At 43.9% G+C, this 72089-nt stretch overlaps 2 protein-coding genes across 2 annotated transcripts; both read right to left on the reverse strand.

The window, feature by feature from the left end:
* Positions 1–14859: 14859 nt before the first annotated feature.
* Positions 14860–20303, reverse strand: LOC118473339 (cytochrome c oxidase subunit 2-like). The gene is made up of 2 exons (XM_035962573.1): positions 17556–20303; positions 14860–16761 (listed from the first exon to the last, which is right to left on the reverse strand). The coding sequence occupies exons 1-2, from the start codon at positions 18580–18582 to the stop codon at positions 16367–16369; spliced, it is 1422 nt and encodes a 473-aa protein (XP_035818466.1). The 5' UTR covers positions 18583–20303; the 3' UTR covers positions 14860–16366.
* Positions 20304–26500: 6197 nt separating this feature from the next.
* Positions 26501–28063, reverse strand: LOC118473341 (ATP synthase protein MI25-like). The gene has a single exon (XM_035962576.1). It carries the CDS (start codon positions 27164–27166, stop codon positions 26501–26503), a length of 666 nt encoding a protein of 221 aa, XP_035818469.1. The 5' UTR covers positions 27167–28063.
* Positions 28064–72089: the final 44026 nt, after the last annotated feature.

Consider the following 72089-nt stretch of genomic DNA (forward strand, 5'->3'; position numbering starts at 1 on the left):
TTAAGAGGAAATGAGTGACTTTCTGCCGGAGAATAGTAGTCATCTGTACTCGTCTTTTGTCCTTCCATACTTACTAAGCAAACTAGGTCACACCTGGACAACTAGGGAACATAAGCGGGTGATCTAATGATTCAGTGGGGAAAGCTGTTCATAAGGACCGGTGAGATGGTACTCCCCTGTGGTATCCCAAGAACCGTATTCCCATGGGCATTTCCTCCAAAATAGGCTGTTTTGAGAAAGTAATCTATTAGCTGCACAAGTCCAGAGTTGTGTGTACCCCTAGTGAAAGAGTGGAGGAGTTCAGACGCATATCGATACCAAAGTGAGAAGCCTCTTAATGATGGAGAACCTGCCTCTGCCAAATGCCCAATACAAGCAAGCAGGGGGAAGCGGATTCCCAGAGAGAATTCCCGTGTTACTCTGATATTAGAAATAGAGGAAACTAGCACTTTAGAAAGAATGCAGAAAAATGATGGAACTAGAACGAAGCTCTACAAAGTTCACAACTCACCATTGCAACCGTAGGAATCTCTCCGAGGGTAGTAGGTCGGGGGAGCACCTTCCCTTTGCCTTATGGGACCCTCGATCATACTCTTTTCTGATAGCCGGAAAGGAATGACCTAACTTACCACTGAGTAGGCGCCCTTTTTCTTTTCCTTCTAAACTAGCTGCTCTCGCTCTACCAGTTCGTACTGAACTTTCACTTTAATTTATAGGCGATTTGCATTATCCGTTGGATAAAAATAAATATCATAATCAAGTAGATAATGCGATGACTGCCTATCTCTTTCGAGAAGGAGTCCTTTTTCCGATACTTACTATTGGGGTAGGCTAAGGTTACATAGATTGTCTCCTATCTCTCCCCTGTCCTCTCGAGCTAATGACTAAACCGACCCACGACGAGAGGATCAACCACTGCCATAGAAAGAGCAGCGACTAACTAAAACCAAGGAATCCATCATCTGGCATATTGGCAATGGGCGAACTGTCCGAGTGTGGCGTGATCCGTGGATTCCCAGAGCCAGCACTCTAACCAACTGAGCGATTTCCCCAACTTTCAATTGCTAAAAACAGCAGTTCTTTCATTTCGGTATATTTATATATAGCTTTCGCCCTTTAGTTCAAACAAACTTCATCTCCTGCCCTGCCCTGCGTCGGCTCCTCAAAATGGCCTAAAGTACCTCGCCGATAAGCGAGTTCAACCACATCGTGAACCAATTGAAGTCGGTCGAGTACCCATTGGGCGATGAGTAGAAGGCACACTGCTTTTTTTTCCCTCTATGCCGGATAGTTGGTCCACAACCTTACTTATATGTTTATGTGGCAACGCCAAATTCTCTACTATACTATACTATACTAAGATGTTTCAGTTCGCTAGGTTGTCTCTTGCCTGCCCGTGCTACAATTCCTTACTCAAAAGGACTAGAGTGCTAAGCTGCCTTCCCGGCACCACCACTATAATGAATGGCTCAAACAAATAGGAGATGAGAGAGCCCTTTTGATCCTTTCTATTCTATAATATAAAGAGAAGCTTGTTCATCTATCTAGAGAATGAAAAGGAACTAATGCCACTGATAAGAAATACATAGACCGTACGCCCACTTACCACTCTACCACTTCAATTCCATGACGGACTTCTCCGATACCTAGCTTGAGAGAGATCACAGGCATGTGGTGAACCATACCGAGAGAAAGAGCACTGAAATGAACCATATCGAGCACAGGTCTCACTCTACAAGTAAAGTTCGATGAGCTCTTAGCGGAGTTGTGCCTACTATCTACTAAGTGTGTGCTAGGGAAAGAAAGCAAGCAGAGCAGTTCTCACTCTGTCCGGTGACCAAGAAAGAAAGCTTCAAGAATACCGTAAACAGATCAGAGAAACCTCATACCGAATCGCCACGTGAAAGCGGGGTTAAGGTAAGGCAGGAAAGACTGACGCCGAAAGATATGTTTTGAAGAGAGCTCCATCGGGTTGAAGCCGAATTGCAGAGAATCAAGATCTTCTACCTTTGTTTGTTCCATCAATGCCCTTCGGACTGGCCTAAGAGTTGGGTCCCTGTCTGTAATTATGTGGCTAGGTAACCCATTTATGGCTTGTGGTCTTTCTGCTTATGACGTAGCACTATTCCATCTTGTAAATAACGCCTTCTTTAAGGCGCTACTATTTCTAGCGGCATAGGTGCTTTATCACAATACGAAACATGTACATACGATTCCTATTTAGAGATATTCCTACGACGTAGTAAAGAAATTAATAACAAATACGAATACGAATTACGCCTACGAGCCAAGGACGATATATGTATATGACTACGCCAATACTTGACTTGTTTCAATCAATTCTCCAGGGCCCCTAGAGAATTGATTGAAATCGTACGTCTATCGCTATCCAGTGCCTTTTCATCGAGGAAGTACATCCGATGCTTGGCTCCGACAGCTGAGGCCACCCTTCCCTCTTCTAACTGGTATGTATGTGTATTGGACAATCCTTTCATCTTGTTAGCACTTACTTTTCCGTGCTACCCATCCATTCATTAACGTGAATATAAGAATAGGGCCCCGGATATCTTTGCCTCGAAGCTGGTGGAAGGTGAAAAGCACAAAACTAAGCCTTATCCATCCGCTGGTCTAAAGAAGACCTTTTCGGCCGATAGAGAGCTTATTAATAAAAACATTATGCAGGGGCTGAGAATGCGTTGACAGCTGAAGCAACAAAAGAACTTTTCCATAGATAGGTGTACGTACTATGGATGAATTACCACCTCCTTGGAGGAGTGAATGCAAGGACCACTATAGAATAGATTCCTGTCCCTTCTCTCTTTTGAGCAAAAGGACTCATCTGGAGCATTTGTCCCATCGACGAAGGCCAATGAGATTACTATACGCGTTTTCTGAGGAGCAACATTTCACTTTGAAAACAATTCTGATTTTATTTTATCACTCGATCCATGGCACCCAGCATCTTGACCTCTAGCCAATATCTTTGATAGTCCATCTGTAACTAAATCAAACAAAAGACAGGGTTTCGAGGAGTAGAAGGCTTCCAGGAATTGGGAAGAAGAGAAGGAGCACTAGCCTCATCACTATCGAGAAGAAGAAATCAATCCTAGCCCTGCAGATGGAGATAAACGGGAAGATCGTATTCATTAATGGATTCTTATATTCTGGATTAGGTTTATAATTGTTGGATTAGAAGGAAGTAGTGCAATCAGAAAACGTAACGAATTGGAGGAAGAAAGGCCCTATTGTTAATGAGAATAGTAATTCACTATCGCTACTGCTCTACTTTGACACAGGATGACATCACTGCCGTTCCAGTGACTTCGGAATGTTTGTCCTAAGGCCTCCTCAGTCTGGAGGTAGGAAAAGTAGGTTTACAACGCCTGTCGCCATGATAATAAGAAGTTATTCGTCATAGGTAGAAAGAAAGACCCTTTCTCTAAACCCCTACCCCTAAAGCTTTGCAGAAGTACGAATTTGGAAACTTGGAAGAAAAGGGAATTTGGTTGTTGCAAAGCAAGGGGAAAACTCATCCTCAAGTAAGGCAATAGTTGCTTACACAGAAACAGAACCAGGATAGGATTTTCCAAATAGGAAGGCCGTTTCCGGTATTTGGATAGGAAGGAAAGGAATCAGTTCCGATCATCACGATCCAACTCGTGGAAAAGCCGACTAGGAAAGCCGAAACCGAGGGTTCTATGGACCGACCCTTAGCCGTTGAAAACCGGATAGGAACTACTGCCGTATCTCCACTTCAGCCGCAAGCGAACGATGTCCTTTCGGGGAACTAGAACTATTGCGAATCCGCGGATAGGACCCGTGCCTTGTCTGCTTTGCCCTTAGCCGTGCTCTTCTCGGAACATGCCAATCACAAGCATGCCTTGCCAATACAACTAGAGAATCGTAGGCCTCGTACGTGCGTATTGGTTTCTAGCGCAAGGAAGCATATGAACTGCACCGGTAAACCAACCCGTCTCCTACAAGGATTCGCTGTTCCTATCTTTTCCATTGATGTGCAAAAGCACAGGGTGATGCATACAAGTTGGCAGATGCCTTGCTTTGCCTAAGAGCTTATCCGTGTCAATATCCCTAGCTATCCAGATGCCTCCTCTCTTAAACCAAGGCATACTCTATTCGGAACAAATAAACAATACTTGCGAAAAGCGTAGCCTACACGAAAAGCATCGTATCTAGTAGCAAAGGAAAAGAAATGGTTTCTACACCCTCCGGGGTTGACGCCAGGGAAATATGCTTTTTATATTTCTAATGAAATAGTCGAGGATACGATCTGTTTGGAGGGCGTAGTACTAGGTTTGTTTTATCCTGGTTAACCTGAATGTCCTTTCCGTTGTTGCCGTGCCTTGCCCCAAAAGGAAGGTTCCGCTCAGTTATAGTTGAATTAAAAAGTAGTACTTTCGCCTATATGTGTTCCTAACTTTTTTGCAATGGGTGACCCACTTCCTTTTCCAAAGCTTAGTGAAAATGCTATTCATTGATTTCCCCGCTATATGAGATCAACTTTTAAAAATCCATCATCTACTTTCCGAAGGGAAATCGGGTTTACTACTTTTGCCCATATATGAGAATGATCCTAACTTTGTTAAAAGGAGAGCCTAGCATTGGTACCGTGCCCCTTTGCCTTTGTTAGAGGGATAGGAGCAGAACCGGAGACATGGGACTGGATTCGATTAGTATTGCGCTCGTAAAAGGAATAGGAAGGAATAAACCTCAGATGAAAAGGAATATCTCTACTCTAGCGCTCACTACGTTCTCTAGCGTTATTATTGGCGAAAGAAGGTGAGCCTCTAGGTGCGGAGCCTGTATATACGTAATTAGATCGATCTATGAACAAAGGAAAGAGTCAGTCCGGAAAATCTCATATTGGCGTACCTGATAACAACGCTCATATACGTCAATTCAAGGAAAGGATGCTGCTCTGGCTCGTAGGAACGAATGCTTAGGATAGGAATCGCGCTAGGGGATGATTCGGTTGGGATAACTGATCATGGGGATAGCCTTGCCATACCAATCATTACCCGGTATGGAGGGGGAAAGCATCCAATTGTATATTCCTTACTCCTGGATTCGATTAGGCTGGTTTAAAAGAGAAACCCACCCTAAAGCCGAAACCTTTTAACGGGATAAAGGTACCCTTTAACGGATGCCGAGGAATGGATATCGATGGATGAACTACAGTTAGTTACGAGGATAGTAGGATAAAGGCTAGGGGTAGTAGGCTAGGCGAACAGACGCATTGGGATTGGAATGAACTGCACCATCATTTTGGCATGATTCAGATCTCTTACCTGAGGAAGAACTAACTTCTATCCGTATTGGAGCATCAATTCACTGACTTCTATGCGAGGCGAGGAATACTTTCTTCGGGGAAGAGAGGAACGAAAGCATAGAAAATCGATAAACAGAAATGAGTAGTTGACACGGGAGACTAATTGCTTCAGCCTAGTCCAGAGTTTTCTACAAGCCGAGTAAAGTGTTCCTTTTGCCAATAACAACCATTGCTAAAAGCAGGTGCCTTTCCCCAAGGATACCGTCAACCGATTAAACCTTTGCTAATGGTGGAATTGCCAAACCTTTGCCCATGCCGAAAAAGAAGCCAAGTCCGATTCAATAATTACCTTTCTTTTGTCTCTAACTTTGGACTGAATCAGAAGAAAAGCAAGGCTAAAGGAAAGGAAGCAGGCCAGGTTGGAGAAACTGGTTCTGGTCCGGAGCTCGGGGATAGCTCCTCCCCTATGATCTCTGTTCTCTAGTGCTTTGCCTCCCAAGGGTCAGATACTTCTTGGGCTTGAGCAACAGGAGAGGACTCGTTTTCCTTCTTAGCAACAGGCCGTGGTTTTCCAAGAAAGGGTCTGGATCGCATCCGTTGGGAAAGGTCGAACTACCGGTATTAAGCACTGCCTTCTCTACCGGAGAATCACCCGCGGAAGAGATATCAGCTCCGGTATAGTTGTACCTTACTAGAGAGACACGCCACTCCAGCACTCTCACTCTTTAGAAGAAGAGACAAGAAGAGCATTGTACCAATTCGAGAAATCAAGCTCATTCGAATACTGGAGGGATGTACTACACTACAGGCAAACAGATCTCATGTAATGAACGCGTACGAAGCACTATAAGTTAAGTGAAGTTTCATTCATAGCTTTCTCTGGTTTCTTGGTGGATATGTCTCCAGGTCTAAGGGAAGGCAAGGCTTCTTTCTATCTTTGCTTGGGAATACCATTCCTGCTTCTCCATTTCTCATAGGAGCATTCCTGGCCTGCTTCCTTGATCATAGCTTTGGAAAGGAAAGTCAATCAAAGTCAAGGGAAAGTAAAGTACCTTAGCAGGATAAATGACATTTGATTTGCTATTGCCAAAATCTCTGCTGCTCAGTTTCTTCCTTGTAGAAGGAAGTATGAGTATTCCAAAGAGGGATTAGAGATTCCAGTTTCTTGGTAAGGCATCTTCAAGTCATCTTTGCTTTGTGTATGCATGCATGGGCATAAAGAGAGCCTGAATTACGCATATAGCAACAGAAAAGTAGAAAAATGGGAAGTCGGAATAGCATCTGATCGGAAAAGACTAAATTAGTAGGACGTAAAGCTCGGCTCGTACAGTATAAAACGGATAGGAAGTGAAGACAAAGAGCCTGGCTTTATGCTCAGCCCCCACTAGCATCCCACCCAAGACTAATGAACGGGAGGAGGCCTATGTTACCCATATATCGATGTCCTTTTTTTCTTACTAATGTATGCATGTTTCTCTTACTTTTACTCCTTTCCAACATAAAGTAACTCATCTCACTTTCTTGAATTGAATGTTAACCTATGTTATTAATGTGCATGTACTCGCGTTGATAGTCCTTACTACTAATATTAATATAAGGTCTTCCCCCAGTTCTGAAGTTCTGGTACTAAATTAAATGCCCTAACACTATTTCTCAAACCAGAGTGAACTACTCCATCCACGTGTTCAATCAAAGGAACTGAGACATTGCTTGATAGAAGAAAAAGACTTTTGAGTTAGCGAAAAGAAAATCCTCCTCAACGGATCAAACAATACTACCGTACCCGCCGACGCCGAAGTAATATCGATCGAACCTATTCCACTCGCACTGACACTATAGAGAGCTTCCACCTTTCAAGCTGTCTTGCCTTTACCCTGAGAAGTAGCACTTGGGGCCTCACGGATGAGAATCCAATTTCCACAAAATTGCATTGTTTGCTTTTTCACATACATAAGCCTAGGGCACGAGGAGATAGGGACGATACCCTGTGCACCCTCTCTAAAGCAGTGAACTCGATAGCGCAATTCCTGTTTTTTTTTGTTTTCTCTCTCTTCTATTTTGAATATTAAAATATGCTCTTTGGAGCCGGGAAATAAGATCGGTACTTGAATAAAGAGATATAGATAGAGATAGTAAGTTTTCCATTCATTTAGGTTGGCGGAAGGATAGCGATTTTTTTCATACAGCTCGGGACAACCATTATTACAGGGGTCAAAGACCAACGAATGGCTTGGGTACTACTTTCATCACTTATTGCTAGGATAGGACTTTCCTTACCAGAAAAACAAGGCGCGAAGCGATGCCGCCCTCTTGGTTTTGATTTCCTCACAAGTATACTTTTCCGGGAAAAAGAGATTCATACAACTTCCTTTCTGCCTCCACCTTACTCACCGGCTCTCGCTTGTCAGTTTGGCTTTGTGAATTTGAAATACCCTCTCTCCTCGCTTCTAGGCTAGGGATTGGCTCGTATCCTGGTTGAGAAGAAGCAGTTTTCAAGCTTGACTTTTCTTGTAATAAATGATAGAGCAGAGCACTCGCTCGTCAACTCGCTACTCTCTCCCCTTCTACTTGTCTAGGCTTCATACCCGAAAGATCAACTGGCGCAAGCACATTCTTGAAAGATAAGGCCAGAGAATAGTAGGTATAGCGCTGTTGTAGGTTAAAAGGAGGAAGAAATAGCTGTACGAGTTGCAGAGCTGGTGACAAGTGCCACTGTACGCTAGAAAGAATGAGTCCCTAACAAAGTAAAAAAAGATAGGTCGAAATGCCTGTATTCCTACTGGAAAAGTGCGTGATGGTTACTCTTTATCATTGGCATACTTGCATTCCTTTCCCCAACTATCCGAGTTTGGGTTTCCTACCAGTCCTTTCCCTTCGCCAGTCTTAGACAGTTCGCTTACCCGATAGGCTTGGCAATTCCACTACTTTAAGTTGGGATTTTTTCATGTATCTTTCCTTTTGTCCTCGAAAGCCTGTCTTCCCCGAGAAGACAGTCTTCCTCTATAAAACAACAACATTAGTGGATATAGACTAGGCTAAGGGACGGACTTCATCTCTGTTCTTACCCAAGGAAACTGGGTATCGGGGCGGTATAGTATAGTATAGGAAAGGAGTAGATCTGCTAGTATCTGCCTTCTGTTTGGGGCGCCAGGTCGAATACGTCAAATAAAAGACAAAGTGTGGAACAGCAGATCTAGTTTCTTGGCATGTTGATCGATCAACCCTTTTGCGGGTCTATAGTGCCAGGGCTCTCTTATAGACTTATAGATGGGTTTCTTGCTTTGGAGGCAGGCTATTGGAGTGCGAGGGTTAGCCAGTTAGTTCTTTCTTATTTGAGGTAAGGTGATCCGCTATAGGCTATAGGACGAGAACGGGAATATGCAAATATACGAGTGCCAGACCCGATAAAATATACGAGTGCAAACGCGCCCTCCATGATCATTGCAAGGTTTAGAGCAGTTAATAAGCCAAGCCACCAGCATCCAAAATAAGTAGCGAAGGATATTAATATGATTGCTTAGCACGGCTCACGCACGTTGCTATACATCAAAAAAGCTTCTTCGTCTGTCTGTCAGCAGCGTATACAAAGGCTGCATGATAAACCTATCATTATCCATCTCACGAACCCACCCTTGGGACGAACTCACTCCTGGTTCTCAAGCTTCCTGTTTCTAAATCGAGGAAACAGATACCAACCAAGTCGTAGACTTACCACTTGAGTATGCTCATACAGCCAAACCTTTTGATTGCAAACATTAGTAGTTAAAGCCATACTGTAATCACCCACCAACAATACAGGACGGAAAAAAACAAACTTACTGCATTTTCTTACCAGCAAAGCAAAATGCGGCCCAAGCAGCGTAGGCTTGTGAATCTTCTCATCCGCCATAAAGTCTTGCACACACTTACCCATAGCATAAACAGAGTTCAACAGGTTGTCACCAACAGACTGCCCCCATGCATACTCCCACAACCCTTCAAGATCACCAACATAATCCCAGAAAAACATTTGAACAACGTACCGGACGAAAGGTAAGTGCGAAGGGCGAAGTTGCGAAGGAATAGTTGTTACTACTCTTAGTTTAGTTTAGTACCCACGGTCCATTTGATCATTTGCTGCGGTACCAAAGTTCAATCGTCATCTTCAGTTGAAAGAGTACACATTATATTGAGTACCTCCCTATCTTCGATCTCTCTTGTAAGAAATCCTACGCATCCCTCCCTTGTCAGAAAATAAATAGGAATATGAGCCTGTACTCACTCACGCTGCCGGAGTACTTTTTGAGTTGAGGGTAACGTAGTAAAAATCCTTTATTTCTGGGGATTTGCCTTTTCTTTCAAAATGAATTTATGCTTAGTCTAAAATTGGTAAATACCAAATAATAATAATATAAAGATATAATATATATTATTATTATTATAAATATGTACCAGTTTCCTGAAACTAACAAATAGAGTTATAGCTTTGATTGACTTACTAGCTTACGGGAATGCTTTGAATCTCAACTTACTTTTTTAGAGGGGGGGATTACTACTGCATGGAAGGATGGTATACTGGAACGCAGGTGTTCTTACTCTTTCTCAGGTACCTGAGAAAATAGAGTTGGCTGACTATAACATGGAAGGCCCCAAGCGTCGCCTTGAAAATTATGTGGAAGAGTTCCGGCTTGCTTGCATTAGGATCCATCCCTCCAAGAAACCATCAATATATGAAGCATATGGCTCCTCTTTGAGTTCTATTTTCTTGGGGTTGGGATGAGAGCACGATATGAGCATGCGAATTTCTTCGAATCTACCATTGGAGAGAAAATAAGGGGTTATGTGGATGGGGGATTTGGAGATTCTTGAAAGAATGTTTTGGCTTCTTCCTATTACGCTTCAACACAGAAGAAGATTGTTAAAAGGTGCTGGAAGGAGGATATATTTTTCCAATTGTTTCAATTGCCCAACCTCAGAATGGCCAAGGTTTAATGATTTCATGTAATTCTTCCGCTTACAGGTTTTTAATCGGTCTGTATCTTTGGACATCATCGGGCGTATTTATTGCAATCTTTTTCCATGTTTGGCCAATAAAACCCATATCTGTGTATCAGCCATCTCATTCTTCTGCCTGCTTGATGTGCTCCAGCGATTCTTTCATGGACCTCAGCCATTACCAATAAAGCCCCCCTTTACCTTCTCTTTCTATTCTATAAAAAGGCGAACATCTAATCTAGGCCCGGTCGCCTTTCTATGAAGGCGAGCAGCCCAGCCCCCTTGTGGAAATTTGTATATTAAGGAAGCCGTATTTCGCAATAGCAGCTCCGAGAAGCTGGGCTTAGGGTGCGCCTCCTGCGGTCGTTTCAGTGACTCAATTGGCTGGCTTCCCTCAGCTCAGACTGGTGTCGCCACCTCTCCCAGGACCGGAATGATTATCCCTGCCCGATGGGTCTACATTCATCCCTGAATGTCGTCGGGTACTCTTCACTTCCCCGCCATTCTTGTAACCGTCACCTGTAATCCGCGCAGGTGTGTCCGCACCCCCTGGAGTGGACGAGAAAGAAAGGATTTTTTCTCGGAGCAACCCCCAGACCCAGGAGTTCACTTTCCCGTATGAGCATTCGGTACATATATAAGTCAGTGGAAGAGTCAAAGGGTCACCACTACTGAGGGTCTCCCCCTTATCTTAGAAGGGTCGTCTGAGGGTTCGCCGCGGTTCATTGCTGTGCTTACACACTAGGCTACCCTTCTCCGAAAGCTCCGCGGGACCACCTATCACTAGTCTTCGGCCGGAGGGGTTTATTGCACAAAAAGGCCGGGACGCAGAGGAAAGCCCAACGAATGTCAGATGCAAAGCCCCGCACCTCATTAAGATCATATTGGCATACTCTCCCAAAAAAAAAGAGCAGACCCCATTGAAGACGGGAGTGAGGTACAACAAATTTCCGTCCACCTTCTCACGGAGCCGTACGTGGACGTTACCGCTCATACAGCTCCCAGCCAGCAAGCAGTTAGCTTTCCTCTAGAAGTCATGGAAGTGTGGATAAATCGACATCAAACTCTAGTCGACAGAAGGTTTTTCTTTTTTTCCCGCTCGCAGTAGTATAGTAGTCCCAATATTCCAATACTACAGCGTTAGCAGCGTTTTGTCTCGATGAAAAATCTTCTGTTGACCATGAGGATTTCTTCTCTATCCTTTGGACTTGAACGATCCAATTTCGAATCTTGTTGGAGATTCTTTATCTGGCTTTGACGTATGGGGCCCTTTCCCCACTGTTTGAGAAAAGTTTTTCATCTTTCCTTTACATCCGAACAGGACGGGCCGGGCCACTAGTCCCTGATCTGGACGCCGCACCTGGAACTCCTTCTACCTGTGGTTGTGGGGTTGGCGCCTCCTGAGCTGCTTGAGCAGCACCCACAAGGGGGTGGGAAGGAATAAGACTACATAAGAGAATACTCTCTTTTTACTTTATTGACTGGTGTCCCGCGGATCTCTCTCTTTAGGCGCTTCGTTTAGTTCGTTTATAGCGAGAAAGCCCATGCGAGTCAATTAAGTAAGCTGGAAGGCACTTTTTAAAAAGCCTGGAACTTGATCCAATCTCTAACCAATTGCGGCTTGTTAGAGCACCTAAGCAACGATGCGAATAATCGCTTGCCTAATTCAGTAGGGTTTTCATTTGATTTCTATATGATAATATGCAGTAGCCATCCATCCTGGAAAGGAACAACCATAAGTGATTAGAGCGATGCTCCTTTTTTTGCAAAGAGTTGAGTTCTTCCTCTTTCGCGCAGGATAGCCACGGACTCTTCCGAAACATTCAGATATAGGAAAAGCCAGAGCCAAAGCCAACGCGTCAAAGTGGTTCAGCAATCGACGTAACAGGTTCAAATACTCTAAGCTAGGTATATAGAAGGTATATTCGATTCAACAATCTGAAGTAGTGGAGTTAGCCCTTGGTATACCATACTGTAAGCCTCAGATAATCACTAGCTTATTCAAGAATAATATAGTATAGTAAAGTCGTAGAGGAAGAAAAGAAAGAAGAGAAAGAACTGGGAGTATGAGGACAACTTACAGGGAGAAGGAAGGTGGAGACAAACAACAGGAGCTATTCAACCATCGTTAGAGGCAAACCAATGATTAGAAGAATGCTGGAAGAAGAGGAAAGCTGATTGATAACACTTAACCAAACATCGCAAGGACAGGAAGGAGTATCCTGAACGTAAGGCCAATGGCTAGCATACTTCGCTGAACACTCAACTTGATCTATATCGATAGACACATCTGAGAGAATCATAGTTCCCCCTCTGGGGATAACTAGTTCTTCTCCCGAGTCCTTGTTTTGTATGAGATAACAGCAGTCTTTACTTAACCGAGCATCGTAGGGCTTACTTCATCACACATAGCTGTCTTTACTTTCGTTTCGCTAACCGCCCAAAAGCAGGTGCGCACACACAAATGCTAGGCGAGATACGTAGTTCTCTCAACCCTTCCTATCCATCATTACAGACCGGAACTAGATCGGATTAGGTAGAGCAAGACCTTGAGCCTCTTGAGAAACCAATAGAAACGACAGTAGCTAGCTTCACCAGAAGAGGAAGAAAGACTTCTATAACTTAACTTCCCTATTGAGTAGAATGCATGGCAAGTTTCCACTGCTTTAGGCTACTCTACTAAGACTCGAGGGCCGACTTCACGTAACTAAACTAAATGGCTTAACTAAACTAAAAAGGAACTAAACTGGGATAAATCTTAACTAAAGGCGTACTGTACTTTGCTTAACACTCACTATATTCAGCTAAAGCTGGATGCGTATTATATTATATCTTGCCTTGCCTTGGTAGAGCGAAACTTTGAACCCAACACAAGCAACTCTCCAGGTTTAGCGATATTGATGGGTTCCAGCCTCATTCCACTACTTACGCTTCCCGCAAGAGAAGAGTCTTGATTTCGATTCGAGAAGGTAGTTATTCTTCTTCCGATAGTCATATTGATTGATTCGAAGAGACTAGAACGATACACATTCCCTGCATTTCTGCCAGGAGGCAGAAATGGATGGTGGAAACGGATGCACGAAATACCAAAATAGGAGCAACTTATTAAATAGGGCTATCTATACAGTAGGTCAAATAGGATCAAGTTTTGCCAATTCCGAATTCAAGTACGAAAACTAAGAAGTTGGCACTTTTAACACAAGGAAAAGGGAGCCCACATAAAAAATCGAAAGCGAGTTGGTGCTTGGGAAAGATACTGGTACCTTTAGACTAGGGTCAATAATTCATTAACATTTTTTTATTTTCCTGGCTTAAGGCTTTCACCGCAGTATTGTCTTATGCTTTAGCCAAGTATAGCTCTTAAATCTGTCTGATTTGCCAATCCAATGAATCATGATTTCCCTTGCTTTTCAGATAGCCTTGACATGAATGAAATGTGCACTTGACCGTTATCCCTTGCTTTGATTACACTCTCTCTCTATTCTTATCTCTTGTCCGGCACCAATCCTTCTTCTTGATCCCAACCTACTAAGAGTTTTCCGATCGTCATCCAACCAGTAACATGTGATGACCGAATCGACTGCTCTGTGAAGAGTTGGAAGTCAAGCTAGGGGATATTCTCTCTCAACCTATTCTTGGGACATTGGCCAAAGATAATAAGCGAAGAAGGAAGGCAAAGATACTTGGATTCCATTGATTATCTTCCATTTCATCCTGCACTTGATTGCAAAACAAAATCAGAAGCTGTTCTCAGATCCGTTCTCCGCCGATACCAATAGGAAACCTCAGCTGGAAACTCTCTAGATAGCTTCTTAGCGCTTAGCTACTTTCTCCTTCTGCGCCGCTAGCGCTACTACTCCTAGTGATAGGAATAACATACTCTTTTTCGCGATGAGGCCCATCTTGGACCGGTAACGTATTCTAATGATCTGGATCTCTGGCTTATCTCTTACTTGACGGATTCTATTTCAGCTAGTGGGATTTCATTTAAGTGACGATAATCAGGAAAGAACAGGGTGGATTGGCTCTGATCGATACCATCTAAAAGTGCTTGCTTCATTCATTCGTGACATTACTGGTTATTCTTATTTAGTTTCGCCTCGCTCTTGGAATCATGCGCATGGCTCCATGCATATTCATGGGGGGCCTAACGAGTGCTACGAGTGAATGCGTAGCTTTGTCTTCTCTTATTCAATTTCGAGTTAGAGGTTAGAGGGAAAGAGAACTCCCCCAAAGCAGCCATTCTCTTAAGAAGAGCTATTATCCCTTGTTATTTCTAAAATGTGTATCACCATACTGAATCTAGCGCAAAGCTAGGAATGATTATCGGAAGTTGGCTACTTACTTAGACTTAGGTAAATCAGTTCCTTCTCTAAGACCTAACTGCGCTGTCGAGGGTGATCTTGAAAGAGCACATGAAGGATAGGGAGGGACCGGAATTCCCCTTTTTTAAAGAGCTGCTTGTACTCAAGCTTGAAGGTGGAGATCTTATAAAGGTTGCCAGTAAGCAAGAAGCAAGCAGGTATCTATTAACAGCAATAGTCAGAGTCATATAAAAGGTAGCCAAAAAGAAGCATCGAATCCATCAGGTTGTATGAAATGAAAGGAGACCCACAGTCCCACTTCTCCTTCCCCCCGCCCCAGAAATGGGGCGGGCCTCGTTCTTCTTGACGATACCACCGTTCAAAAAGACTACACCTTCTCCCTAAAAACGGAAATCTGGTTTGGCAGTCACAAGGAAGATTGTGTACCCCAACTCAAAAAAACAGGCACGGGACTAGCCCGCTGTCCCGAGGACAAGAAAAAGGCTGTGTTTAGCCTTTTCGTGCGCGATCCCAATCGTGGACCGTTAAGTCGATATGGGCTTTATCTTAGGTTCCCCCGTATAGGTATAAAAGAAAACCCTTTTCCAGTTCATGTTATCGAGGACCTGGGCGATTTTTACCCGCTTCTCGGCGCTCGCCGTTTCAAGGTGAAGATCTTCGTTAATCCTTTTTAGGATTTTTTATTTTCGTATACGCTGGCATGAGCGAATAACATTTTTGATTCGTTCTCGCAAGAACGAAATGGATGGTGCTTCAGGTTCAGGGTTCGGCGGGGTGTGGCTTGTGGATGGTTCGGACGCGGCATTTTCCTCCGACTCCGATAAGTTGAGGTACTTTTGCCAACTCTCAGAGGCGGATCCCGAAGCCGACCCAGAAGAATTCATCCAATTTATGAGAGCGGATTCGCTACCGAAGAAGACCCCCAAGAGAGAAAGAATCACCAAGGCGAGACTCCCAGGGCAGCCCATCTTTCTCAAAAAGGAAGAGAGGGTGAGCCCAGAACCCCATTCTTTCAAGAAAGTTAGAATAGAATGAATTCTGTCGAAAAAGAAAGCAGGAAAATAGGAGTAAGCGAGTAGGGTCAACAAGATTCTAAACGAATACGCGAAGGATATTTTTTATATTATTCCAATTATTATTTATTGATTGATTATATAATTTTTTTTAGATCCATATTCATTTTCATTTGCAAATACAAACTCTCTTGCATTTTATTTTTACTTTAGAAGGATAAGGGAACGGAGAAAAAAAGAGCTGGCTTGGCTGGTACATCAAGCATATGACATATTGCTTGTTCGGTGTGGTACACATATCTGTCAATGTCAATCAAGTAAGAAAATTCATTCCCACTGTCTGAGGAAAAGGTGAAGAATTGCAATTTATTGAGCTTGTAAGGCCCGTCCCCGATAAAGGGTATAAATAGGGCTATAAGTAGGCCGTTTGCTATTGCAATAAGGGCTGCTCGCCTTTCCTTTTGACGGCTTGGCTTCCTATCGCTCCTATGTAGTGGTCGGCCTTAAAAGGAGTCTTCCTACCATACCATCATGCATGCCTATGTTATAGTGCGTTAAGCTTCGGCAGAAGCAAGCAAGATGATGAAGCGAAGCTTCGTAGACAAGGCTCGTTCCGTGCTTTACTTACGAGCTCGTGTAGTAAGGCCTCGCCCTACTTCAATAAGGGCTTATGCACTCCACTCGTAAACGAGCGTTAGAGCTTTTTGAGCGAGCGAGCGAAGCCTTCCCTCACCCGAGAATTGCATTTCCGCTTCAGCTTCCCCGGTTTAGTTGGTTTGGAGGATTAATTGATTGGATACCCAATCCGCATAATCTTTCAAAGTCACTGCTTCTACGACGATAGGCGTAAAGGCATGATTAGTTCCACAAATCTCACTGCACTGACCATAGTAAACTCCTTCTCGTTGTACCGAGATGGAGGTAAGATTTGAACGACCAGGTACAGCATCACATTTGACACCTGAGGAAGGTACAGCCCAACTATGAGGTACATCAGCGGGTGTTACAATCATACGTAGATGAGTTTTGGCTGGTACAACCACTCTATTGTCAACTTCTAATAAACGTGATTGACCCAATTCTGGATCATCTTCTGGAATCGTATAACTGTCAAAAGTGAGTGACTGTTCATCGGAACTGTTATAGTCCGAATACTCATAAGGTTGGGTCGACGCCCGCCTCCCCCCAAACTTGACTTGCAAGTTTCCCCGCAAAAAGCTCTCCACGCCTACTCTTATTTTTAAAGAGCGCTATTCTTCTTTAGTTAGGTAGTTCTCCCCCCTCTTGAGTCACCCTTATCTAAAAAAAAAGGACGGAGTCTATCTAGATCATAGGATCACTGTATTCAGAGGTCAATTCTCTTTCTTTGACCTCCCACCGTTCACGACATCCCTTGCTTCTCGCAAGAACGGCTCCTCGGTGGAGGAGTAGAAGCGCTGGTCCCCTTCGGCCAAGTGCTTGTGCGTGCTCTTACCTACCGTAGGACCTCCGTCCCCGAAGCGAAGAAGGAGGAGCAGGAACAACAGGTTGTCCTCTCTTGGCCCAGTAGTTCCGCAACTACTACCGTGGTTGTTGCCAACGGGGATCCCCCATTCCGAAAGGTAACGGGGCCGGCCCTTAGGTCCAAAGTTGTATGCCACTGCTGTGGTGCCGATAGATTCACTACTGAAGCCCCGTTATCGGACATTGCGGGCTTAGCATCTATTTTTCGTATATCGCTCCACCACACCGAGAAGAGGTATGTGTACCTCCAGCAATAACAAGAATGGAACCATAGGCTCCTATGCTGGGAGCATTTCGGGGTATAGGTCTAACCACCTCAACTCCCCGTTTCTGGCATGCTATAGTTCTTTTAGTCTCTCGACGACGGGAATGGGAGATGACCGGTAAGCCAGATGCTTCGCGAACCACCGGTACATTTCGTTGCACTTAAATCACCCTCGTTAAGAGGCGCACTCCGATACCATTGATGTCCAATAGCTTTGATAGTAATGGCTGGATCTACTAATACCCCGTCCATTGAGTATAACAGAGCAAACGATGGTATAGCAATGAACAATGGAATGACACTAGGAAAAATGGTCCGAATAATTTCGATAGTAGTTCCATGAACAATCCTTTGCGGGATTGGATTAGTTTGCTCGTTGAAATGCCATAAAGCGCGAACCAACATCCGTGATACGAAAACCAAAATCAGAATGAGGAAGAAAAAGATATCGTGATGTAAGTCAATGATTCCTTGCATCATAGGTGTTGCTGCGTCTTGAGATCCTAATTGCCATGGTTCCGCAGCATCACAAAGAGCGATTGTGAGGAATCGACATTCTAATGAACGAAGAATCATTGGCAGCACCAGAAGTAGGACCAAACCGAGAGTGAGTAGCATAGACAAGGATAGATTTGTGAATGAGACATAGTACTCACCAATATTCAGATCCAGAATTGGGTGAATTCCAAATTGATATTGATCCAACGGGCTGTTGAGATTAGGTAGGTTACCAAAATACCATCTGCCTTGTTGGGCAATCAAGTAGTCCCAGTTGCCCTCGGCAGACATTCGGGCGTGCAGATCTTGTATTCTCTGACCAAAACAACTACGTCCCTGAGGTGTGTGAATCTCCTCGAGTAAGGAGCGCCAAAAAGCGTCGTAGTCCGCAATCGCACTCTCACGCTGGATACCAGAGAATAGATTCACACGGAAAGCGCTTATTTCCTGTACTGACGGGAGATTCAGGTTCCTCTCACGCAAGATACCTTCCATTTCTCTAAATAAGGGGAGGGCTCGGAGTACCCTATGCACATCCTCCACCGATTCCGATTCTCGATTTAGTGGGATTCCAGGCATCCCACGAGTTGCAATCATAATGGGTTTACTACTTGATAATAGCATTTTTCTATCCGTTAATAAAAATATCATCGTACTTGACAATTCCATCTTTTTCAGCTCTGCTCCCAAAAGAGAAAGGAGACTAGACTGATCCATTCTTGACGAATCGTCGGCGTTGGTTTTTCCAACGAAACGAAAAAAAGAACATTCGAACAAATAGACTTGATTCCATGACAAGCAAAAATGCTAGCTTCCCAGTACAGTAACGCATACACTATAGACTTTATTCTCCCGTGCTCTACCCAACGAAAGCCATAGTATAGTAACGAAAGCCATAGTATAGTTGAGAACAGGAGCGGGAGACTGAACACCGACACAATGTCGATTTGACAGATCATCGCCATCTCTTTTGATGTAACGAGCACTCTTTCACGAACTTCTCGGACAAAACGCAATGCTCGTTTCGCATACACTAGAGCGTTTGTCCCATCCTTATCTAGTGGGCCAATGAGATTACTATTACTATTACTATTACTATTACTATATACTATACGCATTTTCTGAGGAGCAACATGAGACTTGATTTCCTCCATCTCTGAATACGAGTTCAGCTCCGGCACCTATTGATTTAGCTCCTTCTAACATTATATATAATATATATCTATCTATTATCGCGTGTATACTTTCTTTACTTTGTATCTGTGCTATTTCGGTTTTCGTCGGCTACCTGACTTTGATTTTTCTCTTTCGAGCCGAGAAAAAAGAAAGATTTTAAAGCCAGGGTCCCATAACTTTATAAAATAAGAAAAATCCATTTTTCCTATATAGAGATGATATCGCGCTTGCGGCTCTTTCCCCGATTTATCGTTGATTCCTTTTCTTTTTTTCGCCTATGCCAACTGAGCTAACTAACTTGCTGTTTTTTACTTGTTTGGTATCTAGAAATGCCAATTCAGTGAAACATACCAGAATATCGTACTAGATAGAGACTGGGCTCGTCCTGTATCAAGTACTATCTGCCTTTCCATGGCCTTGAGCGGACCTTTACTCAGCTCCTGCTAGAAGGGCTTACGACGAATAAGATTGTTGGAATGGCTTTAAGTGTGCCGGGCTTGCCCCTATTCCAGTACTATATAGATAGCCTCGCCTCGATGGATCGTTGATTCCTCAATCATGGCATGCACAATACGCCAGAGAACCTAAATCATCACATCATTGTAATACGCATTTTCTTGTAAGTTAAGGGAATAGGCCCTGCCCTGGAAATCCATCTCGATCGAAAGCAAGTGAGCTTGTCGGTTGAGTCGTCATAGATAGTGGTTTCCTCAAGTCAAGCAAGCCCTAGAAACTCGATCCCACAGGGGAGGGGATATTCATTTGAGTTGCCGGTGCCGATCTACGCTTTCCAGGTAGTGAGCCTGCTTCATGACTCGATCTATATTTGATTTGCCGAAGATAGTGGTCTCCTTTTGAAGAAGTCGATTTTTCTCTTGCTTTTCCACCGGGCCGGTGCTCCCCTCTGTTAGGAAAGCTGGAAAGGTCTCTGGTTTGTGAGTGACAAAGGTTTCATTCATCTTACTGCCGTTTATTGGATCGAGAATAGAAACGATTGCTTGATGGCTGGTTGAACCATCCTTGCCAATGAGGTGGAGTGGCCAGTGCATCCCATGATATGAGTGACTGCTGGGCACCCTTCCCGCTACTTCTCTTTCCTCGGTAAGCGGATTTCCGTGGAGTTTGCTCCGCTCTAAAGAAGGGTTACCAGAATAGAAATAGGGGAAGGATAGGCCTCATCAATTAGCATTCTATTGAGTCATTGTTTAGCAATCTCGCAGTCATTGAGACAAAGACTTAGCACAGGAGAGGGATCACTGGAGCTATGGCACTTTTTAGCCAGTCTGGCTGAAAGCAGCCTAAGTCCAGGCAATGCAATTCCGGTGGGACGTGCCCAAAGTGGCTTTTGCCAGAAGAAGCGGTTTTGCGGGATGGGGAAAAAAGGCATTTCAGTACATTGTTCGTCGAAGGAATAGAATAAAATAAAGGTATGCTCTCCTGAAAGGAGAAGGAATTCAGGCTAGCCCCCCTGCTCTATCGTCAGTCGTTCTCACTCCTTCGTCCATCATACTCCCCGCGCCGCACTCCCCAAACTCTATAGGTTGCATTAGCAATACGAGCGAATTGGCGGTTTCGAGCGTGTAGCAATGCGAGATAGAAGATTGAGCTTGCATGCAATAGCTATGGGTAAGTGCGCCGTAGGCACGAGTGAAGGGAACTAGTAGCCTTATCACGTCAGGTAGCTAGCTAACCGAAGGAGATATATGCCGTTTCGCCACAACAACGCCTATCGGCCAAGACCACTTGAAGATGGAGAGTCAAGTCTATCTCGCCATGAAAAGTGAAGTGAAAGTAAAGTAGTAACAGGATTTCCATTGAAATACTATTATTTCCGATCTGCTTCATCCTCAACCAAACAAGACAGCGGATTCTCATTTATCATAGGTAAGATCAAAGAAGAAGAAGTCGGTTCTAGTCCCTTTGTTAGCCCGAATTGTTGCTATCTCTTTCTGTCGAAGGGAATGCAAACAAAGCGCATCATCCTAGTACGAGATCATCATCCCCGTAGGAGATTCCGGAGCTTTGCACATCCATCAGTCACGTGGACCATACGCACTGGTGCTTTTGCTCAGCTCTGTCGATACCTCGAGCTTCTATTTCTTCTGTTAAGGGAGATGATGTAAATGTCTTAGTTTTCCCGGTAATCCACAATCCATTGTCAAAAGCGAATTGTGAAATATCTACGCCTAAATGATCAGAGACTTAAGTTGCCTCCGTCTAAGGAACCCCTGGATAAGCTTCCTAGATCCTCGCTTATCGTTCACGATGCCATAAACCTTGGTTAGCTCTTCAGAAGCAAGGTATGCCAATTAGTTCAGATGGTGTTCTACCGCCCAGCCCACTTCTTCCATATTTGAAAGCCTTGTCTTCCTATTGATTCCACTCCAATAAATCTATTGCACACCCAGTGGTGAGGTCGGTGATAACCCAGTATTAAAGAGCGGATTCAGCGACTTGTTACACAAATCATTGTAAAGTACAGAGAAAAAGGAGATCTAAATTGGTCAATTTCAAACTCCCGCCACATCCGGGCGAAAGGAGTGGCAGATAAATCGAGAATCCAATTTCGAATGAGCAGAGGAAAGGTGTTTTCCCTCGTTTCTCGCTTTGATTGGCTCGTGGGTGGATAGAAAAGAGATTCTTGGCTGCGCATGTCAGTTGACCATGTTCCAGAAATCGATCCAACCAAGGAAAAAGATACAGACGGATCTTGCTTCTTATGTGCTGCCCTGGTAAAGACCCGTAAGTGGAATCAATAATAATCCTTTCTAGTGGGACTATGCTGGGTTTCTTATGTTAGGAAAAAGAGGGTTCCAAAATCCTTTAAACAAATCCGGCACTTGCTGCGGGAACTTCATTGTGGGCAGTTCCCCACAGAAGATGACCTGGCACTTATCGAGATGTTGTGGACGTATCACCATAGTTCTTAGCTGTCCGTATTGGCGGTTAGTAAGTAGTTTGGTTTCTAGGAGGAAATTGGTTCCATTTCTCTTGCATCCATAAGTAACAAAGATCCTCTTTAGGAATTTCTTGCGGCAGGGTTGTTAGCTTGGCTTGAGTATTGCAAGGATGGATTCGAGAATGGTGTTTTCAGAACGACGCTTGTCCGCCTGCTTGTGAGTCAGTTCTGCCACTCTTTCCTGCTGAAGCAAGAATCCGAGGCATGACTAGACCACTCTTCGATGAGATAGTCAAGACCCTGGTAAGCGTTAAGAAAGAGAGGCCATAGGCACAGTCTCCCCTTGGGAAAAAGGGAAACCCGGCTCCATTTTCTCTAAAAACTTCTATCTGGCCACCTGAATAAGTTGATCAAACTCTTGGCATACAGATTTGAATTCTAGTTGGTATCGGCCTGTCATACTCATCCTCCCCTCGCCCATGAAGTATGATATCCGTTGTAGTGCTTCCAATAGCAGAGCCGTGGATCCGACGACCTTGTCTACTGTAAGGCTGGGGATGTGAGTCTATGCGTTCTCCACTCCATTCTATTGATGCTTCTTATTAGCTAGATCGGGCCCAATTGACAGACAGGTTCTGCCCTCCGAGCACTAAATCCCTTCATCTTGCACTGGATAAGGGAATCTAGTATTGAGAAAGAATGGTACTTCTTTTTTACGTCGTTTATAGACGGAGGAATGGATACGAGTAGCAACATCGGGAGATGGAAGCTGACACAGGCAAGACAAAACATGAGTCTTCATAAGCTAGAGCTTCCGACCTTTACTATTTACATCAGCTCAACCTTCTTGCCCATTTGCTTTAGCGGTTTGATTGGCGGGTTTTCGGCCTTGCGTAGATGGTTTGCTTGGGCTCTAGGGTCATTCCCTTCTCAAGGCTGGCAAAGTAGGTTCTTTATTACTCGAAAGCCGTTGCACTTTCGTTTCTTATCTCGGCACAGTAGAACTGTGCAGCCGTTTTATCGCTTGCTACAAGTAAAAAGTCTGTCTGACTCGTTACATATAGCTCTACTGGGGGAGTAGAACAGAGTGAGTATTCCGTTCGTTTATTCCGCTCGTTCCTACTTTCACCAACCGTCCCCTACTCCATCCCTCTGCTTGGCTCTAGCCTTGCCCGGACCTCCACCTTCGCCCCCTGAGTTGCGTTCTTTGTCTCGTCCATCTGAGGCCGACGGCTAGGAAAGCATACCCTGATTGGATCGACCGAGTTCCTCAGTTTCCAAGGTGCCAGAGTTTGTTCTCTTTTCCGGTGAGGAGAATAAGTCGATCGACTATTGAGCATATAGCTCGGTTCTCGGTCCAGTGCGGGGAAGCTAGGTCCAAGGACTTCCTCAAGCTTTGGCTCTTTGCCAACTCTCTTACTAAATCGGCCTTCCCCTGGTATATGAGCATCTCTCCAAACTCTATTAACAGTTGGTACGATCTGGAAAGCAAGTTCCATGAGCTATTCTATAGGACAGACCCAGACATTTGCCAATTTGGCAAGATTGACTCAGCTCCAACGGTCGAATCGCGAGGTTTAGGAAGCACTACGGGTTAGTGACTCGTTAACACTCCCCGTTCCGTGGGCTCAATAACTCGATGCTGATGAAACTCCTTTAGCGACTCGGTTCCTATTACAGACAGGTGGCAGCTTCCCATGCAAAGCAACATCGTTCCGTTTTTTCAATAACCGTTTATACGCCTGGGGGGAAGGTCTAGAGATTTCTACCTCGATTTTACGGTATCCGCTTTAGGTGGTAACCATATGGACTCAAGACCTCTTGTCTTGGGTTGAGAGGGCCTTGGATTGCTCTTGGCAAGGAACTTTCTCTCTTAAAGATGGTCTTCCATGCCAGGCTCTTCAATAGGTTGAGTGACCATCTCGAAGGGGGAGTATACCGGGGAAAGGTTATGTAATAGAGGCGAGAGTGAGCCCCCGAAGAGTGCTTTTCTATTATTCCCGTGACTCGCTACGTATTCCTTTCACTGGAAAAGCTCCATCGCTCCTAATACTAGGACAAGGCTCTCTTATGGCTCGCTTCGGATAGCCTTGTGGCATAGATAGCGGCATAGAAGCCTACTCTTTATGAAGAAATTCAACCAACCCATCTGACCTTTGAGTAGATCAGAGTCTTGTATTTTATATTTGTTCCCATGATTTGTAACAAACCTGCTAATTGGCATAAGAAGGGCGCTCTGGCAGATACAGCCATGATGTATACTTTAGCTTGATCATACATAGGTGTGGCTACCTATCTCACCCTGCCCTTCTGAATAAAGACTACTATCGTCACGGGGACTTGTTGGCGCAAAAGAGGGCGTATCGGTATCTATCTCTCTTAAGCCAAGTGGAATAGTTAGACTTCTCTGATAGAAAACAGAGGATTTTTTTCAACGGGATGGCTTGACTAAACCAATGGGCCTGCCTGAGTAGAAGTTCCCTTTCATTTATGAATGCCGTTATCAAGCGAAGCGCTTTTCCGGTATAGATATAAAAGATGGGCCTAGAGCTGGTGGTGGTGAGTATGACTAATCGAGCTCCTCAATTGCCGAATTCTTGATTCGGTGGGAACCTTACCGCTGCGCGCCTTAACCATCGATTTATGTACATCAAGCAGATTAATAAGAAAGTACTTCTAACTACTTCCTCAGGCAAGAAAGTAACCCTGCGCTTTCTTCATCGAGCCTACCTTTGCGTAGAGTTGTGAGCCTAGTAGTCAACCATCTTGGGTTCTGTGGGGAAGGAAGTCCAATTCAATCATCAGGTAGTAGAAGAAAAGAAGCTTGCTAGCGAGGGAATAAACTTCTTTCTCTTCTGTCTCAACGTAAGGTGGATGATGTCGGGTACCTTCTTCTATCTACCCATAGGGCTCACAAATATGTGAAAGCTATGAAAGCTACTTTACCGAGTTCCCCGATTCTAATTCCAACTTTGACCTACAAACATACTTCCCTGCCAGCAAATCCTAAAAATATCACTTTACCAAATGGAAGAAGGGCAAGGAACCTCTTAGTACCAAGCGGGCTACCAACCAATTAGTTGATTTCTTTCCCAGCCATTTAAATGAAATTAGTTGATACTCCCGAATCAGTGTTTCTATCTCACTTGTGTGATTAGACTTGCCTGAACGAAGACCAAGGATGACAAATGCCCTTTCCTTTGGCGGGGCAAAGAAAGCTTTCAACGGAGGTTGCTCAAATCGCTAATGTGGGAAAGATATTTCTACTTCCCATCGTTCAAAACTGGACAACGGGGTCTAAGAATTTGTCGACGAAGAAGCTTTTCAAGTAGAAGTAGGCTGGAATCAAAGTCTCAGGTTCCATGGAATGGCTTTGTTCCCCCGAAGGCCAAGCCTATTAGAAAATAAAGACTTAAGTCGGTTTGCGAACCCCAAACAAGAAATGCTCAGATTCCAGTTACAGGCCCGAGTGTGATAAGCCTTACGAAGGCTGTGCTATATGGGGAGGGCTTTGAAGCATTAAGTCATCGTTCAAAAGTATTAAAGGAATGGCCATAGGCTGATAAGCCAATCTACACCTAGGATCATGGCATCTCCCCTCCAACTTTCTCACTTTTGACCTTCTAACTTGGCATCGCATCTCGTGTCAGTCACTATTATTGTGAACCATAGTCCACTTGACGACTTTACCCCACCGGGTTGTTTTGGCTAATTTCAGGGCCCCCGGGTTTACAAATAACTATACAACTATTCAAACTGGACCACTATCCAAGAGAACACAGATAGGTATTAGGTCACAGGCCTCTTCATTTCATTGCTTTGACTGACCTCCTTCCTTGGGTAGGAGTAAACATAGTGATGATGGCTTCTTTCTTATATATGCTTCTTCAGTTTATTGAGCATACACTTCTTCGCTACGCGCCTTTTCCCATAAGATCTGAACTGAAGCCAATGCCGATTCTTTAAGATCAAATAAAGGCAATTCAATTGTTTTTCAACTCTTCGTAGATCAAAACAAGTGTTCAGTCCCTCTCTGATTTTTATTACGTAAAGTAAAGAATGGCACCATGAAAGAAGCCCCATACCCACTCTTCTTTCCCCACCAAACCATAAATCAAGTATACTGGTTGGTGGGCCTCGGTATCTCTTTTCCTATGAGATCCATCCCTACACCAAGAAATATGACTTTTTATGCATCGCCCTACTCATCGCTTATAAAGCGGGTAAAAGCCGCGGCTTCGGAAAACTGGCATCATAAGTTGGAGGACTTTATTGACGTTAGAAACGCTCAAGGAGCAAATTACAGATAAGCTCCAGGGTTGTTTCAACGTCTATTGTAATACTCCTCCGGGCGTGAATTGGAAGGGCCAAGGGTTTACAATGAAACAAATTGCGTATAATTTGCACGGCGATACGAACAGTATAGAATTTCTGCACTCCTTATATGCAGACTTAGTTAGTCAAGGGAAGGGGTGCATAGCCAATACTTCCTTCTCAGAAGTGGATTCGAACCCCCAACATCGTGGTTCGTAGCCACGTGCTCTAATCCTCTGAGCTGAGCTACAGGCCCACCCCGTCTCCACAGGATCTCTTCCCGGGGATACCCCCCACCCTCACCTTTCTGAGGACTATAAAGCCTTCTCGAATTAGGTCTCTGGGTTCTAATAAGAAGGCCTCTCGAATTTGTTCTACGGTAGAAGCTTCTACCAAAGTTGTAGACCCGGATACTAATCTTTCACTCACTGAAAAGTGAAAACCTGTGACTATATCGTCCTGAAGACGGATGCGACGGGAAGAAGTGGCATTTAGAAGTGTTGCTGACTTGACATTTAGGTTTCGGCATAACAAAGCTTGCACTGTCTTTTCGCACTTAGGCGCACAGCGTGCCGCTGGTAATGATTCTACTACTTTTACGGTGCTGCAAATTCGCAAGCTGATCCGTAGATTAAGTAATCGTTGTTGTTCATTGGATTCCTCCAGAATGACTTCGTTAGGATTGAAGAATTGCTGCAATGATTCCTGAATAGACTCGATTCTCCCGTCGAGAGTTTCTTTGAAAGTCTTACCTAAACTCTTCCGACTTAATATGAGAAAGCCTATAAAACAACGAGCTACTATCATTTCTTCATTATAGATTGAGATCTTCTTCGGACTTGATGCACAAATAGATGGAATAGCAGCAAATAGCATATTTATACCCTTCATATCCATTCCACTAAATCTCATTGTGACTCTCCACTTTTATGATGAAGCTCTGCTCCAAGAGAAAGGGAGACTTTTTTTGTGGTTGGTTTTTCCAAAAAAAGAACATTCGAACAAATAGACTTGATTCCATGACAAGCAAAAATGCTAGCTTCCCAGTAACTGTAACGCATACACTGGAGCGTTTGTCCCATTGACGAAGGCCAATGAAACTATTCTACTAATTTTCTGAGGAGCAACTTGACATTTCTTCATGCAGCTCAAAAGCTCTAGCGGAATCGCCGCAGCATCCTGATATTTTCATATTCTATATGTGACCACATCAGGGATTAACCCTGGATCTCTTAGCCCACTGAAGATTTCCTCAGCTGAAGATATGCGTCCTTGCCCACAAATTCAATAAGCGAATTGAAAGATAGGACAGTTGGATCAACTCGGAAATCTCCTCACCTCAAATGAGTTCCTTATCACTGCATCAGATGCCACGCATGAGATTGTCCTTACCAATATCTTTACGCGCACCCAGCTTTGGTTACCCACACCACCAATGCAACTAATTTCTGATCCCAACTTCATTCCTTTTATTTATCCGCGTTATATCATTCGGGTAATCTTATCTCCACCTTCGTCAGAAGGCTTTGAAGTCGTGTTCCAACTGAACGGACCCACATTCGGATATTGCAAAGTACACGGCAATGCTTGGGCTGGCTACTAATTCAAGGATGATGAGTAGGATATTCACTCCATGCTCTTAGGGAGTTCTTTATGCTGTGCGGTTACCGCCTTGCCACTATAGATCTCGTTCCTGAGATGAAATTCACTGTTCTCAGTGTAGACTATGACACTGCCCCATAATGACCAAGGGATGAAACCGGCTTTTACATAACTCAGCAGTTCCTTTGTGTACTTGCAGACGCTGGTGACGATCTGTTGTTAGTTCTCATGAGCACAGAAACTGATAAAGTAATAATTTACCGCGGGGTTATAAAATGGGTGAAGCCCTCAAGCCTGGGATTCAGTGGAAGAAGTGAAATCAGTTCTCGCTTTGAGACTTCCAGATTGCACCGCAATTAACGATGGAATGCAAGAAAGAAGACTCAGGAATGAAATCAATCAAACCTCCTACTCATACTACCCCCCTCTTCCCGATAAGCCCTGTCTTCTTCTTCGCCATCGACTTTAACACGTAGTCCTGCCCGTGTGAAAGCTGTCAACACACCCCGCTCACTACGACGGTTCGACAACCCTACTACCATTCCCGTAAGGTGGGCGGGCTTAATGTAAGGTGGCCCTCTTCCGTATTGATAACGTAGATTTGAAGCACCTAGAAGGAGGAAAGTCACGAAGTCATCAGTAGGAGTAGTGAAAGCAATACGAATCAATGAATTGAGGGCAGTCGAAGCAGACAGTAAATTACTTGAAATAAAGATAAATAAGTGCTCGAGCAATTGATTATTAAGTAAGTAGGCGGCGTAGAAGGGGCGGTTCTACTTAAATGAAATGAATGGCTCGTTCATAAATCCACTCGCTTGGCAGCAGTCCATTCCTACCGTACTCCGGCTATTCTATCTGTCTGTGTATCGCGTAGAGCACGTACTATGAATCCAAGTTCCCTAGTGTCAGACTCAACTCAGTCTGGTAGTGTCCCTGGTCCTATCGAAGCAGCTACTTCATCCCTGGTGTAAGGGCTTGTAGCTTTCAATGTGTTCTTTCTTGCAGTAAAGTAAGGAACGATTGATCTCTCTTTTTTGAGGGACCATAGGCCTTAGGCTTAGTCCTAGAAGGTTGAATGCTTTCGCTACGCCCCGCATAATGAAACCTATGTCTTAGAATTTTGAATTCGCTTATATAAGCAATTATAAGATCCTTCCTCTATCTCATAGTCAAGTACGGAGTAGGAATCAATAACAATTGAATAAGACATAATTATTGCTGCATGCATGTTCACCTAAAGCATTTCTTACCACTTAAGTGAACGAGGGGGATATCAGTATTTTGACTGACGGCTGTTGTCTAATTATTGAAATAGAAACACTCCCTTCCAAATGCTATTGCCATTCTCCATTCCGGTCTGTAGCAACGTACTTAGCGCACTAGTTCAATTTTTTGATTCACTCTTCGCATTGATAAATCAAACAAACTATGACAAATTAAAGGAGAGGGAGGGCACTCTAACCAGGCTATATTTTCACTGCTTCATGGATTTTCGTTATTGGGTCTCACCCCGGGAGAGATTTTCTGCATCAGCGATCATGCCCCCCTTATTCTAGCGGAGGAACAGCTTCATCAGATTCATTCCCTTGCTAATCCGCCTTCAAGTACAGGAAAGGCTCCTGAATTGCTACCTAATAATAGATGACTTCATTTTACGGAATACCTGCAACGAGGTTAAGGCGTTAACAAAGAGAGGCCATAGATAGGCACAGTCTTCCCATCCCATACTGGGAGTCAACAGCTTAGATGAAATCCAAAGGCTTCTTATTATTCACCGCTAGGATCTCTACCCGTTATCCAGGATGGGCAAATGAATGGACTCTCCCTCCCCTCAATAATAGTCGTATCAAGAGACAGAGGTGAGTTAGCAATTTCAGATAGCTCGGTTGCGGGTACAGTTGCACTGAATACTCCTCTGCTTCCTCAAGGGAATCGAGTGGATTAAAGCACTCCACTCCGTAGTACAAAGAAATTCACAGCACTGATTTGTGACAGTACCATGCTAGCACAGTGAATTTTGTGCTTCCATTCTAATCTAATTACAGAAGAAATGATGCTGGAAGAAATGAGCTTTTCTGCTGTAGTTTATTGAACTAAGGCACTCTGCACATAAGTCACACCTAACCGGCTATATGTTTCTTGATCGCCGATATCTCCTCCCCACCCAGCATTTGCTAGCTTGCCAAGCTTCCCTCACGAGACTGTGAAAAGCATATAGGAAGGCAGAACAAAGACAGGTGGGACCTCAATGATGAGTATGCTTGCTTCGCCTCCACTGCAAGACAATAGCTTGGGCCATAGCCAATAACCAGTTTCCATCCTAGCTTTTCGCGACAATCCATGATATCTTGCTGAATGCATTGCTTCGGATCTCTATGCTCTGCTACAGTGCTCTTCCGTCCATTCGATTCTTTTCCTGCCAGTCAGACCCCCCCATTTCATGTAGTCAAGGACTCAAGGGAGTTAGTTCTAGGTGGGCCGCCCCAAGAGAACCATTCGCAGCAACGATGGTCATATAGGATTTCCGGTACCAAAGGTGACATCGGCGACTGAAGAAAGACTATTTAGCAAAGGATTGACGGGGCTAGTCTACAGAACAGATTCAGACCCAATGAGGTATAATTCATAGAATAAAAGAGCTTTGATTGTCTTGCCTATGAAACAACCTAGGATTCTCTTTTCATTTGATGTCATAGACTCTACTCGAGCCAGGAATCGATTTGTAATTTCAGTGAAGTTCAAAGCTGTATTGTATGGAGAAATGGTGAATTCCCAGTGGTAAGCCCAAGTTATGATAAATAGAAAATCAATGCGCTGGTTTATTCCAATATTTAAGACGTGGATGAGGGCGCGCGAATATCGAAAGTTCTTCGAGGGAAGAGTTCGGAGAACAACAACATGCTTTCTTTGAAAATCCAAAAGCCCATATATATCATATCTTCTTTGCATTTAGATCGCTGTGTGTTTCGCGTGTGGCAGGGTTGGGGTTCATTGGCATCATGACTCCCTTTTTGGATAGGGGAATAAGAGAATTTCCAGGTCGTAGTGAGACTGCATCGTTCGAAGACGCATGTTCCTCTATTTCTTCTAATCTAAAGAGGTCATTCATTAGTGTGGCGTGGGTTCTCCCAATCATTAGAAGAAGAATCCAACAATGTATGTTCAAAAGGGGGCTGGGATTAGGTCTCATTTAAGACAGATCCTTAAACAGATATGGCTATAACCCTTCCTTAGACTTAGAGTGACTTGAGTGAAAGTGATAGCTTCTCCTACTTTCGAAACAGAACGACTAGGTGGAGTATATTGCCTATCTTTTGTGTATTCTCCCGCATATCGATTTCATGATTGTCGTCTACTTCCCTCTCCTGACTTGATTCTCTAATGCGAGTATGGCGCTTCTCTCTCCCGTCCGGTCTACCTTATTTTAGCGCATCCTCTCTCTCCCCTTCTTGGCTCTTTCGAGTTGCGACTCTTCTCCAAAAAACCCAAGGATATGCAATTCCCATTATGTGTGAGCATGCGTCCTTCATAGAGATAATTAGGTGGTTTGGCAATCAGTAAATTCTCATTCGGATGAGGAAGATGACTTGTTCGGAGGAAGGAAAAGAAAGAGAAAAAGGGTTTTTCTTAAAAGAGAAAGTCTGGCACATGCATATGCATAAGAAAAGCGGGGCTATTCTCTAGAATGCCTATTCCGTCCTGTTCTGCAAATCGATTTCTCAAATCTCCCCCGCTACTTTAATCCGATGCTTGACCTGCTTCCTGAAACGAAAGACTGCTCCACGAACATCTCAACAAAGCTTGCCCAAAGGACGAGAACCCCTTGACTGGCACTGCTGACCTTCCACCGGCGTATCCACGAACAGAAGCTGCTGTTGGTACCTTGCAATCGTATCCCGGCACCTTGACTGTCCTATCTGCTTGCCAAATAGAACTTTCCGATGGCCAACTCCAATTATTTTATTGAGTTCGCACCTCCAACCTCACCGGAATCAGTGGTAGCTGCTCCAAAGTAGTTCTGAAAGCGAAAGAAGAATCGGCTTCTGTGTCAGGGTCATCTAGAGAGTCGAAAGTAGAGTTTCAAGCAAGAGTGCGGCGCGAACCGGCAGATCTTATGAGATGAGAATCGAAGAATTTCATAGTTAGTGGGGCCAGGAAAACATTCCTTGTAATAGGTTACCCGAAGTAGAAGTGCCAGCTAGAATAGAAATCACTCGTATAATATAAGAGTTCTGTTCTCACTTCCTGATACGACCGATACGAAAGAAAGCATCTTCGTCAGAAACCCCGTTTGGATGATAGCTGATTTGACCTCGAGAGAAAGGGGGAAGATTTGATCCATTTGAAAGCCAGCGCAGCGCTATCTCAGTGAATGGGATTCGCTTAGGCAAATAGGCTCCTCAATCCATTACGAAGCCAGCAAAGAAAACGCTATTGGAGAGTTCCAAAGCAATCCAATTCTCACTTCTGCTGCTCTGCAGCTTACCTAAGAGTTCTCACGCCTAGTGAAGATCGGAATCAGGAAAGGGAAGAACGTTATTCTATGTTCCAGGCAGAACGTCTGTAGATGCTAGGTCAATTCCAGAGCCAGAGATAGAAAGACAGCTTGATTCGAACCAACCAATAGCCTGCCTCTACTCACTGTTGACAAAGGAGGAAGGTTTTCCCTCGGTCCAGTAGATTGCCGTAGTCAAAAGTCCATCTCGCTATATGGCAAAAGTCGTGTTTTTCTATTTCCCTTGACAAGAATCCAGGCAGTAATCACATCATTAGCATTGATCTACGCATTTCGAGAAAATAAGACGGGGCTACTTCACTTCCTAATTAATAAAGTAGGAGCGAGTACGGAGGTACTAGACCGTGATTCTGGTCCTGATGCGGACACACCTGTCGACAACAGAGAAGGGATTCAATTGAGAGCGGATAGCAAGATCGAATGAATGGATACTCTGAGATAGAACGATAAAAAGAAAATTTGATTAATCCTACAAAAGCCTTACAAGGCAGGTAAACTTTATGCAGTATCTGCTACAAAAAGAAGGTTAGAGAACAGGTTCCATCTACTTTATCCGCTTTTGGGCATGAAGAACATGCTTCTTTCTCAATTTATAGGAATCGTTAACCTTTTCATTGGATTGGTTTTTTTATGCAGTAGAGAAGCCGTTTCCTTTGAACTTGCTTGGTCCATCGGACAGATATAGACATGGAGAAGCTTTTCAATGTAAATCTTTCACTACTTTGTTTGGACCTTGCTTCTTCACTTAATGCTTGCTTTCCGTCTTGCCTTTGCTGGGCCTACGATAGGCTGTACTCCAATACGAAATAAGATTGTACATGAAGGTTGGTGAAAAGCAAAAGAAGCAATTGGTTCTCAAATGCCGTGACGTCACCTAGCTTTATTCTAAATTTATCATTCTATTGGTATGTATAGTGTCTTTCATCTGCTTTTTCATTCATTCTGCCCACAGCCGTTAGGTATTATGACAAAAGGAACCAGCATGTTGCGGAGCAGCCAAGTAAACCAAGAAATGACTCAAGTAATCCAAGGGCAGAGCAACGTAATCCAACGGAGGGGCTACGTGATCCAACAGAAGAGCTACGTAAACAAGGAACACATGAACCTGCTAAGGATCCATTCCACCTGCCAAGTAGACCAATCACAAGAGCTCGGGCCAAGAAATTCAATGAAGTAATCCATATCCATATGCTGATTCAGCAAGCCAAGCAAGATGTGGTGGAGAATGCGCTAACGCGCAACGGCTTTCGCGCTAGTTGCTCAATCCGTTGCTTGTTTGGTAAGATTACCTTGGGAAGTCTCAGGGACTGACTGAACCGAATGTATAGCGTCAAGATAAGAAGCACGCACTCCTACTAGACATGGAAGGAGTAAACCTCAAATATGCTTTCTTCCCTTAGGTATGTTTCTAGATTCTAGTCCGAAGTCGGTCGTTGATAGATTTATTTCTTTTGCTTGCTCTCCGTTACTTTCCCTTCCTATATTTAGAAATCGATGTAAAGACAATAAGAAAGTGGTTGAGACAGAAGATTCTTGGTAGTTTATTGGCTCTAAGTACAATGGGTACGTAAGTTATGTGTTTTGTTTCATGCTCCTTGGTGATTTTTCATCAATATGATTTATTGCCCATCGAGAACTAACTCTTAGTAGGTACTCAACGTTGAAATCACACCATCCGAAAGCAGAAAATCCATCCCATTAACGGAATATATGTGACACAGCTACCTTGTTCAAGGAGATACCATTCCCAAACCATAAGCAAGGAAGGGAAAATGGTGGGTTGTGGCTCCTAAAGTTTGGGTATGACTCCACTCCATTACAGGTACTGGTACTGGCTGCAAACTGGTTCTTGGGTTAATTATGATAGTTGTTGACGACATAGAAGGTTTTTCACACCAGTATCTACAGTACTTGATGCTAGGATGACTGGAGTCATGGAGCTTGTCAGGTTTCCAGATCCAGGTGCCTATCTTATTTAGATACTTCAGCTTATGCGGCACATCTCTTGCAGCCTATGCCGGCCTCAGATCTAACTAAATCTAAATGAGCCAATGTTTCTAAATCAAAATGCAAGGTTGAAGGAAGGGGAAAGTAGAGCATAATATGCAAGCGCCGCTTATGGGAATATCTTAGCCAGTTGAAAGAAGTGCCAGAAAGTATCTTCTAGTGACTTCCTTTGATCTTCACTAAAAAACAAGCTTCTTAAGTATTTATTTCAAAGAAGCAAGCAATATGACATTTTCTGTGTCTTCCATTGGCAGCACTATGGAAGAATGAAGTATTTGCATCTCCCTTATAGAGATTGGCTTCAAGCAAGGCAGTGAACCCGCACTGATCGAATGAATTCTTCTTTAAAAGCTCAAATCCAATGCTTTCATGCCCCATCCTGTGATCTAGTTGCCCTTTCTCGTCACTATTCTATTCTATATCGAATCGAGAAAGCTTTACTTCACTTCTATTTGCTTTGCTTTGCCTAAGAGAAAAAGAGATTCCCATTGGCCCCGGGCCTATATCACTATATCATGTTTGCTTTCAAGCAAGAGTTCAACGAGAAAACGAATCTATAGATGAAGCGGAAGATCCTCCTACGAGAAAAGAGATCGAATCCTGCATAGTGCCAGGCCATGAAGTAAAAGAATGCTTTCCCTTGGGCCCATTTCATCCTATTTATCTATGTCAAATCAAGGCAGAACGTCCGTAGATGCTAGTGCATTAGTATTAGTTGGGCAAGGCAGCTCAGGGCTAGCAACTGAGCGAAAGACACCGGAAAGTGCTTTAAAGGTGCCGGGATACGATTGCAAGGTACCAGCAGTAGCAAGTTGCAAGTAGATCATCTCTCTTTCTTTCTACTCGCGGGAGTGGTGTTTCGGGTCAGGCTAAAGACATCGAACTGCGGATCAGTCGTGATAGAAACCCCTTTCTAGAATAGAAAGCGGAAAGGATGCGCCGGCTCGCCCCGCCGGGAGAGGCTGAAAGGCAGAAAGGAAACATAGGAACCACCAATCTAGTCATTGCTTCTCTTCTCCCAACTCCTGAGAACTAATAACAGGATGAAACCGGAGCCAGACCCAGTTTAGATAAGGTATGTCTCTGCTCGACCATACTTCTGGATCCCTTCTGCCCTTGCACTCGAGGACCATTTCCTGGCGCAGAGAGACCTGATTGACTGCATTTCCAGCTGGGCAAGCAATTCCATGAAAAGAAGAGATGACCGGTTGCGGGGAGGCCAAGGCCAGAGGATTGTGCAGTGCCGGATCTATCTCTTTCCAAAATATCATAGAGAAATAAAAGAAATGAGGTGTTAGATCTTGATTCTCCGCAAAAGTTAGGGGACCAATAGAGGTCCGCAATAGTGCCCCGAAATGGGAGCCGCAGACCCCGCAACCTGTCCAGCTGTAGTAGGAGATTCCAGTATGAAGCACATCATTGCGTTGATTCTACGATTCCATGATTCAAACATGACTGATGTTCAGTCATTCGCTACTCAATAAATTGTGGGGCTTCATGGTTGCAACTATGAGAGTGGAGAAGATCCCAGTTATGGACTTTTTTAATATGTCTAGGTTTCACGGTATTCTTATGATGAAACATATTATTGCCAATAGGCATGAATGAGTACTGAAGCTATTAAAGAGAAAAGTTTACGTTTATGAGTTTTAAGTTCTGATACCCGGTCTTTCCTACTTTTGTGATCTGGTGTGATCGACTTGTGGAGGGAAGTACTTAATACGCGTTTCAAGAACAACCCAGGGAAAGAAGACTGGTGAGATATGGAATGGAAAAGGTTGGAAAAAGGGGTACTAATAAAAGTGAAAGGCCAGGCTTATAGCTAAGAAATTTACTTAATAACACGACCCCTTACTCAGTTTGCCTTACTCGAAAGAAGCACGAGCGTCACCCTAGCCAGCATTCTTTTTATTTGGATTTGGATTTAGTAGAATCCAAGCCATCTTACTCATTGATTAGTAGAGGTCAATTCAATGCTCTAATAAGCTTGCGAGAAAGCCTAAGTGAAGTTCAGTCTCTTTTTTAGTCTGTCTCTTTTCAGTTTTTAAGCAAGTGACCATAGGGCAATGGAAAGATCTGATACGGCCGGCGTTATAGGCCTTGTAGGTTGCAACTCCTTCTAAGATAATAAAACGTAACCACGAGGGAGATTACGAATATTCCAAGCATATACATCTTAGGCCAGTAAGCTAAGGATAGATGAAATCCAGTAAGACAGCCAAGCCAGAAGCAAACGAGTTATCAAGTGGCGAGATAAAGCTTTGTATAGCTGCTGTCTTTTTCATATATACATATGTAGAAAGGGGTATAGCTGAGGAGTTTTGAATTCGAAGAGCAGGCATATTGAGAATAAGCGAGTAGTTTTATTTCTTACCTCACTACTGTTTCAAGTGCTTTTGCCTTCTAGCGAGTGTGAGTTCCCCCTAGGTAGGGCGGGCTATAGACTAAAAGATATCTGTCAATGATAGAGCAGTAGATTTCTTTCTTTTAAGAGTTCTCTTGCTTGTTTTGATTCTGTTTATTGTATTCTGAAGTTCGTTCATCACCTTACTTTTCGTGTCCATCTAGGACTGTTGGTTTATACATGGATCCTATTCTAGACTAGAATAGAACGCGTATCTACGACTTTCCCATCCAAGTAAGCCACGGTGAAGGAAGGTTAAATCTTGTCTAATATATATAAACTTGACCTTTGTTGGTTCATACATACCTTTTCATTCCTGCTAGTAAGGCATTCCAGGTTTGATCAGTGCTTTTCTCGAGGAAGATCAAGATCCAGCTCTAACCATAGTCGGTTCTGCCGGTTTAAGTTTCAGGGCAAGTTTCTTGTGTGGGTGGATACGGTTTCATTCTGACCTTTGATTGTTGACTTCGGGCAAGGTCAAGTCATGGGATATAGTTCAAAAAGTGCCAGAAGGCAGCTACGTCTGAGTTGGATATGGAAGCTGGGTGAAGTAAGACCAATAGAGATGAACTATTGATATTGACCTGGCTAGCGCTAACGCTTTGCAAGGGAGATGGGTCCGCTTGAAATCGCTAGAGTGAGAAGATCTGCTAATGCATATGCTAATAGGCCTGGTTCAACCAAAGCATTTCTTCATGCCCGATTCTACTTATGATTTTTCTGAGTGCTAATACTTCAACTACTATTGTGGCCGGGTCTAGTTCTGCTTGAATCGAAATAGCATCGAATGACGTTCTGCCTGGAATTGACCTTGCTTCTACTTCTTCCGCACCTGCGACTGTATGCGAACGTAAACCGGCACGGGATTCTTTTCCACCCGCTTCTAACTTCTTCCTTGAATCGAACTAGTTTTTATTCCTGAACTCCGGAAATCGTATCCCTTGGGCAACCCATTTATGTAAAGTAAATATTCTACATCTGACTTGATACAAACCTGCACCACCAGCTTCTTCCTTTATACCAGTTCGAGGCGAGGATTGATTGCTTGATCTCAAAAACTCCTAGTTAATGTGCATCAACATTGGAGTCGGTAGCTTCGTCTTCTGCCTCAGGTTTAAAATCACTTATTCCTAGCCGCCTATCCTATCCATGCGCCGCAATAGAGGAAAGAGCAGCAAAGAAATCAAAAGCGTGAAAATGTCTCGATATCGATATGTTAGATGGAGCTCAATCAATAGGTGCCGGATTTCTTATTTCTCAGAGCTGAGGTCAACCTTGCCAACTCTAGTTCTTCCTCGGCCAAGTAATGTAGATTTCCTTGGGAATTCTAGTGATCTCTTTCTTCTTCAGCTACTGCTACGAACGTATTTAGTTTAGAACGAGTAACTACTCGAGGAACTAGGCCATGGTTTCCGTTAGTCTAAGTAGATCAAATCTTGTTGGCAAGAGGACTACTACTGGGATGGGATTATTCTATTACTAATTGATGACCTGGGGGGCTACTCTTCTTTCTCCACTACATATATTTATTTACTGACCTGTTGATAGCGGGGGCAGTAAAGAGGAGAGGAGGAAAAAGAAGTAGAGTTAGGTTCTGTTCTTGTGTGTAAGCCCTCGGTCGATTCGTCTGCTCATTCACAGCGTATGATTCTTATCCAATTGCTTCTTCTGAAAACGCGGCGTCGGTTAATCTTTCTTATTCTCCCTTCGGGGCTCCTCATGTTGCTACTAATAGAAACAGTTCGGACCTTGCTCATACAATCCTCGGGACTACTATTGGTTAATCTTTGTCCTCCCTAGGGAAAGACGATACTTTTTGGGAAAGACAGGGTTAGCGCTGCCTGGGTTGAGCCATTCCTAACAACTCATCCAGCTTGACTAGCTTGCATTAAGAGTAGTTCATTTCCTATAAAGTGTAGCGAGTTTTCTACCTTTTCACATAACCGAGAAAAAAGGCAAAGTTACCCTACTACATGTATTAGCTAGTTTTGTCTAGTCAACATCTAACGCTCATTTCACTATGGGATTTATTTACTCCGATTGCTTCTACTCTCTTACAGCTGGGTGCGCCTATAAGGAAGACTTTTCATAGATTGACTTTGGACAGGCAAGTTGAACTATCAGGCTTCACTAACACAAGTAAGAACAAGTAGAAAACTCCGTATTAAGGGCTGACTTTCCTTTTGACCTAGTTCTTAGCACTAGTGATTAGCACAAAGGAGGAGAGAAAAAAGGATTGAATAAGCGAGCACCAGCATTGACTTTCTTGCTTTAACTAACCTGACGCCTGGCCCTTTTGCTCTAGGCTCTACTCCTTGTCATTGATTTCTAGCTAGCTTTCCCACTCGCATAAAAGGAATGAATCGAGGGTATTTACTTGCATTTCTTTGTCCTACTTGGGTTGGGCTTTAAGAAGAGAGGATTTATTAGCACGACGAGCATCGCATGCTAACCGGGGGATTGAATAGGATATCATAGAATGTAGCATATTGTCTTAACTTATAGGGTAGGGTCTTTCCTATAGCAAATCCTCAGTTTCTGTCCAGAGTCCGCCCTTTAGGTGATGGATCATCTTTATAGAGAGACTAACAATAAGACTAGATTAGATCGTGTGCTTCTTTATAGACGGTGGGCTTAGGTGGATCTCCCTCATCTACCTAGACTAGATTAGAGTGCTCTTATCCTAACCTTAGAGCCTAGTTTTTTACGTGAACTCTTGGGCATTATCGCATTCATGATGACTTATGGGCATAACCAGACGAAGTTAAGAGCTACCTATTGTGCATTAGGTTTTCCTCTAGGATCCGGTTGTAGGGAAAAAGCATTGGTGTATGAGCCTACTGTACCGACTCTCCTCATACTTATGGAGCAAGATCCTGTCCCTTTCTTATAACAGCTCAAGTCAGGAGGGGGAGTATAACACATACCCCTCGTAGGCGGTGGCTAGTTTGAGAACTAATTGCTCATGGCGAGCTTGTTGGATCTTCTTATCCAATCTATCTACAAGATCGGTCAATCTAAACTTTGTCTTATATTCCTATCTCTTGAATTCAACTCTGAGCAGATCGTAGACAGCATGAGGATTAACATTTAGGAACGATGGCATTAAAAGACCGGTTGAATTCACCCTTTCCTCCTTCCATCAAACTCTGGATCCGGGCTCTCCTCCACTATCGTTCCGGGTTGATGAAAGCTCCAACTCCCTATCCTATTTCACCTCGCTTCGGGTTTGCTTTCTTGTTAGCATGTTTGAATCAGCATAAGTGGAGTGCATTGTTTCTTCAGCGTTTTTCACAATTTTATGTTGTGTGAAAGTGCAGAAAGAGATTGAGAATTTCCAACTGTGCTTGGCTTATTTCTTATTTGAAAGTGAGAGTGCTTACTCTTCAAACTCAGACTCACTCAGACCAAGCCTACAAAAAAACAGGGATCTCACCTCTCCCCAAAAAGACATCAACTATATGAATGCATTCTTTGCCACCATAACTCCACCAAGACACACACCAAGGGTAGCGAGAACTCCTGGTGGACACAGGAAAAAAATATGCAACCAACCCGAAGATGAGGATGTGAACCGCATTACTTCGATCAATAGACTTTGAAGTAAAGTGAAGCGAAGTGACTTTGTGAATTCCACTCGTCTATATATGAGATTTGTGGGTAGCCTTCAATCTCTTCAACTATATAGGCTCACATCAATAGAGAAAATCTCTATCTTCTCTACTAAGAGACTTCTTTTTCTTTCTAGAGATTCCTCTTTCCTATATATATAGAATATACAAGTTGGGTTCGAACCAACGACTCCACCCTCATATGGATTGTGATGCGCGCTCCTTGCTTATCCCAGGCTAGGCTACCAATGAGATCCCACTCACTGGCTTTGGTTAGTTATAGTCAATCCATACCGCCTTCCTAAGGTTAGATCAGATGGCTTGGTTTCATTTCTGAATAAAGAGGAGGCTCGGGAGAGTGAATCTCGTACCTGGCTGGCTTTGATGCGGGTTCCAGGTCATTCAGCTGCTGCTACTTACTTGATGCGTGTACTTCCAGGTTGGAGTTCTTTTACTTTCAAGTTAATCTACTTATTGGACTGGACTGAGTTCTTCGAATAGTTTATTTATGCGAGTTCATTGAAAGACTTAGTGGACCCAGTGAATTAACTTACTCATCGGGATTTTTATATTGAACCGGTGTGTTGAGTAAATGACTAGTTTAGTTGGGTAGAAAGGAATGGTAGCACAGTGCTACATGAACGACTATAACAAGTAGCTTTTTCTGGTGATAAGGAAGGCACTAGTTGGCTCAGCAGTAGTTAGTTAAGCAGGTTCCAAGGCAGGCGAGACAGTGGAATGCCTAGGGACAGCTTGATATGCACCAAGGAAAGTTGGAGCGAAATGGGCTGGTGGCTCAGTTGCTACAGGACTAGTGAAACGAACAGTCAGCTCAGTCAAGAGCAGGTAATTTGTTGGGACAGCCAAGCAAACAGATGTGCTATTTTGTTTTTCCCTTGCATCAACAACTATCCCTAGCTTTCCTGGACCGGGTATATACTCCTCTTTGTCCAGTAGCTCAGTAAGTTGGAACGCGTATTCCAATCCAAGGAAGAAAAGCAGTGACTCTCTGAAACTAGTCAGTGCTCGCTACAGTTGCTTACTACTTGCTCGGGTCAGGCAACAGTGGAGATTCCAGAGAATCTTATGATTTTGGGCCCTATATATTTCTTTCAGGGTTCGGCCAAATATTACGAAGGAAACGGAGAACTATTGCTCGCCTAGATGGCATTCCAAAATGAATGGCGAGGAGACACTCAACCTTTTTGGTATACCTTGAGTAATCCCAACCAATAGGTGCTGGCTGGTCACATTGAATTACTAGGGCTTCTCTCTCTCAATCATTTCATTTCCGTCTCGTAGATCTGCTTCCAGAGGCCACAGGCACGAAGTGTTTGTACAACTATTTAAATGCTATTAAACTCTTTCTTCATGCATGTTGGGTACAAGACAATGATTAGAATCGACTACTGTTAGGCGTGCACGTATCATTCCTGTCAACTTATTCCATAAGGGTAGCTTCACCAGCAAGCACGGGTGAGAATGGGTGTATAAAGTCATTGACAAGGAGAAGAAGCCGCTTCTGTCAGGGGATTGGATTACCCATGAGTCCATCTATGCGGAAATGCAATATTTTAAGCGATCCTCTACTCTCTAAAGCAAGCCACTGAGCTCTGTCAGGTCAGGTAACATAAGACTAACTAGCAAATGCGATACAAATCTATGCACCAACGATTCGAACTTAAAATCTTAGACGTATGTTAACATGAAAGGAGGGGCCTGCCTATTAAGCATTCTATTCCATTTCGTGGAAATGCATGCCAGGGATTGGCCACCCACAAGCACTTCTCCTCCATTGGCGATGTGGGTGAGTTGAGACTGAAAAAAGGGGCTCTTAAGGGTTCCAATTCAGATTTAAGGTCTACGGCTGAATAGAAATAGCAGTATAACTCCCTATAATCCGTGCTGTATTTCCCGTCAGTTTCTTTCTGTCCTACGGAACATGAGTTTTGTATGGAAAAAGGGCTTGCTTGCCCATAGGTAAAAAGACTCAAGGTATACTTTAGGCGTTAAAAGCTGGCTTATTACTTGGAAGAATGACATAAGCTAATAAGATGGGCTTACAAATTTCATTGTAGTGATAGAAATCTTCCTTTCAGTGATTCACCTACCTGGATTTCCCGCCCTGTCATCTCACTAGTCAATGGAAAGAAACCTTTGTCAAGAGTCTGCAAGCACAAGAGTGACTACAACTTTTACTTTACCTTATAATTTAAACTTTGACTTATAAATAACTCTTAGGAAAGCCAGCCCCTTATTAGTACTCCAGAGAGCTACTTCACCCAGAATAAAGAGAAGGTTCGAAGAAACTAATGCATAAAGACCAGGGGCAGGAGTATAGAGAGTACAGCGAAGAAGCGTGTGAGTGGTTTGGACGGAGTGGCAGAAAGGAAGAACCCTCATCTCTTGGACTAAACTCGTACTTTGCGAGAGGCAATACGCAGGAGTAGGAATTCCGATCGGACTTGCTTCTGGGATGGGAGTGCGGACTGCTTTTCTTAGTTACTTTCTTTTTGGTATTTCGTATTTTCAGATGCGTCTTCTTCTTTCTCAGATGGCCCGCATGTAGGTCCAGTGTGCTGCTTTCTTAAGCTGAGTCGTAGCCCTTGACCAACCAGTTAGCCTGTCCCTGCCTTCTCACAGTGGATTTCTCAACAATCTCTTCTCTCAAAGAAGGAATGGAGAGCTCTGTCCTCTCCCTTTTCCTATGCGCGCGTTCATAGTGATATGAGTGAATCGATGTGTATTTATGAGGATCAAACCCTAGAGTGATTCTATCGTAGATTAGGTCTCTGGATCCGGTGTGCCTTGGCCTGACAGCAAGCTGAACAACTTTGCTGATCATCTGGCTTGACTGGGATTCTCCTCTCATAGAACAGATGACTGATGACTTTGTTGGAGGGATGGCCTAAACAAACGTTTATGCCAGAGTGCTTCGGTTGAAGAAAAAACAGAAGGTGAAGCTTGCTCTGTGATGAATTGGGCCTTCCTTCAGCTTCCACATCCTGCTTTGAATTCAAGAGTCCTTCTTTTCTTGAATTGGTCTGGTCGGTCAGTGGTTTGTTTTCTGGGCCTGAATCCCGATCCCCTATTAGAACCTTCTCAAGCAAACCCTCGTAATCCTTTTACATCTCTTAGTCTAGCCCATGCATACCTTGCTTTACCCATCGTTACTTATCGTTCAACTTAGAGCTCGATAGCAAATTCTTCGAGAGTCTCTTGTTCCATCTACTATCCTTTCTGAAGATAATAGAGTAACAGTGCTCCATAGAGAGAGAAAGAAGACACAGTAATGGTAAGCCATTGTAGGGATCAGCCTAGAAGGAGAATCATTAATTCTTGTTTTCATGATATGATGAAACGATTCAATCATGATTGGGGTGTGGGTAATTATCTTCTTTTTTTTTCATAAGATGCGGTATTCTTGTAGTGGTTCTCGAGGGCAAAGGGGGGGATTTGGGTAAAGCCAGTGGTGGTGATTGTGTCATCCGTTCTCTTCTTAATAACTCCCATCTCCCGAGGCCTAGCTTCGTATTATTTTCTTCATTCAAAGCAACCCATTACTTTTGCTACTACTACCACTAGTCTAGCTGTTGTCTATTTGCAACCATATAATTTTTCTAAGAGTACATGAGATCGTATTGTATTTTGGGTTTGCACTAGCGATAAGGTAAATCAAAATTCTGGCTGGGGGCTGGTTTGAGAGAAGTTTGCTACTCCGGCAGCCTTCCAATGACCTTAATGAAACGGGACGAGTCGCAATGAATCACTACGAAAATAGAAATATATGCACTAATAAAATATAGTCAAGCGAGGAGCCTACGAGTTGATTGAAGAAAGGCACGAGGCGCGGAGCGTCAGGCTTTTGAGAAGTAGTGGAATTGCTTACCTAGGAAGAAGTAGTAGTAGGAGAAGTCAGATCTCTTTGAATAGGTGGTCCGCTTGCTTGGAAAGAAAAGCAAAGTAAGACGCCCTACTTGTACTAATAACTAGAAGAAATCAATGGATTGAAGAACAAAGCAAAACACTGATAGTAGAACTATGGGAGAAAGAAAAGAAGCTTGGTTCACATCTGGTAAGCGAAAGAGTGAAGTGAACTAGGCGTTGAGTTCACTATACGGATTAGCTCATTCGAAATCTATATAGAGTATCTCAATTCAGCTCACTTGGTAGAGTTTTGAGTGAGGGAACCCCGGGGCTGTAGTCATCCAGTTCACAAAGTCTTGAGTTTCTCCAAATGATATAGATAGAAAGAATGGCGATCTACTAATATATTATACTTACTCTATATAAGGGATTTCTACTAGGAAAATCCTCTTTTCATTCCAAAATATATACTTGATTCAGAGATGATCAAAGACTCCTACCCTAACGCGTGACTCTAAAAAATCCAACTGATCTGAGGGTTTTTTCTCCAGTACAAGCAACACATTGGTAATAGCATACTTCCTGCAATACGAAGGGAATGATAAAAATACCTCACCAACCAATAAAAATCCCTAACCTAATTGGGAATACTCTCAAAGGACGGACAATCCGAGTTAAGACGGCCTTCCGAGAAGCACTATTAGGGAATACGCGGGAGGGACATATGTCGTAGTTCCACAACGCGGAGTTCTAATGTGGGGATTGGTCGAAGAGGTTTTATTAGCTAGAAAGGCGCAAGTCTCAGAGCTGAGCTCACCGCTTCGCGCCTCAGAGGGTGTCCAGACCCGGCAGAAGATATAGGCAATGTGAAATGTTCGGCTACTAAATGAAGGAGTTCAGGCTAAGATATTATCGGTTCAGAAGCGCCTGGGTATGGGTAGATCAGCAAGCCCGCTTACCGAACTGTTTCAAAAGAACTCGTAAGAAGCTTTACAGCAGCTCAAAGAACCTATGTATACGGCCCAGTCCTTGCCATGCCCGATCTTCACCCTTAACCATTTAATAAGCTTATGCCAGTGAGGTGTGGATGCAATGGAAAGACCCATATCGACCGTCTTACGACAAAGAAAATCTTGCTATTAAGAGGAAAAGAAATGGAGCTAGGGTCAAGTTCCAGAGGGGTCTCCAAACAGCCTCACACTACACCATCACGTGGGAGCTCCTCCACTCCTGTGGAAAGGGCATGTCTTACTATAGATAGTAGGTCAGCTCAATCACTTTCATCAAATTCCCTTGCTTAAGTACAAAAGCAAACTCCCCAGGTTCAAAAGCAACGGCCATGGGGTCAGGTCACTATACTCGTCAAGGTTGTCGGAGGTCTGTGAGTCATACGACTGTGGTACTGGCACTTTTCAAACTGAGACTCACTAAATATTACGCTTCTGCTCGCAAAGTAGGCCAGCCAATAAAACCCATCTCGTAGGACTCGCTTAGCTAAGGTTCTGGCTCCTTGATGGCTGCCACAAATCCCTTCGTGAATCTCATTTTCATTCATATTTTGCAAATACTTCATTCGATATATTTTTTTAGCTAGCGATGACAATGTCAAACATACCCCGATATCCACATTGTATCTAGTCCAATAAATTGATTTAGCCCGAAGCATCACATCACCTAAAAGACTGATATCCAGCTCCATATAATCCAACAATTGGGCTCTATTCTCCTGAAGAGAAGACACTTGAACTTCGTCATGTGCTATTGAGCCTTTTGAACCTAAGTGCGGACATAAAGTCTTAGCCAATGTTTCTAGACTATTAGGGAGTTGAGTGTATGAATCTCGTAGATGGAACACCAATTTCTTATTCCCCCTTTTTTTCCTATAAATTGATAACTGGTAAAGCTTCTTGTTCCTCATCAGCGGTTTGATGGTGTACTCGACCATATGACTGGCTAAAAACTTCATTAAGTCGATCGGATCGAGAAATTAGATTCGAAAAGTAAACTGTTTTCACGCCCTTGTGAGTAGATCCCAGTTTGGCTATACGCTCTATAAAATCTACCAACATTTTAGTACTCCTTTCTTCAAGGGAAGGTATTATCAAATTGTAATCTTCAAAAAAATATGTGTCTATTTGATCATCCATGGCAGCCACATCATCCCCCGGATTCACCACTAAGAGCCCCGCAGCATAAGGTACAAGCACATTATTTAGTATAACAGTCTCTATATCGGCTACAATGAAAGGAAAACATTTCTGTTTCTTCTGCTTCAATGCCGTGATACACTCAGGATGTTTACGATACCTACCCGGAGCTCTTGCTCTAACTTCTCGTGGTTCACCCCTAGCTATGCCCGCTTCTATTAAATTCCAAATTATGCTTGCAATTTCATCGGAGCTAGGCAACTCTTTGTCAGTGATTTCATGCCTACCAAGCAGGTACACTCTAATGTATACACCCTTTCAGAAAATAAATCCTTCTCGTATTCTGCTGCTTTTTTGATTCATTTTTTCTCAATAATAGCATAGACATCCATGTTGGGCGCAGCATTCCCACTTGAATCTTCCAAAGAGAAATAGCATGACCTATGATAAAGGGCACAGGTTCTCCGCTTGCTCTTCTCATGTTATATCCAATAGTAAACTTCCCATATAACAATTCTGTATTGTACACGTACTTTTTTATTTGAGTAGTTTCATTAGGAACGGAACTTGTAATTGTAATAGAAGCCAGATTTTCTAGTCAGAATACGGTCGGGGGAAGACTATCACTGACCGAGCTTCTCTACACTGACCTTTCTTCTGGTCAAGTTCGCAGCTCTTCGAAGAAATCCGATTCTTTTCCTAGGAGAAGAGATTGATTCTAGTTATCTTTCTTTCAAAGCCATCCATGCATAGAGAAGACTGGGCCCAAAGCATTGTAGGTGAGCGAGTAATCTCTGGAATATAAGAAGAGATAGAGATGGTTCTTTTGGCTCATCAAATGGGACTCGGACTTTGCAGAAAGAGAGTAATGTTTCCTCCTTTCTCACTCGCCTGGCTGGTCTATTTATTGCTATTAGGTCCTAATAGAGAAGAAGCTTTTTCCTGCGAAGATCAAGTTGAACGGTGAGTTCTAAAGGTTTTCCTGATGTACCAGTGTCTGTGTCACTTTCCAAGTAGTCCTTTCTTATTTCTTCAAAGAAAGATTCCCATTTAGAATAAGGAAAGTCAAATAGGGAAGGAAAGGCTAAAAGAACCAATTTTTCTTGTTTTACCACTTCAGCTACAGCGATCAAGGGTTCGTGTTAAGTTTCGAACTTGTGAAGAATTGCCAGTGGGAGACTGTTTCTTTCTCTAATTCCATAGTCTTTCAGCCAACAAAGCACTCTAATTTATGTATTAGAAATACTATTTGCTCGTAGCCTAGAGGTGTAGACAGGAATGCTATGTCAAGGCTAGGTTAGGTGCCTGGGAAAGCCTAGGATAGGAGCTCTTGGGCACATTACCCCTGCTACAGTTGAGACGGTCCCAGTCTTTTCTCTTTTTAGGTAATTAGGATCATTAAGAGGTGCTTAGAGGGGTGATACCAGAACGAATAGTTATTCTCACTTTAGGTCATATGGTGTAGCTGAAAGATCTACAAGTGTTTACCGTGATTCATCTTGAATTCCAATTATGTCCCTGCATTTCTGGTGTCCTTCTTGCTTCACTTCTTCTACTTGGACGGGGGAAGCCACTGGAGTCCCCGCCTCTAGTTGAGGGGCTTCCGGGACCCCCTCGATTTGTGGGGCTTCCGGGTTGACCGGAGGATGATGACTCCCCCGTTTCCAAATTCGCTTTTGGGGTAAGTCAAGAATTTCATCTTCCCTCGGTCGTTTACCAAGTGAGGTCTGTTCCCCCCTTAATCTTCTGCACGTGGCCGTGCCTACTAAAATAATAGTACAAATAGCACAGAGTAGTACTGACGTTTCAAATGAACTAAGTAAAATATTGTTCTCCATACTTAAGAAAGCATGATTGTAGCTCCGCTTCTTGCTTTGCTCTAAGCAGAAAGACTTATCTGAAATCGCAGGTTGGGTTTTCCAACCAAAAGAAAGACATGGGAGTCTTTGTGCATCTTCTTCTTCGTAACCCAAGGACCGACGAACAGAAATTGAAACAACGCAACCGTACTATACTATCTATTTACGATAATTTGATTGCTGACAACATCACGCTTCTCTTTCTTATTCTTTTTTATATAACTGTCACTTTACCGGGCCGGAAAAGTGACACCGTCACGTCTCAGGGTCGTATGCCTGGAACAAGAAGGGTCGTCGTACAATTTCCATTTCGGCGATTACAAAAAAGAAGGAGGCGAGCTCCCTATCCCTCTTTGTCTTTCCACTTCCGGAACAAACACTTCGTAAAATTATTTTGAGTCCCGGCCCGGTTTTTCCCCACTAACCAATTACGTTACGACCACTGAACAAACTTGGTTGACGAACATGGTTTATGCGCCGCTAATCTAGCGGCTTGTCGAGCATTTGACAAACTCACACCATCCATTTCAAATGGGATTTGTCCCGTGGACACACGAGCAATCCAACCCGTAGGATTTCCTTTTCCTCTTCCCATTCGAACTTCTGCGGGTTTCCCCGTAATAGGAAGATCTGCGAGAACTCTTACCCATATCTTACAATTTCTTCGGAATTGTCCGCTCATAGCACGACGGAATTGTCCGATTGTAGCCCGACGCGCTGCTTCAATGGCTCGATATGAAAGACGACCAGCTCTACTACTTTTGGTGCCATATCTTCCAAAACCAAGTTGTGTACCATCCGGTTCGCGACCCCTACTACATCTGCATTTACTATATTTACTATATTTCGTACGTTTCGGATATAGCACGTCCCTTCTTATTTTGACTATATGAGATCCGCACTTTGACACCTGAAATTCCGTCACGAGTAGATACTTCCGCAGGAGCATAATCGATTTTCTGGTTAAATACATTACAAGATGTTTTTCCATACTTTCCGCATTCAGTTCTAGCTATTTCCGCACCCCCTAATCGACCAGAACAACAAATACGTATCCCCTCCACCCCTTTTGGCATTATTAATGGAATATCCTTAACTATTTTACTAAAAATGGAACGAAATGAGATTGGATTGTTCCTCAGTTGAAAAGAGATGTCTTGAGCAATCAGAGAAGCACTTTGATAAACTGATTTGATCTTTACCGACTCAATTAAGGTATTAGTGTTTGTTCTATTAGACAAAAAAGATCGCATTTTTTGCACTTCGTTCAAATAAGAGTTGTACCCGTACGGAATTCTCCTCTTTCTCAGTATGATCTCTATCATCATCTCTATTCCCTTTATCAATTTGCCTATCCTACCTAGGTCTATGAATTTCTCTATCAATTCCATTACCTTATCCTTACCCATGAGGTTCCTACATTTGATCCTTAATTGACCTAGGAGTTGTTCCCGGGCATACTCATAAAATGGGTTATTATACACCCCAACCCCATCCCTTGAAAAAAAAAGGTAGCACCGAAGAAAGGAAAGAGCGAGATGGTGGTTTTTGTTGTTCCCGCGAAGCGAAGATCATTCGCTTGGCGAATGAAGTGGATCAACCTCTTTTTGGCTCGGGCCAAACACTTTTTATCGCTGGTCGAGCTTTCTACAAAAAAAAGCGATGCGAGAGCGTATTCTCTTATCTAAGCTTCCTCCCTTCGCTCCCCCCATCGTAGATGGTTCAGCCACACCCGGTGCCACGAAATGATTGAGAACTACGACGGGGTCGAAATGCATTTTGTTCTTTGTATTAAAAAAGTATTGCATGACCGAATAATTCAAGGAGGGGCGCACAGCGGGGAGGGTCCTTTTTAGTAGATGACTCGTCGGGCCGTCAGAGCGGGACTTCTTTGGTAAAAAAAAGAACTTGAATAACTTTGTTTTTATGAAGGAGTCGTCATTTTCTATCAGGAAGGCTATGTCATTTACAACCCCGGCGTATTTCGGATGCTTGAAGGCCCCGCTCACCCGAAGTGATTTAGAAAAATTCTTCTTTCTCGATGGTGATCGGTCATGGTATCCATAACGTTGCATCTTTTTCGGCCAAATCCTGATTTCGTTTTGCTTCTCCCGGTCGATCGACTCGACTCTTTTCCCTGCCCCCCGGCCTCTCACTTCGTTTCGTTCTTCCTCTGTACCCTCGCTTGAATGAAGACACCCGATCGGCCCGACTTTCCCAAATGCCCACCACCGGCCCTTATCCTTTCCGGGTCTTGATTTGTCGCGTCGTTTTAGTCGTAGTGGTCGACGGGGAAGAAAGAAATGAATGAATGTCCTTTTGGGAAAATGTAGAATAATACACCTACCGAGACGAAAGCCAAAGGTGAGTCTCGTAGGTGGACGTATCGAACTGAAATAAGATCTAAGATTGACATCTTGATACAATGATTTACCATAATAATAAATAGAGTCAATGGTGACAGAGCCGTGGGAAAAGCCGCTTCTTTTTTGCGGCGGGGGCTTCCATTCACCAGCGCAGACTACATACACGTGCTCTCTGAACCGTGCTAGATAGTCACCCATCACACGGCTCTCAAACCCAACCTGTGGTGGATCCCGGGGGACAAAGCAAAGTAAAAGCGCTTGATCCTTTGCCCCATACTTGGAGATCTTCCTCCCCGCCGATCAAGCAGCAACGCTGCTCGTGATAGGCTTAGCTTAAGCCGCTAACGTTCGGTTCGGATAAGTAAGAAAGTCCCTTCGGTCGGTTCGCTCAGGTGGTCTTCCCTTATTTTCCCTAACGTTCAGAGTTGTTCTGGTTTTAGAAAGGAGCACCGCCAAGTCCACTAGGGGCGCCCTGAATGAATAAGAAATGGACAGCTGAGGCATATCTCAGTAGCTTGCATGAAAAATAGAAGATAATAAGTTAGATGTCGATTACACACCTGAGGTTGGTAAGAACTGAGGGACAATGCCCCCCTCGCAGGGCCCATCAGCGAAGCAACTGCTACTTAATCGGGCGGTTTGCTTTCGTGCAAGGCCCCCGCTGCTGGAACAGGCGGTTGTCATTTTCAAGTAAACGCCCCACCCCAGAAGGACGCCCTCGCTCTATTGGCAAAACGCTTCGAAAGAAGAACGTATCGCCAAGGCCCCGACCGGCCGGCCCGCCCCCTTTCTTTGCCCGCCGGCCGCCTAGCTCGTTATTCTTTGAGATCTGGATAGAGTCTCGCTTCGGGGCGGGGGAAGCATGGATTCGATAGATCTATCGAATCCATGCTGCAAGCAGCAAGCGTAGGCTAAAAAGGCAATAGTCTAACGTTGGGGTAGGGCGCGCCAAAACAACCGGGGGCCCCGGAGGGGTCAGTACAAAAGTACTATATTCTTTCCACTTACTTTCATTGGCTAGCTGCCTTTTGTAGCGCGCGTACTCTGATCCTCTTCTACGAATCTACAACTCTCTTTACTGAGCGAGACTTCATCTATATCCCTAAAAGTGGATTTTGATTCCCATTTTTTCTTTGAATGACAGCTTCAACTAGGCTCCACCTTAGAGAGGGTTTTCGGTTTTTTTTAATCAAGATAGGGTCAGGGGCGCGTCGGAACGGTAGCTGCAAGGTCTCATCCGAGAGTCCAATCTCTTTGTACTGTGCTTTTATGTCTTTGAATAAAAAAGAAAGAAGGGGGTCGATTTAGGCTCCTTCCCTTCCACTGCATAGCTGCGCTATCAGGTACTACGAGCCCTCTGCCCCACGCATCTAACCAGCTCGCGTGGTTCACCGGTTCCACCGAAAACTCTCATTTGTTGAAGCGGAGCATAGTGCGGCGCCGAGCGAAAAAGGTCTCTTTTTTCGGTTTATTCACTGATCTGAAATGAAACTTAGCACTTGTTTTTTTCTTGATTCCTGGGGCTAGGCGTTCGCAGAATCAGTCTATCCGAACCGCAGACGCACTTTTAAGATCAGTGACGGCCTCTCCAGCGGAGCTGGGCGCCGGGGCCCTGGATGCGCTAGCGATCGGCACATTAGGGGAGTAGAGTACTTGCCCGGGTTTCTCGGCCTGGTATCCTTATCCTCGCGTTCATGATATCTACATTCAACTGTGCCCCGGAGACACGGTCGAAGCACGCCCGCCCCGTGTGCGTCTTTCACGACATGCTCTGGTCCCGGGTTTCTTCCTGTGGTCTTCTAGCGTTAGAAGAAGTCGTGTCCGTCCCGGACATCTGCAACGTCCTCTCACGCCTTTGGGGGGACAAACAAAGATCAGGAAAAGACGGACCGAACCCATTCGGTGACTTTCGCGGTCGCCCTCACTGAACCGACTTGGATCTGAACTACGATTCAGATCAAGTCTTACCGAAATTGGATTTCCTTTTCGTGCCATATGTCGCTTAGACTTTACTTTTGCCCCTTTCTGCCCTTTCCTCTATTTGTTCGATAGGGTCCTCGTTCTATTCTAATTCTAAACCCATTGTCGTCCACAGTTTCCTTGTCGACGCGAAGGGGCAAGCAGCCCCCAAACAAAGTCTGAGATCAGAACTCATACCGCGGTTGTGGCCGCATGCAAGTTCTTCAATATTTAGAGAGTATGTGTTAGTACGAGATCGCGCTATCAACTTATTTAATCTTTCTCGATGAAGCAAGAAAACGGATGCGCCTAGCGCTAGTTGCTCAATCCGTTGCTTGTTTGGTTGATTAGGACAAAATTGTATCCCTTAGGAACCGTACATGCACCTTTGTTTGGATGCCGATTGAATATTGTTACAATACGAAATACTTGAAGGCCACACGCAATTGACTCACCTACATTTTATGCTCCCACCTTTTTGTAGACTCAGCTTCTGCCTCTGGGGAAGCACTCACATTATGATCGAATTACAATGTGCAGGTTTTGTGACCACCACTGATGCTTGCTGTGGGCTGGGCAAGTATGGAGGCCTATTCTATTCATGTGTGTTCTTCCACGGATGGCGTGCTGCGACGCATCGAGCCATGTCGGGTGCAATTCATCTAACTAACTCCACCTTCCTCCTACGGGTCTGCAGTCAAAAGAGTTGTTCAGTCATATGGTATGTATACATAAATCTGCTTTTCACTCTTCTGCAATGGGATTCGGACATGATCCAATCGACCTTCCTCTACTTGTTGATGGCCTGTACTGTAAAGAAGAGCCCAGCGGATGGAAGCTGTTGAGTGGAGCTTCACCTGGCTGGATAAAAGCACTCTACCTAGGCTTGTAATAACTAGTACTTTCTATAATGCTTGGTTCCAACTAATAATACATCATGGTACCTTATATTCTTTAACTACTAACGGAACTGAGATAGGCCTGCCTGGGTAAAGAATAAGAAAAAACGTTCCGGTAATAGAGATTGCCTTTAGCAGGAAGATGAGTAGATCGCTCACCTGGAACTTCTTAGCCCTCTTTCCTTTAGAAGAAAAACCTTTGTGAATGCTCGCCCTGGACCAAGGCTGGCTATAGGCGGATCGCCCAACCGATCATAATCATAGGTTCAACCACACCAGAAAAGTGTTTATACATTTGGAAGACTTACTACACTGGAACCTAGATATCAACTAAACTAGGAAGTAGAAGCTAGGGCAGAGCCGTTTGTTTACCAAACGAACTTATCGCCGTGCTCGTGGGCTATGCTTCAAGTGCGGGGAACTACCCTGTATGCGGTCCATGTACCCTCGCCTGCGGCTCCTGTGCTCATGGTCCCGTTTTTTCTCTTCGCTTCGCCAAAAAGAAAGGAAGAGAAGAGGTCGGAAAGATCACACACAGTACGAAAGCAAGCATAAACCAAACGAAAACCGATGTAGCGAGAAAGAGGGCACCGTCCTTCCTTTTTGGAGCCAAGGGAGCCTTTGGCCTATCTGTCAGTATGTTGTGCATTCTCTCACTTCCAAAATAGCATATAATGGATGTCATGTACCAGCTATCTCTGAAAAGGTAGAAGGGCCCTTTAGGGACAGCAAGAGTTGCTTAGTGCTCAATAGTGCTTGCAAAGAACGTTCAAGATAGCTGACTGACTGAGCTACTTCCGTAATAGGGGTCCTTTCTTTTCAAATCCGACCCACCCCCATCGATTTTAAAATATGCATTGAGAAAGAGCTTACCGGTAAATACCCTATCCCCTGTCTGAACTCTTGGAAGAACTTAGACTTGGGCACTTGTAACATGGTTGGAGGCATAGACTTGGAGTCCAAACGCCATTCCCTAAAACCTTATGAGTAGCTTACTATCCTGCCTGGGTACTTCGCAAGTCCTGCTGCTATCCAATTAGGCTGGCTTCATTACGTAGAGCGGATCCACCCATACATAATAGGAGTACTCTTAAAGTAAGACCTTTAGAGCCTATATATAGTATAGCTTAGTAGCGGCCGGCTGTTCAATTTGAGAAAGGCCCATCTCCTGATTGTCTCAAATCGAATAAAACTCTTTAGCAATTGGTCTGACAGAACGGATGGTAAGGTGGGGGACCCATACCTTTATTCTATTCCCGTGCTTAGAGCGAGTGAATGAAAAGCTACGCCTGCTGCTTGTGTTGATTGAAAAGAAACCTGTCTAATTGAATATGCTAGTAATCAATCGCTGCGCGCCTCTCATCATTTCCTGTGCTTCTGCTCGTATGCCAATAAGTAAGTTTAAGCTTTATGCATATGGCTCAAATCTCTTTGCTTTTATTTATCAATTAACAACTTCTTTTTAGCTCTGACATGGCCTAGAAAAAGGTGGTGTCAAAGCCTGGAATGCTTGGAAATCTCATTATTGGCAAAGCAGATGCATACATAGTTAGGGTCAAAGAGTTATTGAAGAAGTCATCATGTGATCGATTGACCAGGAAATAACCTTATTTGGACTTAGAAGCTACTGGTGCGGAAGAAGGAAGCGTAGCTGAGTCATTCCTTATATCGAATCTTATTACCAGCTTTCATAGTGAGCAAAGCACCCGGCGCAGTACAAGGCTAAGATGTAAGTAGGTGCACAGTACCCTCACGCAATAGCATTTAGTGGAGCTATTAAAAAGTAGATGGAGTATGCTTTTCCGAAGAAGAGTGATCCTGGGTAAAGGCAAAGTGTGTCAAGCAGGAATATCGTTTTTGGATCCATGCATAAGTTGGCGAAGATGGTCTAACTTAAGACTTTTCAACCTGAGCATGCGTGCTGTGGATTTGATGTGGAAAGAAGGAAGAAAAGGTTGGATAGCTCTATAATTAATAAGAATCTCAAGTGAAAGGGATCTATCCTGTTGCAGTGAAGGTTATTAAAAAATAGCTTGAACAGAAGTTCGGTATTCAAATAACATACCGAAATAAAAACTTTGGCAAGGAAACTAATTAGCAATGTGGGGGATATATGGCTTAAAGTGGGATGATTCTCTCATAGAAGTAGGGGCAGGAGGAGATAATGAGTCTCAATCCAGGCAGTGTTGTGGACGTCAGCGGTAGAGATAAACTCAAAGACAAAGGATGAGATTTGCATCCATTAGCCAACATTTCCAACGCTTTCTTATTGCTCTTGGTGCCTAACTCGCAGACATTAATTGGTGTACTCTCTGCATTTCACCTCAAAGTAAAATGGAAGGGTCTTCTTTCCGTTCCGCTGCGAACGCAGTTTCTGGATTTTGAGCTTGCTTTTGCTCTTATGGAAAATGAGAGGATGAATGGTAATGCTTTTTTAGAGCATAGCATGAAGCAATAGGGATGAAGGAGGGTCTTGTTCGTAATCCATGCAAAAAGGCTTAGTAGAAGCAGTGAAAAAGGTGCACACATCGGACGCTTTAGTAGCCTGCCTTTTACCACTTACTATACCACACCACAAGTACACACAGGTACTGGCCTTAATCTTTGTCATTAAGTCCGCACACCCTTCAATTTTCCATAGTATGCTACGATAGGTTCTTCTTGTAGTAGGTAGAGCAAGCAATTCTTCACTGAAACTAGGGAGAGGGCGAATAAACGACCGAACTACCATCTATCATAAGGAAAGTACCAGGGCAAGGGACTTGAATCTCATTTTGCTGGATAACTCTTTCCAAAGCTGCAAGAAAGGTAAAGAATGAAAACAAATACTTTAAAGAATACAAGCCTTAGCCTAGTTTCAAAGAAGAAGTTTGTTCCGTCTTATCTTCTATGAAGGCGGGTAGGGCTCTTTTCACATTACCAGTGGAGTTTCTCTTTATTCGACCCAGACTTTGAAGCTAAGGAAACACCTTCTAGTTTCAAAATGTATATATTAACTGGTCCCTATTCAAATAGAAAGTTTGACCTCAACCCTATTATAATCATGCTACTACACCATGGCTAGCATCCCTATGACAATGACCAGTTCGTGCCCATTCTAGCCATGCCCGTGCCAGAGACGGATCATACCCTATTGACTTAGGCTGAGCGAAGCTTTCTTCTTATGCTGTGTCATAGCCTATGGGAAAGGCCAGTTGCCCACTAGCATAACTATCCTACGCACGATTTTGAGTTGTCTGCTCTAATATTCGCACTGAAGATCTGTGGGTGCCGACTTTTCAAAATCACCAGACAATAAAAGAAAAATGCATCAGGAATGAAATCTGACACAGCGTGGCTGGAACTAATTAAACATTACGATCTCGTCAAGGATTATGCAGCTAAGGAGTGGTGGCTGAGGCAGTGGAAAGAGAAAAGCCAATATGGCGTGGTGACGAGTGAGGTGCAACTCTTGAAATAGATGCAGCAGATTTGTGCCTTGGTAAGAAGAATTAGTGGACAAACTGACAACGAGAGAGGGGGGACCGAGCCAACGAGGAAGAGCACTGTTCTTATGCTAAAATCCATTATGGTACATACACCGGGGCAGGATACCCGATAGGCATAGGCAAGGTGGAAGAGATCAAATAAGACATTGAGAAAAGGATGCAAAAAAGAAAAGAACGAAGTTGCAAGAAAGAGAGAAAAGAGCATACTATAGACTCCGCGAATACAAGTCAGTAGACTCAGCGATTACAAGTCAGTATTTGTCTCACCGTACGTCTTCTTCACCCCGACTTGCTTCTTTCTGCTCTTTTCATTCAAATAAGCTCTTCCCACAACCTTTCATTGCCATTTGTCTTCGAATCCTCTTCGGCAACGCTGGGCCGGTCGAAGGGCGCTTCCAGCTCGTTAAAGCAACCACAGGAGAAGAACCACAAGGAACGGCACTACAGGTATGGTACGAACCATGCTCTAAGATTGATAAACTACATCATCCAAGACTTCAATACGAATCCATAGGTGAGGAGAGCAAGCCAATGAAGTCAGCCCATTAGCTAGATTGGCAATAAGCATTACAGGAGTCAGTCTGTCCAGTATGTAAGCCATGAGTCTACTACTTAAGCCTATGCAGTCTGTCCAGTATGCCTCATGCTGTAGTATGTCCGATATGTCATGTAAGCCATGGAGTGTATGGACTAAGTAAAAGCAATGGGCTAGGATTGGGACTGCCTACCTTCTACAACCATTCCTACAGGACACCAACTATGCTGCCTAGGGCTATCATGAACACAAGGACAGAGTGAGGATTTGATTCACCTTAATCGCTACGCGCCTTGATTAATGATATTTAATTCATCCTTTCTATATGATATTGAAAGAGTCTAGTGGGTGAGAAAGATCAAGTAAAATAAAACTCCAAGACTTCAATACGAGTCCTATAAACAATAAAGGGACAGTTAAAGAGAACAGACTAAACAGTAGCGGAAGGTAGTCCATTACAGATGCCGCAGTGCCTTTATTAATTATAAAAGCAGTTATGACTAAACAGATGTCACAGTAGCCCAAGCCATAGGCCCTTACTTAATATAATATAATAGGCTTTCTTATCCACGGAAGAAAATGTGTGGTACTGGATGTGGCCTCCCTAATATTTGAATCGCATCATCCCCGGTGCCATGATCTATCACTTCCTTCGCAGTTTTCTTCTCCTCAACGAATGATAAAATAGGATCACCTCTTGCACCAAAGCAACACACTAATAGGTAGTCTCATCATAGGTCTAATCTTGCCCCACTTTCACTAAGGGAGAAGAATCAAAGGCTTTGACTTAGGCACTGCTGGCCCGTACGGAAGTGCTGCGAGCAGAAGTGAAATGAATGGGCAACGAGTCCAGATGTATGAATTCCCTAAATGGATGGAGACGATATTCTTCAACAACAAGATGAAGAAGGAAAAGCCGAAGTAGATGACCTATGAATGGGGGAAAACCTACAGATGAAAAGCAGGATATAAGTTTGTTTGATAGTAAGCTAAGCTCGTAGGAGCCGCAAGAGGCCATGTTGGAGGAGCTAAGAGCACTTGAAAAGAATCAAACTTGGGATCTTGTCAAACTCCCTAAGACAGCCTGCTACGAGCCCACTATTTGCACTACACTACTAGTTATCTCACTTGAAACCCTTTGGAAAGGACCCACAAATAGCAAGAACCATAGGGCGGAAAGGGGCAAAAGTAAAGTAAAGTTGTGGCAGAGAGTATGACCACACATAGTTTTTTTCCTGGGTGGGGGGTTAGGTATCCCCTTTCCTATCTGTCTTACTTTCATGTCCTGGCTTTCTATTTGCAAATTCCTAGTAGGCCAGTGTCCCTTTCAAATTGGTTACGGGGGCCTACCTCTTTCATAAAGCTGGAGTCTTTCCCAAGCACGCTTAATGGGGCAGGGATACGGTTTTCTAACCAGTTGTTTACCAGAAAGTATAAGTTTCTACTTTTTGACCATCCCCGCTTAGCGCCCTTCGCTTCTTTGCAATGGCTTTCGTTCTAAGCACTAGGCTAAAAAGAAGCTTCTTCCTCTGTGAAAATAAGTCAGATTTAGTTGAGATTCGGCTTTGCCTTAGCTTGGCCAACAGTCCATCCGCTTTCAGTATTGATGAAGAACGCAGGTACCCTATAAGCAGAAGTACAAGCCAACGCCGAGAAGATAGGAATCAGTAAGAAGTCGTACAAGCATAGCATGAAGCAATAGGGATGAAGGAGGGATAAGATAAGACTCAAGAGCTATAAGCTAACCTTGGGGTTCCTTATAAGCATAAGCACTTGTCTTCTTTCTAACATCACCAGGTGTCAAGCCACCCGGTTCTCTTCCTCTATCCTTCTGTACGAGTTATCCGGTGCTTAGGCTTGGATTCCTCCCACCTGAGCATTCTACTTCCCCCTATTGGCTTACAACTCTCGCCCTCTAGTTACATACTATCTTCTTACTGTGGATCACCATCTTGTTAGGCATTCCACGAATTCCAAATTTCTTTAATGCGACTCAAAAATTATTGCGATAAGTTAGACCTGCTGGGAGGAGATTACCTCTGAGAAACTTCTCATTTTTCTTGGTGGGACAGGGTTGCTTGTCTCTTTTACAGATAGTGGGGGCATCAAAGTTAGGATTCCTTTAAAGATGTGGGGGAAAAGTATTAGCACTGGTAGACTGGTCCAGGAGTTTAGGGGTGGCCTTAACCGTCTCACAATGGCAAACTTCCTCAAGCTACTCAATGAACACGTTGAGGCCTACCTACGCACTTCTTTCCAATATCCTCTATCTAAAAATCAAGTCGTTACGCATTTCTCGCTTCCACAAGGACGAAAAAATAGGACGATTACGGAACTTTTTCTGTCCCCAACTTTTCCCACATTTATTCGTTTACTTTTTCGTATCACTAATTCAGGAAAGTCCCTCTATGGACTGATGTTCTCCGTTTTACGGATCCAAAAGTGGGTAACGCATTGCGATCTCTAGATTTTATGGCTGATGCTTATAATATGCCCGCTGCAGAAGCGAAACCTGTTGCCATCGTCATTTCAATCACAATTAAGGGAGACCGAACGGGTTCAAGGCATTGGGCAGAATGAACGCTTTTTCCTCTCCTTTATCCTTGGATTTCTACCCTTAACCAGTACGACGATAGGAAAGATAAGTTGATAAGCGAACTCAGAAAAGGATCAATTCCAGAAGAAGAGACCTCGACTCTGAGTTTAGTAGAGTATAGTCCACGGTGAACGAACGAGTCCCTAGGATAAGTTAAATTGGTAGGTCGAGCTAAGCCAGATGATTAGTAATCAAGATTAGACCAAAACAACTACCGGGGAAATCCTCAACGTGATAAAATACTATTTCATTGAGATGAAAGATGCAAATGGCAAGTCCTCAATGTGGACGATCCCCAGATATACTTCTGCTCTTCTGGGAAATTAGATGGCAAATAAGCATTCGTCAGGAAGGAGGGACGGACTTTGCTTTGGCGGGATCAGGAATTTCCAAATCCTACTCTTTATCACCTTAGATTATATATAATGAAGAAGAAAGGAGTGATTCCTCGAGTAGATTTATGTTTCTGCTGAATGAATAAATATGAGATGGAGGGTCACACTTACGATGGCACGCACCGCACTTCGAGAGGAAGGGGTCTTCGGTTCGCATTCTTTTCATCGTCGACAACGCGCTAGTTTGCGAAAAATCCCTTGCCTTGCTTCTTAGGAGGAGAGGAGTACGCATCCCGTGCCAACTACATAATGCCTGATGGCCAAACAAGGCTTCTGACTACGAAAGACACCACCCCAGCAGGGAAAGGCGTGAAGCGTAAAAAGCAGCTAATCTGGAAGTCCGGTAGTAATCGAAGTAATCCGTCAAGGCGAGCCAAAGAAGGAACCGAGAAATCTGAGAATTGGCAATCCAGAAGTGGGTGTCGGAAAAGAAGAGACAAGACTTTCCCTCATTCATTCCTTAGATTAGGACGGGGAAGCTTCCTAGAGAGTAGTTAACCCGGGTTAGCTTTGATGGACTACTTACTGGCGCACGGTATTCATATGAGAAAAGGTTGTTCGTGGATAACAGTTGTATTTCTTTACTTGACCCGTACTTCCTTCCCTTAACCTGATCCAGCTAGTCTTTCCTAAGAGATAGGAAGCCGAGAAACTAAACAGGGGATAGCTATCGAGAGAAGCATCGAAAGTATAGAACCCCGGAGCGAGGGGAAGGTCGGATCCTTGACCGAGAGGAGGCCATCCCGAGTTGGTAAGAGGTTGGAAAAGAGGAAAGCAGCTACCCGACCGCGCTAGTTGCTCAATCCGTGGCTTGTGATACTAAAGAAACCAAGCAAGAAAACGGATGCTATGCTAGTTAGCGCTACGAGCAATCAAACGGATATGCTCAAAGGAAAGAACGGACATTTCTACGAGTGAACTCTTCATTCAATAAACAAAGCATGATTGGAGCAAGCTGCCTTGACCAATATACTGGACCATCTGAGAAGAAAGGGGTGATTCCTACTATGACACCAGATAATCCACCAGAGAATAGTCAATCCTAAACTAGATAAAGCCGAGTATGCGAGGAAGCCTAGGTAGCTGTTTGATCGGAGGAAGCACGGCGGAAGGAGGCGGCTAGAACATTCCCTCAAGGAAGAAGCCATATGTTGTCTTACCATGAGCTGTATCCATTGGTCAAAATGGAAATCATTGGTTATTAGTTCGGAAAAGAGTATCAGTCCCGGATAAATCCACTTAAGAAGCTGCTTCTTTTGCTGGGAGCAAGGAACGAACAAGAAAGGTCTTGAGCTGCCAAGAAGAATTCAAAGCGTAGGGTGCACTGCACCCTGGCGGCTACTCTGGTTAATCGCATTACGGTGATCGTTCTTTCCTTCTGGTCTCGTATCCATGCCCATGCTTTCTTCTTTGCGCACTGTTCGTTATGTCCTTAGCCTCCGCTTTGCAATCATTAAATGAACTAGTACACTCAATCGCTGGTTCGACATCTGCCTTCCCTTCTCTGGAGCAGTTATGTAGATAGGAGTGGTAGGAATCAGCGAGCATGTTGCCATTCGAGGTAGTCCAACCTTCCTATTAATTAGAATTCTGGGTAACCCTATCGTTGATTGACGGATCGGAGGGACTAAACTGTTCCCTTTCCTTGCGGTTATCTATTTCCTGTTCGTGCTGCGCCATCAGATTAATCGTATCGTGATCCTGGTATCGCTCGAGCATCTCTTTCTGATGAAACCTTTGCCCTTGCTTTCTCCACTACACCTGGTAACGCACAGTGCTTCTTTCTTCGATCTATCCAAGGGAGGCTTATTCCTTTAAGCAGAGTATCCAGTTCGGCATTCCCCTTTTCTTTCTGATCGTGGTCCTTCTCCTTTATCCGAATCCGAGTGACTTCCTATTCGAAAAGAAACAACTACTGTCACTCAAGAAAGCAGATCAAGAAAGCTGAGCCATAACTTCACCTCCAACCCAACCCTATGCTAAAGAAGGTGCAAGAAAAGCTTATGCTGGTGCAAGAACTTACCCTCTCTACGAAAGAGACCTTGCCACAGCCCACTTCCTCGGACGAGTTATATTCCTTTTTTGCTATTACCCCACTCTCTGCTTCTTCTATATCTGATGATACCTTAGCCGAGGACGAAAACGACTACGACGAAGAAAAACGAATGAAGGCCGATTTCCTTTTCCCGGTGGTGGGTACCTCGACTCCAATAACAAAAGAAGAACAGTCTCCCGTACTGCCAATCTACACTACACGAAGAAGGGAGGAAAGCCGTTGATTGATTGCAGCCTCGGTTCAAATCTCTTGTCTGTTCTCTAGTCTCTAGCAGCAAGGAATGATTGCCCCGGCCCACGCTTGGAATAATAGGGTTGCCTACTTGAATGCTGGACACACTTTTTCTGATCTGCTGGCAGCCGAATTGGAAACAAGGTCAGATATCAAGAGATCCAATCTTAGGCTGTATCAAACTTCCGACTTCATGAACTCCCCTTCCACCTATCAAGGTCCAAAGGACCGATATCAGCTCCCATCCCATCCCGACAAACAGAAATGATCTCATTCATTCACATCTGGTACCAATACCAATCAATGTGTCAGTTCACTCAATGCGAGTAGAATACGAAAGACAGAACAGGGACCTGGCCAATGGATAAGAAATGGGTAGATTCACACCGGCCTCAAAGAGTTGTCAGTCCCTTTCGAGTAAGCAGCCTAGCCGGCGATTGTGACAGAACTCGGCTAAGAGGTCAATGCTAAGAAGCAGTCAACTCAATTCAAGTCAAGGTGCCGGGATAGCCACTATTTATCCGGCCAGTGGAATAGCTTTCCACCGAGCCCCAAGCAAGTAAGTAATTCGCTTTCCTCCGTTCGTGTAAGCACTCATGCTTCCACTTCACTCCAGAAAGGAAGCTAAGCTCATTTCTGCCATAGAAACAAACTCATTTCGGGGCGGGGTTCTTCCCTAATTGGATGCTGAACCAAGCAAGAAAACTTAGGATGTGCTAGACTCGCGATAGTGAGTAAGAGGAAAGCGTTAGCGCAACTGCTTTCCAGCTAGAAAACATCATTTCAAGCACTGGCCTTCCTAAAATACGGACTAGAACTCATCTCATCCATTCCCAAGGCTAGCTCTGTTTTGGTGCGGGTCTAGTAGACAGTTCCCTCTCGTGGTTTCATACATCCATAGATTTGCATTCAGGATATCATCCGTGGGTACAGGAAAGGTTGACTTCTCTCCTTCCATCAAGTCCAGAAGCAAGGTCAATCAAGTGCAGGATCAGCAGGAGCGCGCCCATTCACTAATCGAAATCGTCTTTTCTAACGATTTATGGTATGGCCCGAGACCAGAAAAAGAGTAGGAATGATAGATTCCGCTTCCAAAACAAGGGTTCATGAGCCTGTTTCAGATGATTCCTGTGTTCGATTCGAAAGGTGACGGGCCTATTCCGTCCAATGACCACAAATACAATCGTACTTTTGATTCTCTTAAAGCACTGAAGAAGCACTGAAGTCTATGGCACGCTTTGGTTGAGCTGGCCTTGGTTCTCACATGAATCACGTAAGCAGATTTGACCTCTGGAAACCACAATATGGATTTCGAAAACTGCATTTCCCCGTGATTTTAGGCATCACTCTTGCCCTCTATGGACGGTACGAGGAAAAGAAGAAAGTGTGTTTCGTTTTGCACAATCAATGGACTTCAACCGATTCTTCAGTTGGCTAAGAAGAAGGCAGCCAACAGGATGGGAAACTTAAAATGGATAATGCCCCGGCAGGCTCGGCACTCATGCTTTCAGGCAGGCGCGGAGTTCATCCCACTATACTAGACTAGGTTCGCGAGCCCTGTCCGATTGGACGATAAATCTTATTTTTTCATAGTTTCTTTCGAAACAGCCCGCATTCCCACTCTTCCTTTTAGGAAAAAAAATAAACATGTGAAGAAAGCCCGCTAACCCACTCTTCCTTCCCTTGCCTAGGTAGGGATATGCAAGAATAAGCAGGACAACCTACCTTATGAATTCAGTAATATGACGCTAGCTTAGCTAAAATAGCAAAAAATAAACTCATCTTAGTTGGCAATATGTCTTCTTTCTTTGTTCGTAACTTTAAACTCATTGAACTAGCGCTAAAGCACTCGCATCTCTGAAATTCTAGGCCAAAAGCTATGCTGACCGATCCATAAATCTATAAACAGAGTTTAGAGAGCCATTACTTCTTTCTTCCCTTGGATCTGGAGGCAGACTTGAGTATTAAATAATAGAACGCAGCATGGACAACGAATAAAGAGAATGTACGGAACAACGCCTTCTTCTTTTTCCGGCCTGGCAAATCCCTGACCAAAGACAGTGCCAGAAGATAGCCAACACAGGACAGAATACTCTCTAGAAAACAGATCGCCAATTGGCGACTTGGTTCATCGTCCCACGAGTCGGTGACTCATCTCTACTTTTTAGTTCGTAACAGTCATATGCCAGACGACTTTCTACTTTCCTCCTGATGAAGAACCCCCGCAGACTCTGATTCCTCTGGCGAACAACTTCCTTCTTTTGGGAGATATTATTGATATGGAAATCCAATACTTTCCACTGTTCGACCTGACCTCTTCGCGACTAAAGACCCGCCTGTTCTAAGAGGATACTACTTACTTAAGAATAAGCCTCAACTCTCAGATAGAATAGATCTCTTTTCAAGCTCCTATTTAAGTGTAAGTGCCAGGACTGGACTTCCCACACGTATTATATACCTGCCGATGTCCCAATTCATAAAAGAGCTTCCTCTTAGCCACTTGAACTGATTTAAGAAATCTATCTCTGGCAACTTGAAAACAACCCAACCTATTCCTTGGGCGCTTATGCTTTCAACAGAGCTGACTTCTTTGTGACCAGCACTGATGCTTCGTCTGCTGCGATCGGACGATCAATACAGATATAGAATGTGACACCGTCGACTCTGCTGCCTTACATTCTATTAAAGAAAACCTCACATATATATCATTGAGTCATACTTTTAGTTTTCATGCTCGTATAACTGTCAAATCACTACTAATCCTTTCTAGACAATCCCGGCACGGCAGGCACTGGATAGAGATCTGACCTTATGGAAATGGGAAATGCCTATGCTTTTTCGACTCTGACTTCCCCATAACCTGGCGCTTCGCCCGTGGTCAATGGTACACTGGCCAACGGCACTACGGAAAAAGGTCTAGTTGATACTAGAGAATCCCCGCTCCAATTTCCTACGGCACTCTTTCTTTCTGTGTGAGTGCATACCTACTTTCCGGATAGTTTCCCACTTCTTAACCAGCGGCAGGCTTGCCCGTCACCCCGTCACCATTCACATTCACCTTGGGGGCCCCATGCTCTTCAAGACTTCTATGTATGATACCTCTCCCTCTGCTAAGCTTCCCAACCCAAACCTTTCCCGGCAAGCAAATAGAATAGAATCCTATCCTATGAAACAAGCTTCTACTATTCAAATCAAACCTCAGAGTCTTCGGATGCACGTGCTTTGTGAACATTCCATCTCCTGCACAAGACAAACTCAGCTGTGAAGGAATGAATGGGAATGGGCTTGTCGGCTGTGAAGACTATCATCTGTAGGCGAGCGAAGCAAAGCCCTAGTTCAATCTAGAGGCCGTCACGAAGGGATCCCTCGGGTCAACAAGCAAGGGATGAGCGCTTTGTTGCTTTATTATCACATTAGAGAAGCGGAACCTCCAAGCTCAGACATCTCGAACTCAGAAACTACCCTTCTATCCCACCCTGCTCCTCCGGCATCGGAAGCAGAACTACCTGACCGAAGGGAGATAGACAGGAAGGGAAGACGGTCATACAAAGGCCGAATAAAGCTCTCTTGAAGCTGCATCTGAATAGACCTAGAGTCACTCAGTACATACGAACCCTTGAATAAATAAGAATTGAGAAGTATGAAATGTGGGCATCATAACAAAAAAAGAAAAAGACCGAACCTGTAAGACTAATGTCTACTTATTTATACCTTTGAGAGGTCCACTTAGACTATTATTATTTTCTCTTTAGCTACGTAGGTTATATAAGATTCAATTCAATCTAACAAGCGGACCCTTCGGCTACCACAAGATATTTAGAAACCAAAGAAGCTGAGCCTACTTTACGCACTTAAGGCAGCAGCAGATGATGAAGAAATGGGCGGTAGATGATAATGAGAAAGGGCGCCCCTTGGCATTTCCTGCGGGGGAGTCTGATTGATCCAATCACGACGAATGATGTCAACCCCCTCTTTTGCGCCTAACTTGACTCTGATTCCCCCACTATGAGAGCTGATCCAGGGGCTAGTTCGGCTACAGAATGGAATTTACGAAAGCCCGTCTTTCCGACTCAATGTATTGCCCTTTGGGACCAGGATCTGACGAGGAAGTGAGAGAGGGGACACCAAACATAGGTGCGTACCATTGCCCCAATCCAATGGACTATGTCATACAGGGAGGAACCCATGGAGGTTGGAAAGAAAGCAGGTTTTGCTTCTGCTTCCTTCGAGCTCCCACAGCAGTCTAGAAGTCTTCCCCAGGGCGCTAAGCGATAATTTCTGTCCTCAGGACGTGGGGGAGCAAGTTTCGAACCCGACACATCCACTGCACGATCCTTTTCAGCTGTAGTTCCGGGATTGGATTTACAAGGGGGCGGGAATTCTTTGTTAGCTTTAGGCTAGCAATCCGGTTCAAAGCCAGATTGGCCCACTTATTCGAATATAAAGAAGAGGAAGACAAACTAGCCAAGAGACAGAAAAAGGTAGAGACCAACCACCGAAACAAGGGAGTAAGGGCTAGGGGTATATGGGCCAAGAAAGGTCCGATGTATCGGTCAGCTATACCTAATCCTTCACTTAAAAACGCATCACACCCTTTGTAGGTTCAAGCCGAAGTCAAGCATGATCACCTACTGCAAACTCCAAATATCGTGGTCGGCGTACCTGGTCCTGAGCAGCTTTTAATCTAGAATAAGTTGAATCTTCTCGGCACTCTCCTTCATCTTCTGTGGCCCCGTCGGTCGGTACGTGCCAACCCCAACAAATCGGGGTACGACAAAGGTTCCCGTTCGCGTGCATCCAGCAGGAATTGAACCCGCAAATTTACCAATTATGAGTTGGGCGCTTTCACCATTCAGCCATGGATGCTTAACAGGGATCATCGTACATCGTAAATAACCAATTTTCATATAGAAAGACATATCATAGAAAAATGAAATCGAAAATATTCGGAGATGACTATGAAAACACCTCTCCGGATCCTCGAATTGAAAGAGAGATTGAGAGGGATCAAGAATCCTAATTCTCGCTATTTGGAATGGATCCAATTCTATTGAGTCTGACCCATAGTGATCATTTCTCTTTAGCAAAGAATGACCTTGGTTATCAAAGGATTGAACAACCGAGATCCATTTACTTATGATACCTAGTTGACATTGCTAACAAGGATCTAATGAATTATGAGTTTAATAGATTCTCTTTAGCAGAAAGACGTATATTCCTTGCTCATTATCAGACAATCACTTATTCCCAAACCTCGTGTGGGGCTAATCGTTTTCATTTACCATCTCATGGAAAACCCTTTTCGTTCCGCTTAGCCCTATCGGGTATTTTAGTGATAGGTTCTATAGGAACTGGACAATCCTATTTGGTCAAATACCTAACGAAAAATTCCTATTTTCCTTTCATTAAGGTACGAGGGCTTCTTATTCCACAAGAACGAAAGCACCTTTTCATTCTTTCATATACTAGGGGTTTTTACTTGGAAAAGACAATGTTCCATACTAAAGGATTCGGGTCCATAACCACGAGTTCCAGTGCACTAGATCTTGTAGCACTTAGCAACGAGGCCCTATCCATTAGTATTCCACATAAGAAATCCATTATAGAAACTAATACAATTAGATTAGCTCTTCATAGACAAACTTATTACTGCAATGCAATCTCGACATGTGGAGTGGAAGAGAAGAGGATTTTAGCTTCCAATACCGGATTGATAGCTGTGAGTGGAAGGATGGATGTCCTAACACGAACGGAGTCAGGTTTACTCCACAAGTGCCGATACCTCTGCCCTCGAATGCGGAAGTTGATTGTGTTTGTATCATATCAAGCCCTGCTCTTGTTTCTATATCGATAAGTGCCAGCTCTGGCAACCCAGTTTGAAGCAAGCGCCACTTTAGCGCGTGTACAGAACTAGTCTCAGAGGATGATTCTTGATTCTCTAAGCTTTTCGCAGCGCAGCCTAGGAGGTAAGGTAAAAGAACCTAGGTGTTAGTTGTTCATTTCACTCTAGAAGTTTTTGCTCCAGCAATCTACTTCCCATCCCAAAGGTAAAATCCGATTCATTGATTTCGATTCAAGAATCTCTTATTTCTCCGGTAGAAGGTGCCAGAAACATGGATTTCTTGACTGTCTGCAGAATGCGAACCTGACCGATCTCGTTCCTCGGGGCACTTACTCTATTGGAGCAATCCATCCGGTGGGGCCAGACGCATCGTCGGCAGACTAGAGCGAGCCTTAGTGAATCCTGAGTGGATCCAAAAGCATGAAGCTTCCTTTCCTGTGCTGAATATCTTACGCGGGGCTGCAGTGATCATGCCCCAATCCTCGTCTTATTCCGGCTGCCAGCTCTGGACCAAAGCCATGAATTGAGCATGTGGAAACCCACCCCGTAGTGAAGAAAGCTCCCGGTCACAGGAAATCCAATGTTTCTGAAAAAAGAAGAAACTGTTTTAGACCAAACTAGCGCTCAAAGCATGGGATAAGCAATCCTTCGGAAAAGCTGGAGACAGAGTGAGGATATGCACTCAGGCAGTCAAAGAAAATCGATTCAAGCAAGACTTGATCCCTCAATGCTGAGCTTCTTGATTTGATCCAACCCCTCACTCAAAGCTGGTACAACTCTTGCAAGAAAAAGAGAGCGAGAAAAGGTCTACTCGACGAGAGAGACCCACACATACTTTAGCCCCTTTGGGACGGTTCCCTGTATTGCCTAAAAACGATTCCGATTGGAAGTAAGAATTCCTCTTTCTCTAAGGCAAGTTCACCATTTCATTTCTATTTTTGAGCAGATCGGACTTATGAAAGATACGATTTCTTCGAATTCCCTTTCCCGATCCACGAAGGATGCTTGCTCGTAAACTGGTGCGCAGCGAAAGATATTCACTCATATTCTATTTGAATCTAATTCTACGAGCCCCTTTTCTCCTCAAGAAAGCAGAAAGCAGGAAGAAAACACGGAATACACGGCGGAATACACGGGTTCTCAGACGTGCCGGAGTTCTTGGGTTGCTAGAAGAAGCTCTGACGGGCGCAGTTCATGATTGTGCTGGCACTTCCTTAGCGGCCTCAGCTTGAGATATATTTGTCACATCCATAAAAAACCCTCTTGATTCCACGTTCGCGGATGAGCCTCTAGCCTACTCCACGGGGGTGCCAATCTAGCGGGCCTATCTTATCTATTCTTCAGCGGTTTCGACGGGAGATGCTTTCAATTAAGAAGGCGTCATATACCATATACGAATGGGAATGGGAATGGGATTGATTGGTAGCAGATGTTCAACATTCACACAAGCCTTAATCGACCTTAAAGAGCGTATTCCATATAGACTTCCGGCTTCTTTCTTCGTATCTCGCAATGCTACTTTATTTCAATGCAACACCTCAGTTACTGCTTGAACAGCTGTCTTCTTCGTCAATGATTATGGATTCTTTCGTTGATGCCCAGAATGGCTCATTCCGCAAGGATAAGTTTGCGTATAGAATTATTGAGGGCCATGGCTCTACAGGTGTGGCCTTAAGCTACGCTCCGAAAAGTTGGATCTTTATGTGAGAAAGAGTATTTATGGTCTATAAGTGTTTCTTACTCTTTAAACCAACTTCTTCTTAAACAAAGGGAAGAGTACACTCCACGAGATCCAATGAGGAACGTATAATTACTAGAATCGTGCCGGTCCAGGCCCGGGACCTCCTTCTTGTCTGGTTAGCTAGCCCAGTTCATCTAGAATTGTCATATAAAGTCAAGGCGCCGGGATTCCAAGTCTAGGTTTCTTTCCTTCTGTCTTTCTTTGGCACAAGAATGTGGGGCTAAGTCACAGATAGTGAAGTCAAGACTCAGCTCGGGTAAGAACGGATGACAGGTCGATAAGTTTACTAGTTTTGCAGCTTTACGAGCATAACTTTAGAAAAAGGAATCCAATTATCTTAGTAGCCACGTGTTGAATAACTTTAGGGATGAAGCCTTACCAATCACCCTATTCCGCCGAACCAGCATTCCTGATACCTTCTTCCTGTGCTTATACTCTCTGAAATGGAGACTAGGATCTTTTTCTTTCTTCCGGCACCTTTCTTTAAGCTAGTCGACTCTCCCTCGATGGAAAGTGGATGACCGGAGGATAATTTCTGTTTTGATCGCCAGTCTGGCGAGTCACTCTTTGATTCCTTTATTCGGGGGAGTTCCACAGATCCATTCGACTTTCTTATATATTCCCACTCCACTTTGGCAGTAGATCAATTCCAACAAGGGTCTCTTGGCACAGCCACTCTTATTGAGGAAGCTTCTTACGTAGTTGATATTCCTCTCCTCGAGTATTTTCTCCTCTCCCATTCCATTATAGTAGTTCCCATTATAGTTGTGCAAGAGGAAGTAGTTTTGAATCAACCACCAACAGGACAAACCTCTTACTATGGCTATCAATGAGAAGCCCTGAGTTTTGAAGTTAGCCTTTCTCTAGCCAGATTAGATACCTGATTTATTGCACCCATTTCCATTGCCAACTAACGCTCATACGTTTCCATTGCTGGGCAGGCTACTCGTAGAAGAATATAAACACAGTCTATCAGCAGAGTTAGACTGGGCTGAGGTGGAGACCAATACAAAGTTTCTCGAGAGACAAGCAGAAGATCTATCAAGTCAATTCCAAGTTTCGGCCTTATGGGACTAAGACTCTTTCAGATTGATGCTGAAATAAGAGAATTGACGCTCTCCTTTCGATTCGATACGACATTTTGAGATCTTTGAGCGAGAATAGCATCCGAACGAGAATTCCACTGGGCTTGAAGGCGCAGGCCTTAATGATGTGGTGGTGGCAGTTGATTATTTTCTTAAGTAAGTAAGATTCCCTAAATAAGGACTTTTAGTGGGCCCAGGTTTATTTCATGATTTTCTGCTAAAGTGCCAGTCAAAGGATAGATTGATAGCTTTATCACTCAGCTTATCAGGTGATTCCTGTTTATGTTGGGGTAGGCTTGATGGATGGCTATATTCCTCCAAGAGGGAGGGGAAGAGCCCGAGTCAAAGTTCTTTGTTGACCAATCAAAGAGAATGAAAGAAATATAGAAAGAATGGATTAGTGTCAACTCCATGAATCGGTACAGGTAGAAGTAGAGGGGGCATGCCAAAAAGAATTTGAGAAGCCTCGTTTCTGAGCTTTTACAGCATCTTTTGATTCAGAAGCATCTCCCACGAAATCACATAACATAAGTGATCCTGCGGAACCGGCTTTCCTACACTCACTGATCCATTCAAAGGATTTTATTTTCTCACGACTGATCCGCACTTCAGCTCCGATATTAATAAGC

Source organism: Zea mays, chromosome 9, assembly GCF_902167145.1.
Source record: "Zea mays cultivar B73 chromosome 9, Zm-B73-REFERENCE-NAM-5.0, whole genome shotgun sequence".
NCBI lineage: Eukaryota > Viridiplantae > Streptophyta > Magnoliopsida > Poales > Poaceae > Zea > Zea mays.

What these genes read in the sequence shown, in the direction of transcription:
- LOC118473339 (XM_035962573.1), bottom strand. Translation starts at nt 18,582, where the DNA reads ATGGATCAGTCTAGTCTCCTTTCTCTTTTGGGAGCAGAGCTGAAAAAG. An exon ending in TGGACATCAATGGTATCGGA is followed by an intron (nt 16,762 to 17,555) that starts GTGCGCCTCTTA and finishes CGTCGACCCAAC; the next exon opens with CTTATGAGTATTCGGACTAT.
- LOC118473341 (XM_035962576.1), bottom strand. Translation starts at nt 27,166, where the DNA reads ATGAGATTTAGTGGAATGGATATGAAGGGTATAAATATGCTATTTGCT.